The 72,089-nt window shown below is 33.7% G+C and overlaps 2 protein-coding genes and 1 long non-coding RNA gene across 3 annotated transcripts; all 3 read left to right on the forward strand.

Annotated features, from left to right (window-relative positions):
- The first annotated feature begins 8,379 nt into the window (after window positions 1-8,379).
- Window positions 8,380-9,240, forward strand: LOC148765209 (uncharacterized). The gene is made up of 3 exons (XR_016029783.1): window positions 8,380-8,487; window positions 8,573-8,675; window positions 9,212-9,240. It is a non-coding gene; the product is annotated as an uncharacterized LOC148765209 (long non-coding RNA).
- A 19,831-nt stretch (window positions 9,241-29,071) lies between these two features.
- On the forward strand, window positions 29,072-31,756 carry GH9B13 (glycosyl hydrolase 9B13). The gene is made up of 7 exons (XM_088813279.1): window positions 29,072-29,546; window positions 29,676-29,882; window positions 29,999-30,199; window positions 30,322-30,414; window positions 30,495-30,656; window positions 30,770-30,881; window positions 30,970-31,756. The coding sequence occupies exons 1-7, from the start codon at window positions 29,313-29,315 to the stop codon at window positions 31,464-31,466; spliced, it is 1,506 nt and encodes a 501-aa protein (XP_088669405.1). The 5' UTR covers window positions 29,072-29,312; the 3' UTR covers window positions 31,467-31,756.
- A 15,087-nt stretch (window positions 31,757-46,843) lies between these two features.
- Window positions 46,844-48,965, forward strand: LOC105952508 (exopolygalacturonase). The gene is made up of 5 exons (XM_012976070.2): window positions 46,844-47,233; window positions 47,544-47,846; window positions 47,925-48,214; window positions 48,287-48,506; window positions 48,595-48,965. The coding sequence occupies exons 1-5, from the start codon at window positions 47,045-47,047 to the stop codon at window positions 48,826-48,828; spliced, it is 1,236 nt and encodes a 411-aa protein (XP_012831524.1). The 5' UTR covers window positions 46,844-47,044; the 3' UTR covers window positions 48,829-48,965.
- The last annotated feature ends 23,124 nt before the right edge of the window (window positions 48,966-72,089 follow it).

Below are 72,089 nucleotides of genomic sequence, written 5' to 3' on the forward strand. Positions count from 1 at the left end.
CCAATTAATTCCAGCAGCAATTAAATACATCCATACATTAAATTAAGGTACACAATCCCAAGTTTCATCACTCATAATCATTTATTCAAGGACATGGAAACTAAAGCACAAAACATCATAAATGGCATGCATAATGTCCAAATTTCGAATTAATAGCAAACCATTTCTAACAATTCCAAAACTAAATCCTAGAGTTCTTAACTGACCCAAGTTTTAGTTTCTAAAATTATTTTAAAATTTCATAAAGTTTCGAATTTCCTTGGAATTAAAAACTAGAAAATCCCTTTTCTTCAAAAAAGTCAAAACTCTAGAATAACCTTAATTAACTTTGGAATCCTTTATAAAGAAAACTTTCTCCTCATTTAATACTTGCTAGAAATCAGATTCCCAAATTAGAAGTGACTGATTTGTTTGGAAATTATAGTTTTGACCCCAAAGTTTCAAGATTTTACATATGCAACCACACTAAAAGTTCAAAATCCAATTTTTCATGAAAAACCTCTAACGATATGAAATTTTACTACAGGAAACAAAGTTCAAAAGTTATTTGAGGCTGAAATTTTGAAAATTACATATTTTACCCCAAAATATCTAGATCTATACATGCAAGACCACTAGAGTTCAAAAATCAAATTTTCTTACACAATCTTTTTAAATCCGAATTTTTTTCTCAATAAATGCTGAAAAAAAGATTTGAAAACGTGTTTAGGACTGACTTCTAGAAATTTACGGATTTGGCCCAAAAATATTTAGATCTACACATGCAACCCCATAAAAGTTCAAAAGTTCATTTCTCTTGCAGCACCCTTCAGAAATCCGAAATTCTTTATGGTTTTGACCAATAAAACTCGTATCTACCCAATACCAACATAAATAATGCATGCAAGAACAAGACATTAACAATCAACACAACTTTTCCATTTTTCCCCAAAAAGCCCTAATATTCTCAAAATCTCTTCAAATCTCGTAAGAAATTTTGAAAACCATTTTGATACTATTGACACCCTTTAATTGCAGCAAGAAATCGAGATTTCTTACCTATTAACCGAAGCAAGAAAACAACCGAAGGAAGAGTGCTTTCAAATACCGAAGTCTAGCCACGCAACCTTGATGGTGAAAGAGAGGATGTGAGCTTCTAAGAGGGATGTGTTGTTTTCTCCCGTGAAAAGATAAGATGTTTTGATGGTGTTTTTGGGGTACTCTAAGGCAAGAGTTATATAGAGAACTTTCATATTTTATTTTAGAATTTCTTTGAAGATTGGAGTTGAGGTGGAAGAAGAAGAAGTCGATGGTCGAGGTGGTGGTTTCGGTAGAAATGGGGAATGAAGACATTTAAGGGGATTATGTGGAAGAAGAATGAGAAAGAAGAGTGTCTTTTGAGGTCTCTTGAGTGTGGGATTAGTGATAATAATTAGCATTTGCCAAGTGGAAAGGCATGCAATATTAACACTATTTTTTTTTTTTAATGAAACACAACTTGCATTCACACCACACACACATACTGTCATATGTGTATATGTGTATATATGCATGCATGAAAATGTACACATATATGCATGTAGTATACATGTACGTATATATATATAACCACACTTTAGTACTAGATCCTAAAATTATAATTCACGTAATTGATTTCATGAAATCACCAGATTTCCAACATATAAAAATAATCTACCAATTAAATCAGACATGTAATTATTCACGTAAGTCACATAATTATTTTCACGGAGTAATATCACATAATTAATTTCACGTAATAATATCACCTACAAATTCTTGAGTTAGGGAGATTAATTTCGGATTTTCGGGTTTTGGAAAGGTGGGGTGTTACAGTCATTGCCTATAGAATATTTACCGAACGAAGTCATACCGCACAGAATATTTGCCATATACTTCATGTCATTTTAGTAGAGTATACTTTAATTGATAAAGTGTTTTCAATTTCATTTGATAATGCTAGTGCGAATACCGCTAGTCTAAAATTATTGAGCAAGATAGCTAGACCGACATTTAATGGTAAGTTTGTGCATGTTAGATGTATTTCTCATGTTTTAAACTTACGTGTTCAAGATGGTTTGAAAATGCCTGAAAATTAACTTTTACCAATTCGAGATATGATAAGGTATTTATGGAGAAATCCATCCGCAAAAAAAAATGGTGTTTGTTTTGTAAAGCGAATGGGAAACGTCCGAAATTTATATTCAAATGATATCCAAACCCGTTGGAATTCGACTTTTGAATTGTTACTACAAGCTTATAATGATTACAAAGATATGTTATGCACTTTTTTTTAATGATATTGGTCATTCTTCTTTCACACTTATGCCTAGCCAATGGGATTGTTGCAAAACAATTTATAAACTTTAACAAGTTTTTAATGCATCTACCGATGAATTATCCGGTGTTTATTATCCAACTTCTCATTTAGAACTTTTGCATTTTGTTAATGTTGCTAGTGCATTTAAGGAATCATCGGATATTTTTGAATTGGATGATACGGTTAAAGCTATGCAAGCGAAGTGGGAGAAATATTATCTCAAAATTTCCAAACTTTATTTAGTTGCCCTTATTTTAGATCCTAGAGGTAGACTTGAATTTGTTGAAACGTTATTGAGTATGTATTATGGAGCATTATGTCTGAAACCTGAAGATGTTGAGAACAATGTTACATTGGTTGCGAATGCCCTTCGAAAGGGTAAGCTTTTTTTGGTTACATTATATGGTGAATACAACGCAAAATACGGAAATGCACTTCCGGATACTTTTACTTCTTCTTTTTCGAATTATTCTTTAGGGCAACATTTATTAATGGAGCACACGAAGCGCCCAAGGGTTTCCAACTCAAGTTCCATTCTGGAACTTGAGATGTATTTTAACTTATTCTTTTGTGTATGATGTAGATCCCGCTCACTTGGATTTACTACAATAGTGGTCGACCAAAAAGACCAAATTCCCGATATTGGCACTTATTGCTAAAGATGTTCTATCTTCTCCGGTTAGTACCGTTGCCGTCAAGCAAACCTTTAGTGTGGGTAGCACCATCTTGGATGAAAGGAGATCGTTAGTACATGCGGATAATTTGGAAGGACGAGTATTTTTGACCGATTGGACAAGGGCCGAGTATCGTGTACAATGAGATAAGAAGTTGGAAGACAATGACGAATTTGTAGATACCGACGCGTATGAGGCCGATAGGCGATAGGTAAGTAAGGTAAGTAAGAACTACGTGGCTTTTATTTCTTTTGTTAAAAAATGATACGTAGGCTACTTAATCTCTAGAATTTAAAGTTTAACTTTAAACAAAAAAATTAAAAAATTAAATGCAAGCCCTATCAATTTCTTTCCTTTTTTTTTTTTTTTTAAACTAAAACTAATTCCTTCATTTTTTTTAAAGTAAAAAAATATTTTTTAACTATTTTAAAAAAATAGTTTTTAAGTATTCTAAAATATATTTTTTAAGTATTGTAAAAAAAAACTTTAATCTTTTACGTCTTTGAAGTATTTAAAATAACTATTTTTATAGTATTTATGAAGTAATTTAAATATATATATATATATATATATATATATATATATATATATATATATATATATATATATATATATATATATATATATATATATATATACAAAAAAAACAGTCAGAACCAGTCGGTTCTAACCGGGAACCGTAAAGAACCGAACCGCTTAGAACTGGAAATATTCGGTTCGTTTTCAGTTCTTCCAAAATCAGAACCAGAACCGGAACCGAACCGAACTGTGGTCATGTCTAGGCTCGCCTGACTATTGGACCGGTCGGTTCGGACACCGACCGGTTCACCTCACCTTGCTTCGTCTCGTCTCCTTGTTTTCCCGTAAATTCGTAAACAAAAAAATAAAACATGCTAATCTATTTATATCTATGTAATTTACAATCTAAATCTAATCTAGAAAAATTACAAAGAATAAAAATTATCGTAGGCACATGATCTTCCATCAATATCTCGCGATGAGAATAACAACTGACTAGTAACCAAGCACTCACGAAGCAGTAGGATCCAATCACATAAAACATAATTAAACAATCATAACCATAATAGCGGATTTTCAATTCTGCAAAACAAAGTCATAAACAAAACGCTACATGCAACATATGAATTTTTATGTCTCATGCAATTTCGGACAAGATGGCGAACCTCAAACGAATTATCAAAGAAGTTCTGATACCAATTATTGGGATGTGAACCTCATGAGCCAATGAAAATTCGTATGAGGCCGGGTTTTTTTTTTTTAATTAGCATGCATAGATTTGATTTAGTTAAAGTGAAATAAATCTAATCTAAGGACTTACGTTTGGGAGAGCATATCCAAAATATCTTCGGCGTACGAACGAAGACCTCCCATCACCCCTAGCTTTTCTAAAATTGTAGAGCTTAAAACCCCTAATCTTCTATTCTATATCCCGGATTTATTTTTCTACGATTGTGGGATCGTGCCTAGAAAAATATCTAAATCTAAAACTAAGAAAATAACGAAGAAGAAGAGAGAATTTTTTTTCTTATTTTTCTTGTAAAAATCGGTCAAAACTAGTTTATGGAACAAGTGGTTTTTCTCTTCCATCAAGTACTATATATATTAGGGTCTAGAAAAAGTTGCACTAGGAAAATGACTGAAAAATCAAATTTTCTTCCAACTCTATCATAGAATAGGGGCCGAAAATTTGAGTCATAAAGGACTCCAACTTTCCTTCATCTTATCTCTAAAGATTTTAAAAGGAGTTGAAGTAGGAAAAATCCAAGGAAAAATTATTTATCCTCCCTCTCTTGCTATGGCCGAAAATTAGAGGCTAAAATTAGCCAAATAATTTTTCAATTATCCTTCACCTTATTTATTTGATTTAATTATATTTTCTCAATTTATTAGAATTATCCATTGGGCTACAATAGGGACTAAAGGAGAAAATACAATACGGACAATTTTATAAATAATTAATTCCAAATTCTAGAAATAATTCATTTAATTAAATACTAAATAATTATTTAAATTTCCACTATCAAATAATTATTGATTTTCGATTATATTCTCAAAATTATATTTCGAGCTCCTGTTTATCATACTTAATTTCTCCTCATATTAGATAATCAAATGACCACCAATTTATTTATTCACTGAAAAATAAATTAACTTGACATATTATCCTGAGTCTTTCCCGCTTAAATTATTTGTGTTTGTCGGATAAGAAATCTACTCGGCCAAGTTTCTGAAACAAAACCCATAAGTTACTCAAAGATTATTAAACAATCCCATAGTTCAGAGATGTGAATTCCTTTTCGATAATTAATTTAGTCATATTAATTCTTAGTGTCTCCACCCAACGTAATGGGGCTCTTTTGACTCAATATATGAATCTCTCACATTGCACGTTAATTATCTAGGGATTAAGAAGTTAAGTAATTTCTTGTAAACTAAAAATAATATAGTATTATATTTAATCAGTGATGAAATAATTATTTCAATTTGTCCTGTTCAACACATGTCGGGTGTGCTAGCACAATATGTCAAAACGATCACTACAAAATTATTATCTATTTCCCGTGATCAAAACCAATCACTAAAATATTGTGCTACAATCTTTTAACTAATAGTTACTCCAATTCCATCTAGATTGTGAATGTTTAATCTTTATATTTTAAACGAACTTTCGAAATGATCTTTTTGTGTGTCGTAGCACACCATTTCAAATACTATTAGAATAATAGACTTGTACGTTTAATTAATTGACAATTAATCAATATCTAATTAAAGCTACTTGAAACACACACGCATTGATTCTTGCAAATGACTTAAATGAATAAACTTTATTCAAAATAAGTATATCATATACATAAAAGCGAGGTTTTTTAGTCTATTATCCTTGGGATTATTTTACATACCCCCTAGCCACCAAATAAATTAGGGATAAACCCAAGCTCAAATCATCCTTTGACATACCCCCTGGAGAAGCGAAAGTACTATACTACCCTTATATGCAATTTTCGGCCAAACTGCATTCAGCATTTATGGTCCTGCATTTATCATTTTCGCTGATTTATTTATTATTATTTCTTTTCTTTTCTTTTTTTTATTTTTTATAAACCTGTTTGTTATATATATATATATATATATATATATATATATATATATATATATATATATATATATATATATATATATATATATATATATATATATTTATTTATTTATTTATTTTTTTAATTTTTTTAGTTTTTTAATTTTTTTTTAAATTAAATTTTTTTTTTTTTAATTTTTTTTAATTCTTCTTTTTTAATTTTCAAAACAATATGTTTACAGTACTGAAAATAACTACATGTAACTATAGTACCTATAGTAATTCATAGTTATGTTCGTTTTTTTTCCCCATATTTTTAGTCGATCAATTGTATACACACACGAATACTGGCTTATACAAAATAAATTCATAAAACCCCAACATAAATTTACAAATTTCAATATTTTTTTTATAAATCACATCAGAACCAATAAAATACAAATCGAAAATATACAAATATACGCATATGTAACTACATGTCACTATAGTAATGTATAGTAATGTACAGTAATGTATACAGTCTGTTGAAAAAATCAGATGTAACTTCAAAAAAAACTTGACACCTTCAAGGAAAGGGTCAATGGCCTTCATTAAGCTGCAATTGCAAAATCAAAACAGAAAGAAATTACTTTAGTGCAAATCAACAAAATTTGAAGAAAACATCAAAACACTCAAAAATCAACAAAACACTAAGAGATTGAGAGATAGAGAGAGAGGTTATTGTTGGGAAATGCTACAGATTTTAAATCAAACAGACAGTGACTCCTCACCCCCTTGCCTTCTACCAAAAACCCTAGACGCCGCTAATAACAACCAACGGTTCCGCGCGCCCACAAATGCAAAAAAAATATAGAAATAAATCTGAAAACATAAAAATAAATGAAATTACCATCAAAATATAGATCCCGACGAGAGGAATCTAACGGTGGGTGGCCCGTCAAATTTCGACGGGTGGAACACAAAATAAAGCTCCGGCAAGACCACCGTCCTCGAATGAAAAAAATTGCAGAAACATATCAGCGCTCGAAACTAAATGAAATCACCACCAAAAGAAAGAGCTCGACGAGAGGAATCCAACGGTAGTTAAACCATCGAATTCCGACCACCGGAGAGAGAGTTATGGCTCCGAGAAGCAATTTCGCCGGTGGGAGGTTTGTGGAGGCGGGATTTTGAATCTGGGAGAAGAAGAGAGAGACGATTGTAGTGGCTAGGGTTTAAAACTGATTTTAAATGGGTATTATAGGGACTTCAGGGTGGCCCAGAGGGGGTATATAAAAAATTTTGAAATGAGGGGGGTTTCCCCTATAATGCAATCCACTTGGTAGTTAGTTCTATATAATTTAGAAATGGGGGGTCTACAAAATAATTCTATCAATTAGGGCATATAAGGATTGATATCTTTGTAATTGTCTCTTAAATTTGATTTGATCTCATTTGGAATGTGGATAACCTTGTGCTGGATTTGGACTCAAGTTGGGCCTCAATGCTTGAATTAGTCCACTTCATACTTCTTATGTTTCAACCTACAATGTATATAACAGCCCGAAAACCTTTGAAATCTCTAATTTCTTGATGTGATAAGGATCACATCATTATCCTTAGACTACTCACTTCGTAAGTTGTATTAGTTTGCATCTTCACGACAAGGCACAAAACGCAAACACGTGCTCTTATACCACTTTGTTGGGATAATGGCAACGCATTGGAAATAAAATTATATCGCCTTGTGTGAACCTAGAAGAAAATAATAACCAATATAGCAACCAAAGATGCAACAAGCACAGTTCAAAATCAAACACTAACACAAGCAGCGACGTGAAAAAACTCCTCAATGTGAGTAAAAAAAAACCACTGGAGCGAAATCCACTAACCAATCCAATATAATGAAAGAGTAAAATGAGTTTATTAATCCACCACATATGATTAAAATCACTTAATCTTCAAGATACCCAAATATTCGCAACAAACGAAACGATAGAAAAATAAGAAAAACCTCACTAAATTGTGACTGGTTCCATAATTAATTATTGGGTTTATTAGGGATAACCCCCTTGTTTATATTTTCTAATGAGGTAGATCCAATTAATTTTTCCCTTTTTGAGATACACCCAAATTTGCCAACTTGGCAAAATATATTATGTAATTTCCCTTTAATACCCCTGTTTTATTTTTGAACGGCATTTATTTCCTTAACTACATGATATGAGATTGCTGATACGTTGCCTAAAATCACGGAATAAAATTACGTGAGTATACTGGCAGTTTCTATCAAATCTTGTACAATTGGTTTTGAAGAATTTCTCCAGCGTTTCATCGTTTTCCATCGGATTTGAAGATTTTTTCACCGGCGTGGGAATAGGTTCGGATTTGAGCGTTCATCGTTGTCCGTCGTTAAGCGGGTATGAATGTGTTTTTTTTCGTTTTTTTTTTTCGTTTTTAATTTCGCTGTATTTATTATCACAACGTGTACAACCGGTTTTGAAGAATTTCTCCATCGATTCATCGTTTCCATCGGCTTTGAAGAAGTTTTCACCGGCGTGGAGGTAGGTTCGGATCTGAGCGTTCATCGTTGTCCGTCGTTAAGCGGGTATGAACTTTTTTTTTCGTTTTTATTTTCGCTGTATTTTTGTGCGGGGGTTGTTGTGTTATGGTGGGTAGACATTTTAAGATTTGTGTTGATACGTTGATTATATTGGTAGTAAAGTAGATCGTTTCTTAAAAAAATTACGTCGTCACATATACATCTTTATTTTGGCTGATGATGTTTGTTTGGAAGAGGATTCACAGAGTTGGCAGAGGATGGTTCACGCAGTCGGACCAGAGTTGTTTTATATGAGTGTCGTAGTTGGTTTACGCAATAATCGAGTGATAGTTGGTTTATTTGTTTATAACAGTTGATTTTAGTTTGCTCGGTAGTACATTGAAATACATTTTCGCAGTTTTTTTTAAATGATTGTATGGGTTATGCATTTTCAAGTTTATTTTTGATGATGTTAATTTATTGTCATTCAAATGTATTTGCAGTCTATTTAATCATTTTTAGTATTCAGCATTTTTAAGTTCGTTTCATGATTTTAGGTTCATATGATGCTGAAGTTGTTACTTCTGATGATGATGGAACAGGGGGTGGGGGTGAACTAGTTGGAGCCGTTGATGTCACTGGAAGTGAGGCATTCAATGCATGCTTTGTGCAGTTGTTCGAAGAAGAAGTCGACTGCATTCCTGATGATAGCGACGAGGACATAAACTCAATGAATTCAAATGATTTCGATGGTTGTTATTTTCCAAACCACCCTAAGATTTGATATGTTTAATTAATGTCGTGTTTACGATGTAATGGCTCGGTAACTTCGGGTAAGTGTTAAACCGTTGTAATACAGTAGTATACTATTATGAATACCGTATGATAACCATTATCATTTTATTATACTATTATGAGATTATTAATGTACTAGAGTTTTTTAACTCGACATATTGGTTTGATTGTGTTATGATGTGTTTTAAGTATTTTATCAAAACCCTATATTGAAATTATGAGATTATTAATGTAATATTTTATTGGTTATGTTGGAATACTTTACGTTGGTTTTGTTCTCAATGTTCTTGTCATTTCAGTGGTATATTGTTTGTAACACAATTTCATATCACTACTATAACCATAATATACTATCATAGCAGATTAATGTACTATATTGAAATTATTAATATACTATGTGGTTGAATAATACGGGATCCATAGTCGATTAACGAGATCCATAGTCGAATTAGATCAATGAGATAGTCTATTACATGATATGGCATAGTCTAACAATATTAAAACACAAATCCGCCGCCATCACTTATCAGATCTAGGATTTTGTTGATTCTTCGGCCCAATAGTCAAATAGCTAAACCCATAGTCGAATTAGATATATGGGATAGTCTATTAAATGATATGAGATAATTAACGTAATTTTAAAACACAAATCCGCCGCCGTCACTTCTCAAATCTAGGGTTTTGATGATTCTTCGGCCCATAGTAGATTAACGAGATCCATAGTCAAATTATATTAGTGGGATAGTCTATTAAATGATATGGGATAGTCTATTAATACAGATGTAATTCGACTATGCATCTCGTTAATCAACTATGGGCCGAAGAATTATCAAAACCCTAGATTTGAGTAATCCTAGATTTGAGTAACCCTAGATTGGAGCAGTGACGGCGGCGGCGACGGCGGCCAACGACGATATCACTCCTAATTAATTGTTACGACCTTGGAGGCGGGAGCGGCGGAGGTCTTGGTCGTTTTTGGCGGTCTTGGAGGTGGAGGTGGTCGGATGTGGTGGTGGTGGAGGACTAGGCGGTGGTGGAGGTGTTGCTTATGGCCAATATCGTTGTTATCGTCGGTGGCCACCGGCGACAACGGTGACGGAGGTGGCGGCGGTCGGAGGTGGAAGCGGCGAACCCGGCGGGAAAATAGGGAGGGATTTCGGAGTGCATAAAATCGTCAATTGACGGTGTATAAATTTCTGGTTTTCTTTGGGACGTTTGCAGATTTTGGTAGTGGGTTTGTGGGGATAGTGTTTTAACGGGAAAATAGAGAGAGGTTTGATATAATTTCAAAAGGTAAAGTAACGGGATTTGTGGGATTTGATTGAGGGTATTGATGATTAGTAAAATATGGGTTTTTATCAAAATGGCAAATTTGAGTTTGGATCTACACCTAATATTTGTAAGACTAAGGGGGTTATATCTAATGGACCCTTAATTATTATCCAGAGTAAAGAGGCACCAAATATTATCTCGCCCGCAGATAATATAATATTACATGCCTAGAATATCCTGTCCAAAATTTTGGCCAAATCCAACGTTTCGATTTCCCGAAAATTGCGTCCAAACAAGTTGCTCGAATCTCCTAAAACAAAAAAATAGCAATGGTTGTTTTATGACCAGTTCCAAATTTAAAGAGCTCGGATTCATATATTCACAGTTCACAATGTATATTGATGCACCGTGAACACTGTGTTAAAAAATTAGGGCGATTCAACCGTTATATATTTTGGGAAACACTTCTCTCATTTTCCTTTCTCTAAGTAGCAAACATTTGCATTATTTTCTCACCTTAAACTTGTATCTAATCAAGCTTAAATACCTAGGATTTTCCATGTGGGCTCAACATTTTAGGCCTCATTTAAGTTGGGTGTTTTGGCCATCTCCACAATGAGGAAACCCAAGATGTACATTGATGGTTCATTTCATTACAGACTTATATTGATTAATTCATCTACGATACATCAAAAACGCTTAATTGATTGGAATATTCATCATTTTTTAATATTGTTTGTGTTGTCGCCCGATTTCTATTAGTGAAGATTGAAGAAGTCCGCCATACGTGGAAATTAAAGATTGGCAAAGATTTGTTTTCTATGTTTATTTTGAAATTAGTTAGAGTCATGTTTTTGTAATATTGTTATTAGGACTTAGATTTACTTCCATGTATTATATTTTAGTTATGTATCTTTTGTACTTATCTAGAATAGAAATAGAAATCGACTAGGATTCTATTACCTAGTTAAATCGATTTCTTAGGGCCCAAATTAGGTATAGGGTGGTGATTGTGTGCCTATATAAGGCCCTCAGCCTCATATGAGTCCTATGGAGCTTTAATAAGAAAAATCTCAGCACAAAGGCTTTGAAGGGTGCAACCCGTGCTGCAGCCCTGTCGGCACATCAGGTGTGGCAACATGAGGGGTTTCTTCTATCATGCCATAAATAAGATCGGCATTTCGGGAGAAGTGCTTAAAAGATCTCGGGAGAAGTCGATCCACCGTTTGAAGGGTGTTCAACATTGGAAGGAGTCCAAGAGTGCGGATGGAGGAATTGGTTTGATTATCAACAAGTTCGAGTCGTGTGCAAGAACTGCGTATAACATAAAGAGGGAGTTTTTAGTGTTTTATTAAGTCCTATTAATGTACACTCTAAATCTGAACTAGTTTGCACTCGTGGATGTAGGGTAAGTTGTATACGAACCACATTAAATTCTTGTGTTTTTTATTCTGCTTTTAGTAGGTTAATTAGTGTGACAACACAATAATTCTATTACCACACCTAATGTCGTAACAAGTAATATGTCTCAACAGAACGAGTGGATTTTGATAGACATTTAAAATCAACAGTTTTTTAATACCAACTAAAAAATTTAATAAATATTCCAATAAAAAAATATTTCAACTTAACGCGACTTTTGAATTGTAAATGACTCAAAGGATTGTATCATGCTTTAAGGAAAACTTCTACAATAGTGGATTAACTATATTTAGACATATTGTTTGCCGAAATAGATGTTAGCGGTTGTGAACAAAGACTTAAATATTTTTTTAAGTCTAAAAGTTGGGGCGTTTGCAAATCTTCTAACAATAAACTTTAATTTGCTAATCTAGAATTTTTTTGTGCACAAATGTGTTGAGATATGACTCCCTGAAGTTTTTCGGTCAAAAGTTTTCTAGCATGCATGTATATGAGATGATTGAGAAAGTAAAAATTAATCTAGAACTTACGAGGGATTCAAATTCGATCATAATCGCCGTCTTGTATTTATGCAACAACAAGAATCAACATAAGGGATCCTTCGGAAAAATTGCCCTCCACCAATTAGCTTTTTCGATATCCGATCTTCTATTGTATACCCCTGATGTAATATTTCTACTAGGTGAGCTTATATCTAGAAAAAAAATTGAAGTCTATAATCGAGAAACTGAGAAAAAAATATACAGATAAATTCTCTCAAAAATCGTGTAGGGAGGCCATAGTAGGGGAAAAAGTTTTATATCTCTCTTCAACTAAATCTTGTGTATGAAAGGTCTAGAACATATTGTAGAAAGAAATAACTTAAGAAAATAATTCATTCTCCACCAAGTAATACATAGTGGACGAAAATTGGAAGTCCATAGGCTCCAAATTCCCGTCCCTCTCTTACTTCTATTACAATTGTTTGAATTTTATTTTCTCAAGTAATTAAATAATCCATCGGACTACTATAAAGACCAAATGACAAAATATAGATCGAGCTTCCAACAATTAATTAAACACAAAATAATTATTGCACTCCGTCTAGATTCTCAAACATTACATTTGACTCTACATTGGAATCTCTCGTATTTTGAAATCCAAAAAGAGCACGTCAATTAAATGTGTATGTTAAATATCAAGGAATTATGAAAATAAATAAGTTGTTGATAACAAGAAATAATATAGTTTCATATAAAACAAAGATGAAACAGATCTCACCATATCTTGTTTAAGACATGTTGAATATACTAGCTCATAAGACTAAACAATAGCTACAAAAGTTATTCTCTGTTTACTCTAATCAAGACAAATTACTTAAATATTGTGCTACAATCTTTCTCGATCGTTAAATTTTTAGAATGATATTTTGTGTGTTATATATCTAAATCAACACATCATTTCGGATAATATTAGAATATTTCCATACAATTAATTAATTTTAAAAAAACACTTGGACATTCTTTGCAAATTCTCATAAATGATTGAAAATTAATAAACTTTATTTAAATAAGATTGTTTACTTAAATAAAAGTGAGGTTTGTTATCCTAACAAAATTTCGAATGCAATTTTAATTATTTAAAAAATTGTTTTTAAATCAAAGGATATTGATTCATATATGTGATGATAAAAAATAAAAGTTACTTTTATAAATACTCAAAAAGAAAATTAAGTCGAAAAAAAAGCTCATAATATTTTTGTTAAAGCATTGAGGCGAGTCTTCTCCTCAAAGATTAAGTAAAAAAAAAAGTTATATTATTTTTAGGTGGATTTTAATGTAGTATTTGAACAAACTTTGACAGGTAGAATAAAGCACCTTAGACATATTTAATATCACAAGAGTCCAATATTCATTATATAGTTAAACATGTGCAGCCAGTCAATTAGAGGTGTTTTGTGCTCTAAATAATTGACACTTTTGTGAAGGATGTAAATATGTAAAAGGAATGCAATTATATATAGATAATGCTTTTTAGCATGTGAGCAGATATCAGAAGAGCACATGACAGATGATGATACTTCCATTGAAAAGGGACCACTGCCAACAAACATGCTTCTAATAAGGCCTCTTCTGCTCTGTTTCTGCCCCATTTCCGTACACCAAAAGTTGGTCTTTCCACACTTCAATTTTTCACACTTCTCTAAGCACAACTGTTGCACAGACTTCTCTTTAATATATTATATTGTAGAATTTAATTAATACTATATGTTTTTGGGCAAATTAATATTTCTCTTTTTGCTTTAACCTATTACAGCTCCCCCACATGCTATCTCCTTTTCTTCCTCGTGCAGTGCCCCAACTAATAATAATAATAATAATAATAATAATAATAATAATAATAATAATAATAATAATAATAATAATAATAATAATAATAATAATAATATCCTGGCCAATTAAAATACACAAAGACAGAGAGAAGAGAAGTGACATAAAATCCTAGCCAAACAATATATATGAATATGCGGCACAAACCTATTCTTGACTTAGTTTATTCGTCCAAATGACCAAATATCATAGGCGACCAAACGGCCGTCCCCTAATTACTAGATTCACGGCCTGTAATAAATCTCAACTTTTATTTTAAATTATAAAAATAAAAAATAAAAAATAAATAATTTTTAACCGATTTTTGCCACCAAGTTTGATCCGCCTTAAAGGTTTGACCGCATCGTACCGCCTCGGACCGTCTCAAACCACCTTATAGGCAAAAAACCGATTTTTCAAACATTTACACTAAAATCGTAAAGGTTTGGGACCCCCTCCGCCTCGGAGACCAGTTAATCGACATCCTCGGCTGATTTTTAGAACATTGCATATAATCCTACGGAGGACGGCTTATTTGCACTCCTAGTTAGACAAAAATCAATCCTACAAAAAACCTCATCGCTTTGTCTCTTGCACAAATGTCCCTCACAATATAATTTACATCACCTTCATTCATAATGTCCTAATTTAGTAAACATTGAACATTGACCCTTGATTTTAACAAATATATCCGAATAATCCCAATTTTCAGAATTTAAAAAAAAAATCTTTTCGGAACTTTTTTTTTTCAGTAACCGACCGTTGTTGACTTTTTATTTTTATTTTTTTCCCACCACCGCATTTGACGCAGGTCTCCGGCGTTGAACTTTTTTTATTCTTTCAAATATTTGTTTTTAATTATTATATTTCCACGGCGGTAATATTAATCTTCAACAATAATATTAAATATTTTTTACCCATTTTCTTAAAAAAAAAAAATATTTAAAACAAGCGACACTGTGATATTACCGTGTTAAGAAAAATATTATTGTTTGAGACAATAATCTTAATATTAACACAATAATATTATTGTCCCATTACTGTCTGACAGTTTATTGCAGTTGCAGACCAAGACAGTAATATTACAATCCAACCCAATAATATTATAGTTAACACAATAATATTGTTATGTTAATAGTAATATTATTTTAGGCCAATTTAAAAGCGAGAGAAAAAAAAAAAGTCAACACCTAGACCGTCGGTCAACAGCTATAACAGGGGAAAAATTCAGAAAAAAAAAAAAAAATCAACAACGGTTGCTCGGCAGTTACTGGCGATGACGGTTAAAATTAAGGTAGGGGTCAAAATTGGTTGATTGGTGAAATTGACTCAATGGATTTGGGTGAATTAGGATTTCATGGAATTAGGGGTAATTTTGATATATACAAGAGAATTTTCCTTAGTTGCAAATAAGTATTGATGTGTGGATATATTTGCAAGATAAAAAAGTAAGACGTCTCTTTTCTATTTAACTGTATTTGTCATTATGTTCTTGCATTTCACCCTTATAAATAACCATATATGAATTTTTTGTTGTCTCATCTTATTCTCAAAATTCTATTATTGAGCTCGAATATAATTATGATACGTTCTCCGTATCTTCCAGCATGAAGATGTTTGATAAACATCAATTAAGTTATTTATTGATTAAGAAAATGACATTTATTCCTTAACCAATATTGCGGAACTTACCTCGTCAGATCTTAGACATAATCACAATTTGTAAGCTTTTTGAGAGGTTATTTGGAAAATTTATCTTCTATTCGATATTTGCATTTTATTTTTATTAATTTTTTTTTTGAGGAAAATGATGAAATATCATTAGGCAAAAGCCACAGCCTTTTCTTCTTTATCACATTCGAAAATATCCGGCTTTCCAACATCAACTGGCTTTAGGGATGAAAACGTTTTCCTCAGTAAACCTATAAGTTTCCAAAACATTTGGACCCAATCCATGCATTCTAAAGCTTCTTTTCAAATTGTCTCCAAAACGGCTCCCATCTTTCGTTTTAAATGGCATCCACCTCCTATAGACTGATATAAATTAAACATTGATTGTGCATCAAGTTCTGACCCAGGGAATACAGATATTGGTGGGATCATTGGGGATCCCAATGGAAACTTCGTGTCCGCATTTTCTAAAAATATTGGCATTTATTCTAACAATAAGGCTGAAATGTGGGAATTTTTCGAAGGAATTAAAATGGCAAGGGATCGTGATATAAAGATAATTAATTATCGAATCTTACTGTTTATTTTTGATCATCTGTGTTCCTAGGCAGGAGGTTCCCAAGGACCTCAATGTTCTCCTCGAGGGATCGTTAAAGATGTTGAATAGTTTTGAAGAAGTTACACTGCAGTTTGGATATCGTGAGATTAACGGAGCTGCGAATGGACTTGCTAAGATGGGCATTATATTGAAAAGTAGTGAAACCAGATATTTTGAATCATTTCCTCTGTTTTGAACAACATTCTAACTGGCAACATAACCGAATCTTATCCTCGCAGATGTTTTTATCCTTATATTAGAACTGTTATCTTGAAGTAATAATATTTTGTTGTTTTCCAGTCCAAAAAAAAAAACCACAACCTCCAAAGGAAGTTCAGTACCAATAATACAATCTTTAGCCAAAGTTTTTGCTAAAACATGAGCTAAACAATTACCAAAGCACTTAATAAAATGAAAGGAGCATAAACGGAAGTTTTTGGCCAATATAGAGATTAGAGACAAAGTTCCACTAAAGCACGAAACGATAAATAATCGGAGCGCTCGAATAACTTGGAGACAATCCCCTTCAAGAATAATTGACTCCCAACCTTTATTCCTTGCCATTTTAATAGCCGTTAGCATCGCCATTGCCTCGCATTCTAGAGGCATAAGTGATACGAACCCCGTAGAACCTGTTACGAGACCCAATACCTTACGCGGAAGCAAGATCGAATCCAAAAATAAAGATTCAATTTGGCGGAAGCAAGGAATAATGACCCAATATCTATAAAGAGCTAGAAACCATTATTATCAAGGTGGAATATTGACCCCGTGGTTAGAAAGAACCAGAAACCAATATTATGTCGCTAAGAAAGTTACAAGAACCCACTTGTAAAATCCCGAAGTTGCTGTAGAACAGTGAAGGAGAAATAACTCTCAATATACTCAAATATTGATTAAAATTCGTCCATCAAAATAGGCCAAATTGGCAACCTATTTATATGATCTAAAAAGACTCTTTTTTTCACAAGGATAAGGACTCCTACCTAATATAAAATAAGGAAACTTATAAATAAGCAAATCCCAACCATAAAAGACTCTAAAATAATAAAAAACATAATAAATCCTAAATTAAAAACGTGCATAAATAAATTATATAACTTGATCTTCAAGTCGACTTCTCCATCAACCTTCGTAACTCGCGCAGACATTGGGTTGTGCACGTGCATGCAATTAAAGCTCAATGTCAACACTGTTCCACTTCGAATATCTCTTCGCTCAAAACATGAAAGTTGTAGAGCTTTCAGTTAGTTTTCTGAATCATTTTGAATCAGTTTAAATGGACTTTAGATGCGAGAGTTATAACTCGAATTGTAAACAGTGCCAGAATAGGTGAGAATCTCGGATTCATGGAATTCGACTTGTCCAACGAATTCTTCTCTTTCTTTTCTTCCAATTCCAAACCATAGACATCTCAAACATTTGATTCCAACCTTTCTTCTCCAAGGAAAACTCGAATATCCTCTTAAAACTAATACGTTTGCGCTTCTTCCAATTAGCTTGCTAGGATCGTATCATACTCCCCCTCTTTAAAAGGATGCGTCCTCGAATCCGGACAAATATAACAAGGAGTATAAACAAAATCAATCTCATGATCGATCACTCTATTCGGTAGAAAACTTACACATCTCCGCACCATCTTGCAGCCATTGAAGTGTATATGAACATGGATATTTTGTAGCTCGAAGTCCCAATGTGTTCAACCTCTGTATAGAGAATGATTGAAGGATCTCTCTAGGCACCGACATCTCATCAACATTCACACTGAGAGTTTGCACTTTGCTTAACTCGGCATTAACTTCGATGAATGGTTGGATCATATCATTCTCCACCTCTTCAAAAGGATTCGTCCTCGAATCCGATCCTTCAATTTCTTCTTCAAGTGGTGGGACGGTTTTGCACTTTTCATCCTCCTTGGGCTGCAACTCAACAATATCGTCTTGCATCCCTTCAATTTTTACACCAATGCTTTCCATGATGTGTAGAACATTTTCCTCCATGGGAATTTCAATGTTATCATTCCTCTGAGGTGGTGACACGTAAATAATTTTTTTTCTCCTTTGCAGAATCATCAGCAATGTTGGACCACAAGTTCACGAATTGTTTGCTCGGACACTCTCCTCTCTTAGTCTTGAATTGCTCTCGGTTTTTGATTTCTCTCTTTTAGGCTTTTGCAACGATTCTCACCATGCTCGTTGGAGAACTTCTTTGCGAATCCCAGCTCGGCGAACTCCGTTATTCTGACTTAGTAACTTGCCTCAAGCTTTGCATCTTCAATTCCCTATAATAATGGGCAGGAACGAACCTCTTTCTCATAACTGCCTTCATGGACTCCCAATCATCAATTGATGGTTCACCACAGCGGCGCCTAGTTAAGACAAACTGGTCCCACCAGGTAATTGCATAGTCAATGAACGCTTCGACGGCGAGCTTCAACCTTCTTCTTTTCGGAATAATAATGACAATCAAATACAAGCTCAAGCTTTCTTTCCCATTGAATGTACGCATCAGGATCACTCTTACCTTGGAAAGATGGTATTGTCAACTTGATTGAGCTGAAGTTTTGATATACGCCATTTCTTTCTCGACCAAAATTTCCTCGGCTTGATATGTTTCCAATTTGGACCCTCGTCCCATACTCTCCCTCCTTGATTTTTTAGTGTTCACACAAAAATTTCCATCACGATCTACCTTTTTATCAGGATAAGGTATAACTGGTTGATGAACATCACGTCGTACGTATGGCCCTCGAACATGTTGATCTTTGCGTAGTTCCTTTAGTTGGGTAACAATTCCTTCCATTCGATCTTGGAGTTCCTGGAAGCATTTTTCCATCGGCGACATCCTACGCTGCTCAATTCTTTCTCCTTTATAATCTGTCTTCTCGGACATGATCAAAGCAATTTTTTTTCTTTTTATTTTTAATGACACAAACAAAACCTTACTAAGACTCTAATCAACTCAAAATAAAATAACAAAAATTGGAATTTGATTTTTTTTTTTTTTGTTTTTTTTAATGGACTGTAGACAAAACCTAACTTAGACTCAAAGAAACTTCAAACAAAGAAATAAATTTTGAATTTTTTGAATTATTTTTTTTTGTTTGGTTTATGGACTCTAAATAAACAAAACAAAAGAGTAGAAGACTCAACAACAATAGACACGAAACGGAAAAAAAAAAAACGAAGACACGAAAAAAGGACTGACTCAACAATCAAGATAAAGGATAGACGAAACATGTTTTGGATGTTGACTCTCATACCAACTGATACGAACCCCATAGAACTCGTTACGAGACCCAATACCTTACGCGGAAGTAAGATCGAAGACATCCAAAACAAAGATTCAAGTTTGGCGGAAGTAAGGAATAATGACCCCATAGCTATAAAGAGCTAGAAACCATTATTATCAAGGTGGAATATTGACCCCATGGTTATAAAGAACAAGAAACCAATATTATGTCTCTAAGAAAGTTACAAGAATCCACTTGTAAAATCCCGAAGTTGTTGTAGAACAACGAAGGAGAAATAACTTTCAATATACTCATACATTCAATAAAATTCGTCCATCAAAATAGGCCAAATTGGCAACCTATATATAAGATCTAAAAAGACTTTTTTTTTCACAGGATAAGGACTCCTACCTAATATAAAATAAGAAAATTTATAAATAAGCAAATCCTAACCATAAAAGACTCTAAAATAATAAAAAAAACATAATAAATCCTAAATTAAAAACATGCACAAATAAATTATATAACTTAATAAACCTTCGTAACTCGTGCAGACATTGGGTTGTGCACGTGCATGCAATTAAAGTTCAATGTCGACACTGTTCCAATTCGAATATCTCTTCGCTCAAAACATGAAAGTTGTAGAGCTTTCAGTTAGCTTTCTGAATAATTTTGAATCAGCTTAAATGGACTTTAGATGCGAGAGTTATAACTCGAATTGTAAACAGTGCCAGAATAGGCGAGAATCTCGAATGCATGGAATTCGACTTGTCCAAAGAATTTTTCTCTTTCTTTTTTTCCAATTCCAAACCATAGACATCTCAAACATTTGATACCAACCTTTCTTCTCCAAGGAAAACTCGAATATCCTTTTAAAACTCGTACGCTTGCGCTTCTTCCAACTCTTCATCTTTGAGCTTGCTAGGATCGTATCGATAAGTGATCCATCAACCTTATCCATGCCACTCTAAGTTGTTCCCGTCGCTATCACGGGCTACAATTTCAACAGAAAAGTATTTTTTCCCCGGCAGTAAGGCAACATCAAAATTTAGTTCACCACTCCACTTGGTGGTGGCTGCCATGCCACACACCAGCATATGATAACTTTTTCTTTGTGCTAGACGTCAATTTCGCTATTTTAAAAGCATCAAGATATGCTCTACTCCAATGCACAATATCAATCATCGGTATTTCTCTCTCTCCATGAAGCTCCTTATTCCTAATATCCCATACTTTTCATGCTATGATTATAGCCACATTGAAATCGTCCGCATTCAATAAATGGTGAAGACTTTCTACAAAATTCCATGCAGAAGTGAAAACTATGTATATAAATTTATCAAAGGGTGCGACCTCTAAACTTTGTTCAACTTCCCTGTCATTTAACAAAAATATGGAGGGAGTCTTCCACTGCCATCTGTTAGTAATCGCAAATAGGGGAAGTGGAAATTTTTCGACGGTTCAACTCCGCTTTGGTGGGTAATATGTTTGTTACAATACAAATATATTATGGTTAAAACTAATACTATTTTAAATAAAGTACATAAACATTACTTATTTTTTCCATTTATACATTAAAAGAAAATAAAAATCATGACCGATGCCCCTGAATAAGCGAATTTTTTTAACATACCCACCGTTGTATTGTTTCAAATAAAATCACCCCCTTTAGAGATTTTCAAGGTCCATCCCTCCGTCCCTGCTAGAGCCCCGTTTTGACTGTATTTATAAAGTTTGCCTTGGGCCCGAAATTCCTACAAATGGCCCTATATGCCACCAACAACTTGATTACTAAGCTCACAACACCGGATCAGGTCTTGAGCACATAATTACATTAGAGTTTTCTCGCATCTAGATTGAGCTGGACACGCTCCTCATTGTCCAGCTTCTTACATCTCAGGACACCGACCACTCGACCTTGCAGCCTCGTAAAGTGGTAGTTATAGTTAAATTAGGGGTGCTAATTTTTTTTCGAAACAAAAAATCGAAGTATATAAAAAATATTTTTTCCTAAAAAAGAAGTTGAAAAAATATTTTTTTGTGAAAACAAAAATCGAAAAAAAAAAAAAAAAAAATTAGGAAAGAAATTTGAAATATAGTTTTTTTTCCAAAAAAATAAAAACAATATTTTTTGTTCAATGTTTTTCGAAAAATAAAATAAATATATCGGAAAAACTGAAGGAAAAGAAATTCGGAAAAACAAAATTCTGAAAAAAAATCGAAAAATAATAAAAAAATTATTTTTTTGAAAAAACAAAATTGGAATAAAAATCGAAAATGATTTTTTTTCCGAATTGTTATCGATTTTTTTTCGAAAAAAAAAATTGTCGGAAAAACAGAAGAAGACAAAAAATTCGAAAATTTAAAAATAAAATATTTTTTTACGAAAAAATAAAAAAAATAACAAAGTATAAATATTAAAAAGAAGAAAAAAATTATGTACAATAAAGAGCGTAATTTCGGTCATTTTCATGTAATTAGGTTGATGTTAAGGAAATCAAATATCAAATACTATTAAACAATGAAGAGAAAAAAAAATCCAAAATTATCTTGACTAATGTTATCTTGCATTATAAATGAATAAGCTGGCTATGTGTAATATTGGCTGAGCTAGTGATGACAGTTTGACCAAAACTATTGATTTGTACAGTGAATGGAATAATATATATAGACCACACAACTCACAAGCTAAGTGAAAGAATCGGAGGTGATGTATATTGTATCGAGAAATAATTGACTGAAGAAGATGGGTTTTTTGTTGGACAAATTAGCGTGGAGTCTCTTCGATCTAATCCACAACTTCTTGATTAAAGTGCTGAGATGCACATGCATGGGCAGATGTGCTTCTTTTTGACTAAACTCAATGAACTCAAACATGCAAATACCCCCATACTTATTCTCACTCCTTTATCTGACACCATCCTTGTTATTTTTCTTTCAATTTTCTCTCTCCCTCCTCACCAGAACAACAACAACAACAAAAAAAAAAAAAAAAAGAAAAAAAAAAAAAAAAAACTGAAGCTGCATCCCCCTCTTTCCTGAAAAAGGGGAGTGGAATTTAACCAAAAGAAGAAGACCAGCGAACAAAAAAAGTTGATTAAATAAAAACAAACAGAAAATGTAAAACATATACAATATTAGAACACCAGTTGATTGCTTATTATTTACTCAAATTCTTGTACCAAGAGCAAAACATTCGTCTCCAAAATTTACTATATTTTATATGAAGATTTATTATTTATCAAGTAAGGAAGTATTATTGGTCCTCTTAAACAATTTTATTTTATGTGTATACCGTGTAGAATTAAACTTCTATAATTAATACAGAAAATTACACCTGCACTCTTAAGTTATTCTAAAATAATTTTAAGGTTCTTGTAGTATCGGTATTACAATCACCCCCGAAACATTGTCAGAAACCCTAACGGAATAATGCGTTGGGTAACTTATTCCATTAAGGTTCAAACGGGCAGTGGTGGAGACAATATAGAGCTCGGGGGTGACGTGGTTGACGGAGGCCCGCAACATTTCTTAAATCTTTATTATTTCATATAATATATCTAAATTTTCGTTTATGGTAGTATTAACGGCCATGCGTAAAACAAATATAATGCATATCGATCTCCAGGACATGAAATCTCAGCTACGATAATTGTTTCAGGGGTGTGACTGTAATTACCAATACCACAGAATCATCACGGTTATTTTACTATACCTTATGGGTGTGGGTGTAATTTAACACAGTTAATATAGTTATTTCCAACTAACAAAATTCTATTAAATTAGTTAGCCCACTAATTGATATATGGGGAAATTAGCTAGACACCCCTTATTCTGGACTTATATAGGTAGAGATCCTAGTTACTAGATGAATATAGGCATAGGTCCTTTATCACAAAAAAATAATATAAATAAAATAAAACAATTAGTATATGGACATAAACACCCTCAATTAATAAGAAAACAAATCTCATACACTCCTCTCTCTCCAATCTTACGTATCTTTCTTCCTATATAATCTCTCATATCTTTCTTCCTCTCCATCTCGTGTCTCTGGCTTTTTTCTTCTGATTTTTTTTTCTTTTCGATCAACACTTTTCGATTTTTTTTCCGATCAACTTCTTTCTTTCTTTATACCCTTTCTCGATTACATCTGTTCGACTTTTTTTTCCCTTTGGAATTCGAATTCTTTTGGATTATGTTGTAGGGAAGGGAAAAAAAAAAATGAAGCTTTACATTATTAGATGATTTTTCGGTGAAAGAGTTAAAAGCGGACAACAAACATAAATCGCTCCTTGCTTGCACAAGGTGAGTTTTTTTCTTCTCGTTTTGTATTTGTCAGTAGTGAGCTAATAATGTTTGTTTGTATTTCTAATTGATTTTGGTTCAATAAATAGCAAAAAACCAAATAATGAAACAACAAAATCAAATTGTTGTTGCAAACTGCAAATTGCAATCGATAACAATAGATTTTGTTGCAAACTGCAAATTGCAATCGATAACAGTAGATTTTGTTGAAACTCCAAATTGCAATTTTTGCATTGATAGAATATTTTTTTATAATTTTATTGTTGTTTTTTGCATTTTTATGATATATATGATATTTTTGTTCTGTATTTTTATTTTTATTATTTGCATTTAGATATTGCATATCATATTTTTATTTTATTGTTTGTAATTAGATGATGCTGATTTTTTTATTTGTTCGATTTATTGTTTGTATTTGGTGAATTCATAGGTAGTTTGTTGTTTTAAATTCAATAATGCAAGTTTTAATTATTAGTTTGCTATTTGCATTTTACAGAGACATAAGCGGTTGGTTGCGGCAGTGGTGCGGCGTTCGTAGCGGTGGTGCATTTTTTATAACCTGAGTTGTTACCGAACAACAAACAATTTCTAAACTGCAAACGACACGAAGGCAAATTGGAAAACAACAAATCGAACGAAGGAAAAGGGTATGAAGGCAAACTGCAAACGACCTTGTAAATTGCAAACGCTCAGACATCCAAACCTATGGAAGGCTTCAAAATTTGTGGAGATTTTGGTTTTGAAAAAACAGGGAAGAATCGATATCAAGAGATTTGCAATCCTAATTTTCGGATTTGCTGTATAATATAGGGAGAAAAATATGGGATTTGATTTTGAGAATTTATTTTACCATATACTGGTAGGGGTATTTCTGATAAATTACAAATAATAAAATCTGCTGGAAATTAGAGTTTATTAGATGGATTTTAACACATATAGGGCTCGTTCGGTTACCGCTATAAGGTTCTATTAACTAAATAGTAGGGGCTAATAGCATGTCCGGTTGGTAAGATTCACACTTTTTCAAACCCGCTACTAAAATCAAAGCCCGCTATTAAATGGTACTATTTCTTTAAATTAGTAGCACCCCTCCCCCTGAGATTAATTTAATAGGGGGTGACTAAAAAGGAAAAAGACAATTTTATCCTTAAATTCATATTTTATTATTGTAAACTAAGTGGTTTTATAGACAATTCATATATAATAACCGATTTTAACAAATTTCATAGAAAATCTAATCTAAGAAACCGAACATGCTACTAACTAAATAATTAATTAGTCAGTAGGAAGTTAATCCAATCTCATGTAATCCAATCTAATCCAATATAGGTAACCGAACGAGCCCATAATCTCTTATAGGAGGACCTATAGCAAATTGCCCCTTGATATATTAATAGTAATTAAATTGATGCATTAATTAATAGGGCGAATGACAAAGAGACCCATGAGAAGAGACTTAAATGCACATAGGTTCAGACAAAAAACAGTCTTGCAAATAAACCCATATTCATGTCTTTTGTCTAAAATACCCTCTATAATATATTTTTTATCAATTCCATCAATTATACTCTAACTTCCTCAATTTTACACATTGATCCCGGATTTGAACAAATATATCACATTAACCCCCATTTTCATAATTTTCTCAAAAAAATATTTTTTTTATGAATTTTTTTTTTCCGATCAGATTCCGGCGTTGATTTTTTTTCTCTCTCTAAATTACTGTTTTTAACAACAAAATTATTGTCTAAAATAGTAATATTAAATACCAAAATAGTAATATTACTGTTCCAAACTATAATATTACTAATATTACTGTCCCGAACAGTAATATTATGAATATTACTTTCACAAACAGTAATATTACTAATATTATTGTCTCAATAGTAATATTATTGCATGAGACAGTAATATTTACGGTCGAAGAACAATGCAGGCCAAGACGATAAAATTAATTAATACAGTAAATTTACTGTCTCAGACATTTAAATTACTGTTGGAAACTGTAATTTAGCAGGCAAGACAATAATATTAATGTTGATGTGGTTGACAGTAATATTACTGTAACAACAGTAATATTATTGTGTTTACAGTAATATTACAACAGTAGACAGTAGTATTATTACGCTACTCCGTCAACAACTCAAATAAAACAAAAAACCCAAAAGATAATAATATTGATGACAGTAATATTATTGTGTTTACAGGTATTTTACTATCAACGATAATATAATTACGTTGACTTGTCAACAAATCAAACAAAATAAGAAAAAATAAAAAGCCAAAAAAATAATAATATTGTCGCTGACTCTAATTGTACTGTCAATGACAGTACAATTACATAAATGTACTGTGAACGACAGTGTCGTACAATTACGTTAATGTACTATCAATGACAGTATAATTATTGTTAATGATAGTACAATTACGGTCAACATTTAGCGGCGGGGGTAAAAAACGGATAAAAAATCACTAAAAAAAATCAACGCCGGAAACCGGCGGCAGAAAATGTAGACAATTATTTTTTCGAAAAAGTCAACGCCGGAAACCGGCGGCAAAATAATAATTTCATAAAAAATTTCTAAAAAAATAGTCAAAATTAAAATTTTGTGGTCAAAATTGATTAAATTGGGGTTACAATTAAGAATTGGGTGTAAAGGTTTGGGAGTAATTTTGTCATATACATTAATTTTTCCTTTATTTATTATACATATTAAAGGGATGTGCTTATTGAAAGATATAACCCATGAACCTAGAATAATAAAGATGGTTGGTCAGATACTTATGCACAAAAACCTCTTATATATCTCACAAAAGAGAAATATCTCCTTTTTTTTAAGCTGTTTTATTCACAAAATCCTTTTTGGCCACCCCAGCCATAAGCATGGGTACGCCCCTACTCCTGGGCCAACAAGATTGCCGTTAAAGCGGCCATTGCTTCACCTTCCACCAGTTGAAGATTACCATGCATCTTGACCACCCTACAACCAAGGCTTCTTCCGTCATTATCACGAGCAATCGTTGCCACAGTTAATCCACGATATCCTCGTCGTATAGCCGCATCGAAGTTTACTTCAACGACATCAGCCGATGGTGGTTTCCACTCTGTAGGATGAGTGTTTTGTAAGGTAGAGTTTGGGCGCAACTAAGGACATTTGTAATTAGTCAAATAAGACTCGCACCAACTAACCAGATCCTCTACCCGCACCATCCTCATGTTTCACTACTTTGTTTCTTTGTTCCCAAGCTTTCCAGGCCATGACCGTTGCCAGAAGAAACAAATCCTCGCCCATCATCTTTTTGATCTTTGGTGGTAAGGGCAGATTCCAAATGACCCTCCAATCGCGGTTTGGCTCCCCATCTACTCGACCTACCTCTCTCCCGCCTGCGGAGATCCATTGGAGATGGATTATTCAAAACCATGTGGTTACATGATTTAACGGTAGATTGGCCGGTTGTCAAAAGGCCCCACGTCCAAATATCCTCCGTGAGGAGACCGCCAGCCGAGACTGCTAGAATCCGTTCCACATCTACTGGCCAAAAAAATTTGCTCACCATCTCCTTATTCCATGAAGTTGCTTCGGGTTCCAATAAGTCCGATACACGATCTGGAAATGCCGAATATAATGGCTTTTTGATGAGAATCTTGAAAAACCCACCATCCAAGAGCCAAAGGTCTGCCCAAATGGAAGTGTTTGTACCGTTACCAATTCGACGTTGTAAACCCATGTGTATGTACGGAATAACCTTCCAAATGCATCTCCAGGTTGTCGACGGACGGCTCCCAAGTCAAGCGGATAAAAAATTTCCATTACGGAAATATTTTGCTGCCAGAATACGTGACATGAGGAGTTCTGAATGGGCAAGAATGCGCCATTAGGGAAAATAATATTCATAATGTTACTGTTCAGGACAACAAAATTACTGTTCGGGAGTAATATTACTGTTTGAGACAATAATATTAGTAATATTATTGTTTTGACATTCAATATTACTATCTCATACAATAATTTTGTTGTTAACGTAGTAATTTAGAGAGAAAGAAAAAAAATTGACGCCGGAGACGGACTGGAAAAAAATTTCAGATTTTTTCTGATTTTTTTTTTAAATAATGAAAATGGGGGTTGATGTGATATATTTGTTCAAATCCGCGGTCAATGTAAAATATTGATGAAATTAGAGTATAATGGATGAAATTGATGAAAATTATATTATGGATTGTATTTTAGACAAAAGACATGTGAATACATTTATTTGCAACTGTGTTTTGGTCTGGACCTACGTGCATTTAAGTCCATTGTCACGGGTCTATTTGTCATTTCGCTAAAAAAAAAAACCCACCCCTAAATATAACCGCACGAACTATGAAAATACAAAACTAAACCCTTCAACATCTGGTGGCTCCACTTAGGAGAATATTTAGTTAGATGAATTAAATGAAGCGCGGACAAATTGGTGTGGGTAAAGCCTAAAGAATGTAATTATGATTAGTAAAACAAAGCCATTATGAGCATGAAATATTTGTCTGGGATATGATTTGGGCATACAGAGGACTGGTCCCTCGGCATTGCATTTGCATCCATAAAACAAAAGGACTGGGTCTATACCAAGAAATTACTAATATAATATTAAAGTTTGACTGGATTTTTATAAAATGTAGCACAAATTAAATTTGACTGGTTAAACTTAAAAAAAAAAGTGATAGTAGCATTATTTATTTCCCCCAGAATTTGCAAGGACTGAGAAAAAATATGTATAATAAAAAGTAAAAAGACAAAGGAATGATTTATTACAAAGTGGTACTATCCTCCAATCAGAAAACGAGCCAGTTCACGTGACAGGTCACTCTCATTCTTACCGTTGATAAAAGTAATAACAAGTGGAAATAAATAATAATAAATGTTTCACAAGGGCGGATTAGTAACAAAATTAATTAAAAACATTACAATAACAATTAACAATAAATAAGCAGTAGAGTTAAGAGAATAGGGCAGCCTTTTTGTTTTTGGATTATAAATACTGGTTTCTGAGTTTGCCGGTTGGTTGATATAGCAAAAATGGGTTCCCTTTTGACTTGTGTATTATTGTTTGTTGTTGTTATTCTGGTTGAGTGTAACAATGCATACTACCCAGGCGGCGGCAAACACCGTCGATTTGCGTCACACAACTACAAAGATGCACTCACAAAATCAATACTGTTCTTCGAGGGACAGAGATCTGGTAAACTCCCTCCTAACCAAAGAGTCACTTGGAGAAAAGACTCTGCTCTTTCAGACGGCTCCGCAATGCATGTATGTATTATTCTCTCTTAATATATATGCTTTTTTAATTAATGGTTAAAGAAAAATAGATCTTTGATGTGGGTTTTTCGTGGGTTTAACAAAATAAAAAAAATAAAAAAATAAAAAAAAATAATGCAGGTTGATTTGGTGGGAGGGTACTATGATGCAGGGGACAACGTGAAGTTTGGTTTCCCAATGGCATTCACAACGACAATGCTTTCATGGAGTGTGATTGAGTTTGGTGGTCTTATGAAAGGAGAGTTACAGCATTCCAAAGAAGCCATTCGCTGGGCTACTGACTATCTCCTCAAAGCTACTTCTCATCCAGGCACCATTTATGTTCAGGCATTATATTCTTTCTACCTAGATAGATTAGATCTTCCCTTTTTTTTTTATTAAAAAATATTTATTTATTTGTCTGAAATTAATAATAATAATAATAATAAATATTGGTAGTACAGGTGGGAGATGCAAGTCAGGATCACGCTTGCTGGGAGAGGCCTGAGGATATGGACACTCCTAGAAGTGTTTTCAAGATTGACCAAAATACCCCTGGCACTGAGGTTGCTGCTGAAACTGCTGCTGCTCTTGCTGCTGCTTCCTTAGTCTTCAGAAAGTCTGATCCTAATTATTCCAAGATCTTAGCCACAAGGGCCATCAGGGTATTTTTATTTATTTATTATCTCAATTTTTACATTATAAAAATATTAATTAAAAAAAAAACATATGAATCTGATTTGTGTTACGTTGTTTTGGTGGTTGGGTTCGTTCGGTTGATTCTCAGGTGTTTGAGTTTGCTGATAAGCACAGAGGTGCCTACAGTAATGGTCTGAGACGATATGTGTGCCCCTATTATTGTGATTTTTCGGGCTACCAGGTACTAGCTCTACATAAATTAGCTTGTTGAAAACCATGTATTAATTAGTTAATTAATTAATTATATAAATTGGTTAAAAGGATGAGCTGTTGTGGGGTGCTGCTTGGTTACATAAAGCAACGAGAAATCCAACATATCTGAGCTACATTCAAGCAAATGGACAGACCCTTGGTGCCGATGAATCCGATAACACTTTCGGTTGGGACAACAAGCATGTCGGAGCTCGAATTCTTCTTTCCAAGGTCTTCCTAATTTGGATTTTGATTTAACTTCTTTCCTTTCAATGTGGGATTTATTATTATTGCGACTAATTAATTAACATGTTTATTGTGACAATTAATGAATTATTATTCAGGCATTTCTAGTCCAAAATGTTCAGCCTCTCCACGATTACAAAAACCATGCAGATAACTACATTTGCTCTCTAATCCCAGGGAACCCTTCTTCCAGTGCCCAATACACCCCAGGTTAATTCATATTTTTGTATCAGTAATTAAATAAAATATGAATTTGAAAGTATTTGTAAATTGTAATTGGTGGTGTGTGACATGTCAGGTGGGCTTCTATTCAAGATGAATGACAGTAACATGCAGTATGTGACATCCACCTCTTTCCTGCTAGTAACATATGCCAAATACTTGACCACTTCTCGCAAACTAGTTAACTGTGGTGGATCCATTATTACACCAAGGAAGCTCAGATCTCTTGCCAAAAAACAGGTGGATTATTTGCTTGGTGATAATCCAATGAAAATGTCTTTCATGGTTGGTTACGGTTCACGGTATCCCCTCAGGGTCCACCACAGGGGATCATCTCTCCCTTCAATATCTTCACATCCCTCTAAGATACAATGCTCATCAGGCTTCACTATCATGAATTCTCAATCACCAAATCCAAACATATTGATTGGTGCTGTAGTTGGTGGGCCCGATCAGAACGACCGCTTCCCAGATCAAAGATCCGACTATGAGCAATCTGAGCCAGCCACTTACATCAATGCACCCCTTGTTGGTGCCTTGGCTTATCTTGCCCACTCTTTTGGCCAACTCTAACTCTAAAAAAAAACCCAAAAACAAAACATTACTATTACTTCACTACTACTACTACTACAACTAGTCATGTGTTTTCTGCTTTTGTTATTTTTGAGGGCCAAACAAATGTTAACTAGTTGGGGGGTTGGGTTTTCTTTGGTTCCACTAATTAATTTTAATTTAGTAGTACTAGTAGTAGTAATTAATCAAAGAGCGCAGTAGCCGAGACAAAATATCTAGTGCTCGAGCCATGTAATGAACTGTGTTGGTCAGTTTGCCCTGTTTAATGAATGCCATTGAATTAAAGTTAATACTTTAATTTTTCTTAATTATTAATATTATTAATAATTAAATAGAAGAAAAAGGAAAAACAAAGCGATAAGTTTATGGTGTAAATTACATATGACACAGTGTGTGTGGAATGATTGAATGCGAGTTTTATGCATTGATGGCGGTATGGCAATGGCCAATTGTGTTGCGCCTTTTTGGTGTTTCATTTTTTTGTGCTATAATATTTTCTATACTTTGGGACTTGTAATGCGTCCTCTTCTGCTTTTAACTTATTAACTTATTATGCTACCAAGCAATCCCACCATTAAATTATTATGCTACATTTCTTCCAATTGGCTGTTTTTAGGTATGAATTAATTATATATTTAATTTTTTTAATTGTAATTATAAAAATAAATAATGTCAATAGTGTATTTTATTCGACATTGTCATTTGCTTTTTCTTTTTTTGGTTTTTTTTTCAAATGTCTCTTTAATTCTTAATTTATTTTTTATGTTTATTTTTTTTTTGCATTTACGTTGGTGATACATTAGGGTTTTCTTTTTCACATCTATCTGTTCTTTATTTTTTTTATAATCAATTGGTAAATAATTTGGTCCCCAAATTGCAATATAATTTGTTACTCCCTTTCCATTATAATAGTTGTTTTTTGATTTTGCACACGGATTAAAAATTTCATGAAGTATGTCTTGATTTTATGAAAAATGTATGCTTTTAGACTAAAATCACTTATCTAATAATTTATGAGTGAAAAATGAATTAAGAAAAGTATTAAAAAAAATTAATAAGAGTATAAACTGGAAATTAAGTAATTGACGCACTGTTGAAAATTTAAAATAAGAGATAATATGGAATAAAAAAAAAATTCTCGAAAAGTGACAGATATTGTGGAATATAGGTAGTAGTAACAATGTTCTCTCAATTTGGGTTTTAGTATCCCTATTTTTGACACATTGGGAACTCAAATATAAAACTTTTAAATATAATTAAACTTTAAATTCAAGATATTGAGAATTTGTGAAATGAAAATGTATTATAGGGGTGCACTTTTTTAGTTTTTGATGATGGGTGTAATATATTAACCGTTGGTTTGGGGCCCAATATTTGACCGTTGGTCTCCTCAAGGAGGAAAAAAATTGGCGGGGAAATGGGCGTGTATCACGTGATGTGTTGAGAGTTAATACTGAGGCACCACTGTAAATGCGTCAGAGGTTTCCTCGTGTTCTGGAAAACGACATTAGGCGGATTTGGGTCTCAAAATCACTTTCTATCGAAGGATAAGGAGTTAAATGCAAATACTCGCCCTGTGTTAATTCTAAAGACCAAAACCCCCCAAGATAAAAAAGTGACAAAAAACCCCGTGATAAGTGTTCAAACAAGCATACTCGACCCATTTTATTTTTATCCGTTGACCACTCGTGAAAAGACGAATAAACCCTCTTCCCCAAATGAAAAAAAACACACAGACACACAAAAACACACACTTTGTTTTTCAATTCTCTGCTCACCTCACTCACCCCACCCAACCACTGCCGTCGTCGGCTCCGTTCATGGACTGAAACCTCTCTCCGTCAACCAAGCTTCTCAACCCCTAACAACAACGAATTCCCTCCCAACTCAAAATTTCTTACAAAATTATTCCAAGAAAAAGAAAAATTCAAAGTCATGATCCACAATTTCAACACCATTAAACGTCATCCCGCAACAAAAAACCTTCTTCACTTCTAAACAAAACACTCACTTAATTCCAAATTTCTCCACCCATTTTCTCGGGGCCACCCATTTCTTCGGTTTCCCCAAAACTGAAGTTTACCTCCAGTTATGCATTCCGTGTTAAGTATTGAGCCCAATAGAAATGATCTGTTTGTGATCTGGGCCAATAACTTAATTAGTTCCAAGCCCAACTCGCGAAATCGGGCCCAATATCACATAAGCCCACTGATCCAGTCAAACTTTGATCTGAACCGTCTATTGTGGGGTTTTAATCTGAGCCCTCCATTTCCCCATTCTACTTCTCACCTCTCAACCTTAGCAGCACTCTTCTGCTGCGCCGTTTCTCTCTCTTCTTCTTGTCCCCTTCTCTCTCTACAGTATATCGTCACTCATTGTCGTTTTCCGGCGACACCGTCGCAGGTCTAGCCGGACAATGAGTGTCCTCGCCGTTGAAGCACATTTAATGCTGAAGACCGTTGAAACTTCGTGTATAAATACTGTGGTGAGAAAGAGAGACAAGTGTGATTCACCTTTTATTCAAACCTTAACTTTTCTGGCCTTAATCCTCTTCTGTGAGGGTTTAGGTATTGTGAGTGCATAAATCTGGGTTTGTGCTGAGTGGAGAGGGTGAGTTATCTACTGAGTTGACTGTGCATGTGTTGGTGAGTCAACTCAGAGTGAGTTTGGGGGTCAGATCTAGGGTTTCGATTAGTGGCTGTATCTTGGTGCTTGTTTTCAGTTGGTGTTACCACCAGATCTTGGATCGACAGTATGAACACTGGAAAAGGGAACTGAGCCGTTCTTATTCAATACTACTTTATTTTTCATTTCTATTTTGGTTTCAAACTGTTCTACTGATCTATGGCTGTTTTTCAAAGAACCTGTACCTAACAGTGGTACCAGAGCATCAGTTGGGCACTTGTTCTTTGCAGACTCGTGCTACGGATTTCACTACTGTGACTCACTCACTCTGTTTCTGGGTAAAATCCTGGAAAACCTGTGGTTGATCTTGTGTGGTCAGAACTTATTTCCGCTGTTCTCTGAAATCTGGGCCAACTCAGGCTATCTGCCACTCCAAACTTCCCTTGTCCGGACCGCTTAGTGTCGCAGGAATCTGGGGAAGGGGGGTAGTCTGAGACAGCCCAGCCTTCGACCGGTTACTTTGTTGCCTTCTGCAACACTTGGCTCACTGTTGGGCCTCCTGGGATCATCTTGTGTGTTTTTTTATTCTTTCTGTTGCTGTCTGTGTGCAGCTCTGTGTGGCTTTTATTTTTTCTGTTGCTGTCTGTGTGCAGCTCTGTGTGGCTTTTATTTTTCCTGTTGCTGTCTGTGTGCAGCTTGTGTGCTTTTATTTTCTGTTGTTGTCTGTGTGCAGGTTGGGTGCTTGTGTGCCTCTTACTTGTCTCTGTGCCCTTTTCCTTCTGTGTGAAAATGAATTCTTATCCTGTGGCTTCATTTGATGGTAAGGGTGATTTTGCTATATGGAAACATAAAATGAAAGGTGTGTTAGTCCAACAGAAATGTTTTAAAGCCATAACTCAAACTTATGATGATAAAACTACTAAGGAAATGAAAGATGATCTTGATGAACTTGCTTATTCCCTGATTATTCTGAACTTATCTGACTCTGTGATTAGAAAGATAGGTAAACTTGATACTGCTAAGGAATTATGGGATAAGTTAGAGGAGCTTTATACTGAAACCTCTTTACCCTCAAAAATGTTTTTACTGGAAAAGTTTTTTAGATTTAAACTTGACTTGCACAAAGACATAGATGAAAATCTTGATGTTTTTACAAAACTTGTGCAAGATATAAAGTTAACTGGGGATAAAAATATTGATGAATATACCCCCATTGTTCTTCTAAATGCTATTCCAGATTCTTACAGTGATGTCAAATCTGCAATTAAGTATGGCAGAGACAAAGTGACTCTGGACACTGTGATAAATGGTTTGAAAAGCAAGGAACTTGATTTGAAAACTACCAAAAGCAACAAATCTTTGGGTGATGTAAACTTTGTGAAAAACAAGCCTAAAAACAAGTTTTCAAACAAGGCTCCCTCCTCCAGTAACCAAAATTTTCAAAAACCAGATAAGGGTAAAGTAGGGAGTAAGAATAAGCTCAAACATAGGAAGTGTTATAACTGTGGTAAATCTGGTCATTATGCTAATAGGTGTGTTGAACCTATGAAAGAGAATAACGCTAATAATGAACAGGCTAACCAAGTTGCTGAAGACATGGGTGATGTGTTTATGATTACAGATGAGTATCTTGATTTTGTGAATTCTGTGTCTGCATCTTTGACTGATAATGACTGGTTAATGGATTTTGCTTGCTCAAATCATATGACACCTCACAGAAGCATGTTCTCTTCTTATGTTGAATTGAAAAATGGTTTAGTGTCCATGGCTGATAGTAGTAAAAGACATGTGCTAGGTATAGGAACTGTATGTCTGAAATTTCAATCTGGTTTTGTGCTTAATTTGAAAAATGTGAGACATGTTCCTAAACTTAGTAGCAATTTGACGTCTTGTGCTATCTTGGAGGATTCTGGGTATAAGGGTACTTGGGGTGATGGGGTTATGAATATTATGCATGATGGTTTGCTTCTTTTAAGGCTGTTAGAATGCACAATATGTATGTTGCATCTGCATTATCTGTTTCTCATGTTAACTCTGTCCAGCATGACATGACTGATCTTTGGCATAGAAGATTAGGTCACATCAGTAGTAAGGGACTAGGGATTTTGCATAAAAACAACTATCTGAGTGGTGACATTGTTGTTGATATGCCTTTGTGTGATTCATGTGTTATGGGTAAACAGTCTAAAGTGAAATTCCCTAAATCCCCTTTCCCTAATACTTCTAAGTGCACAGAAATCCTTGAATATGTTCATGCAGATGTTTGGGGTCCTGCACCTGTCTCCATACCTGGTGGAAACAGATATTTCTTGTCTGTTGTTGATGATTTTTCAAGAAAAGTGTTTGTTTTCTTACTTGTGCAAAAGTCTGATGTTTTTGATAAGTTCAAATCTTGGAAAACCTTTATTGAAAATCAAACAAACAAGAAACTTAGAACCCTTAGAACTGATAATGGCACTGAATTATGCAATCATGAATTTGATTCTTTATGTACTGAGTTTGGCATTAGAAGACATAGGATTGTTGCATATACTCCTCAACATAATGGCATAGCTGAAAGAATGAATAGGACATTAATGGATAGGGTTAGATCCAGTTGCATGCATATAGTTTGCCAAAAGTTTTTTGGGGTGAAGCTGTCTTAACAGCTGCTTATGTGATTAACAGATCTCCATCTGTGCCTTTGTCTGGAAATTTGCCTGAAACTATGTGGATTGGGAAACCAGCTGATTTGTCTAATTTAAGAGTTTTTGGCTGTTCTGCTTTTGTTCACCATAAAACTGATAAATTAGAACCTAGGTCCATAAAATGTGTTTTTATTGGATATCCTGAAGGGGTAAAATGATATAGATGTTGGCTAAAAAATGAGCATGGTTTTAAGACTATCATTAGTAGGAATGTTGTGTTCAATGAGAATGAATATCCTTGCTTACCTGTGCCTTCATTTATTGTTCCTCCCTCTGCTCCAATTGAGGTGGAGAAATCACCACTTGAGAATGAGGAAATTGAGAATGATGATGATGATTCATCCTATGTGCATGAAAATGTGTTTGATCAAAATGTCGAGTCTGATTTGCCTGATATTGATGATTTGCATGATTATCAACTTGCTAGGGATAGGCCTAGAAGAGAAATTAGGAAACCTCATCATCTTGATAATTTTCAGCTTGCATCTTATGTGTTCAATGTGTTTGATGCTTTAGATGGTAATGAACCAAAGTGCTACAAAGATGCTTTAAACTCTTCTGAATCTGCTATGTGGTTATCTGCTATGAAAGAGGAAATCAACTCTTTGCATGTCAACATACTTGGACTCTTGTCCCTAAACCTGCTAAGTGCTCTGTGATTGAATGTAAATGGCTCTTTAAAATTAAGCATGAATCTGATTCTGTTAGATATAAAGCTAGGCTTGTAGCTAAAGGTTTTACACAAAGAGAGGGTATTGACTATACTGAAATTTTTGCTCCTGTTGTGAAATTCACTACTGCCAGAATATTGCTTGCCTTAGTTGCTCATTTTGATTGGGAACTTAAGCAAATGGATGTTAAAACTGCCTTTCTGCATGGTGACGTAGATAAGCAAATTTTCATGACAACCTGAAGGCTTTGTTGATTTTGTTAATCCTGATTATGTCTGTCTGTCAAAGAAATCTCTTTATGGCCTTAAGCAGTCTCCTAGACAGTGGAACAAAAAATTTGACTCTTGCATGCTTTCTTTGAAATTTAAAAGAAGTGAATTTGATCCATGCTTGTATTTCAAAGATAATTGTCAATTTCCTGTGTTCCTGTTAATCTATGTTGATGACATGCTTATTGCTAGCCCTTGTTTAAAGGCTATTGATCATGTGAAGAAGTGCTTAAGTGAAAACTTTGACATGAAATTTCTTGGTGATTCAAAGAGAATTCGGGGTATGGACATAGTTAGGAACATAAAAGATTGTTCTTTGTTTCTGAACCAATCTGCCTATGTGGAAAAAATCTTAGATAAATTTGCCATGAAAAATGCCAAATCTGTGTCTGTGCCTTTAGCTGCTCTTTTCTTGTTAAGTAAGGAACAGTCTCCTAAGACTGAACCTGAAATGTGTGACATGAAATCTGTTCCTTATGCTAATGCAATTGGTTCTATCATGTATTTAATGGTAAGTACAAGACCTGATATTGCATATGCTGTAAGTTGTTTGAGTAGATACATGGCTAATCCTGGTATTCCTCATTGGGAGGCTGTAAAATGGTTAATGAGATATCTAAGAGGATCTGTTAGAACAGGGATTGAATTTTCTAAATGTGAAAAAAGAATTGTCTTGTGTGGTTATATGGATTCCAATTATGCTAACAATAGAGATAATAGGAAATCTACCACCTCTTATGTGTTTACTTTGTGTGGTTCTTGTATTAGCTGGAAATCACAACTTCAAAATATTGTAACACTTTCCACCACAAAGGCTGAATACATTGCAGCTACTGAGGCTGTAAAAGAATCTCTATGGCTGAAAGGGCTGCTCTCAGAGATTGGTTTTTTGAAAGAAAAAGTTGTGGTGTTCTCTGACAGGCAATCTGGTATACAATTGTGCAAGAATCCTGTCTTTCGTGACAGAACAAAACACATTGAGATAAAGTACCACTTTATCAGGAAAGTGGTGGAAAAAGGTGTGATAGACCTGGTGAAAATTCCCTCAACCCTGCTGATATGGGCACTAAGTGCCTACCTGTGGAAAAATTGAGATCATGTTTGAGAATCTTGAACATTGTCTTAAAACATGATTGAAACAGACATGTGTGTGTCTGCTTGCTGTGTGCAAGTCTTTTATTGCTTTCTCTGTGATAGCTTGTGTAATTTTAACTTCTCTGTGATTTTAAAGTTTTCTGTATCTTGGTGATTTCCTCCTTCGTGGAAAAATACTTTTGAATCTTCTACTACAATCTGTGTGATTAGTGTTTAAGATTCAAAGTTACGGCAATGATGATCCCAGTCCATTAAGTGTGTTCTTAATAATCCTTTTATTGGTCTCAGGTGGAGAATTTGTTAAGTATTGAGCCCAATTAAAATGATCTGTTTGTGATCTGGGCCAATAACTTAATTAGTTCCAAGCCCAACTCGCGAAATCGGGCCCAATATCACATAAGGCCACTGATCCAGTCAAACTTTGATCTGAACCATCTATTGTGGGGTTTTAATCTGAGCCCTCCATTTCCCCATTCTACTTCTCACCTCTCAACCCTAGCAGCACTCTTCTGCTGCGCCGTTTCTCTCTCTTCTTCTTGTCCCCTTCTCTCTCTACAGTATATCGTCACTCATTGTCGTTTTCTGGCGACACCGTCGCAGGTCTAGCCGGACAATGAGTGTCCTCGCCGTTGCAGCACATTTAATGCTGAAGACCGTTGAAACTTCGTGTATAAATACTGTGGTGAGAGAGAGAGACAAGTGTGATTCACCTTTTATTCAAACCTTAACTTTTCTGGCCTTAATCCTCTTCTGTGAGGGTTTAGGTATTGTGAGTGCAGAAATCTGGGTTTGTGCTGAGTGGAGAGGGTGAGTTATCTACTGAGTTGACTGTGCATGTGTTGGTGAGTCAACTCAGAGTGAGTTTGGGGGTCAGATCTAGGGTTTCGATCAGTGGCTGTAGCTTGGTGCTTGTTTTCAGTTGGTGTTACCACCAGACCTTGGATCGACAGTATGAACACTGGAAAAGGGAACTGAGCCGTTCTTATTCAATACTGCTTTATTTTTCATTTCCATTTTGGTTTCAAACTGTTCTACTGATCTATGGCTGTTTTTCAAAGAACCTGTACCTAACATTCCGGGTTTGCAATTGTCGTGGTTATTGTTTGAGATTTCCGGCGAACCGGCCTTGTCAGGACGGGAGATGGGTGGGGGTGGGGTAGAGTGGGTTGGGAAGAAGATGATGGGTGGCTTTGTACGCCATTTTTTTTTTCTTTCTGAATATGTTTAAATATAATTTATATGTTTTCATTTTATTTGTTTAAATTTAAATATTATTAAAATTTCATATTTGTAGCCATTTTCATTTTTTTTTTCTTTTTGAATATGTTAAATATAATTTATATTTTTTCATTATATTTGTTTAAATTTAAATATTATTAAAAATTCATGAGTAGTTTAATTGTTTTAGAGGGGCAATTTTGTCCTTTAACGCACAAAATGAACAAAAATCGCACAAGTAGTCGCACACACGGCGAGTGAATAACACGCACAAAGATTAGGGGGGTGTATGGCTTTGACTATTGATTATAGGGGGATTTTTGTCACTTTTTTTTATCCCAGGGGGGTTTTTGGTCTTTCGGATTAACACAGGGGGAGTTTTTGCATTTAACTCGAAGGATAAGTGCTTCCGAATAGAGTTTTTGGCTACCTTATGGATTTTCCAGATTCCGGAACTCTCGGAGCGAAAATGAAGGTTTTGTAAATTTGCAAGACATCTTTATTATGGATTTATATAGATGGAGATCGTAGTTGTTAGATGCACATAGTCATACGTGCTTTGACCCAAAAACATAATATAAATAAAATAAAATAATTAGTATATAAAGTTATAAACACCCTCATTTACTAAAAAAACAAATTTCATATATCAATCTTCATCTCTTTCCAATCTCACGTATCTTTCTCCCTCTATTTAATTTCTCATCTCTCTCCCTCTGCATATTGTGTCTCTTACTCCCATGTCTCTTTTTCTTTTCAATTTTTTTTCTTTTCTTTTGAATTCCATTTTTTTTGTGTTGAAGAAATATTATAGAGATGAAAAATTATGGAAGCTGTTTATTTTATGAGATGATTTCTTGATGAAAGAGTTAACAGCGGAGAACAAACATCACCCTCCCAAACCTTCCCAAAGAAAAAAAAACGAATTTTAGAAATTCAAAATCCTAGCCAAAATTTGCATTGCTTGTTTCGTATGTAAAACCTTCCCATCGTTTGTTGTTAACAATTTTTCTTTGTGGGTTGGGTTAACTTCGTTTGTTGTTTGAAGAATTGTGTTTGGTGTTGAGATTTGATCCCTCTGGTTTACAATTTACAATGCATGTTTTAAGTTACATTTTGCAAACATTTTTTTAAGGGCGAATGGCAAAAAGGTCCATCACATGGGACTTAAATGCATTTTGGTCCACAAAAAAAAAACAGTTTTTCAATTAAACCCATCCCCATGTCTTTAGTCTAAAATACCCTCAATAATATAATTCTTATCAATTCCACCCATTATGCTCTAACTTCCTTAATATTACACATTGACCCCGGATTTAAACAAATATATCACATTAGCCCCTAACACTTTTTTTTTTTTCAGAAAATAATTTTTTTTCTGAAATGTTTTTTTTTTCCGGCCAGATTCCGGCGTTGACTTTTTTTTTTTTTTTGAAAACTTTTTTTTTTCCTGAAATTTTTTTCCGGCCGGTCAACCACCGTGGACCGCAGTCTCCGACGTTGACTTTTTTTTTTTTTTGAATTTTTTTTTTCTTAGACAAAAAATATTTTAATTAATATTACTGTCTTGGCTACTAAATTACTGTCCCAGACAGTAATATTACTGTTTGGGACAGTAATATTATGAATATTATTTTCCCGAACAGTAATATTATTAATATTATTGTCTAAAACAGTTAAATTACTGTTGGAGACAGTAATTTAGCATCCAAGGCAGTAATATTAATTAAAATATTTTTTTTAAGGAAAAAAATTATAAAAAAGAAGAAGTCAATTAACTGTTAAATTACTGTCTCCGACAGTTAAATAACTGCTGGAGACAGTAATTTAGCGACGAATACAGTAATATTAATTAAAAATATTTTTTATAAGAATAAAAAAGTCAATTAACAGTTAAATTACTGTCTCCGACAGTTAAATAACTGCTGGAGACAGTAATTTAGCAACGAATACAGTAATATTAATTAAAAATATTTTTTTAAGAATAAAAAAGTCAATTAACAGTTAAATTACTGTCTCCAACAGTTCAATAACCGCTGGAGACAGTAATTTACCAACGAATACAGTAATATTAATTAAAATATTTTTGAAGAAAAAAAAAAGAAGAAGTCAATTAACAGTTAAATTACTGTCTCCGACAGTTAAATAACTGCCGAAGACAGTAATTTAGCAGCGAAGATAGTAATATTAATTAAAATATTTTTTTTAAGAAAAAACAAAATTATATAAAAAAAAAAAGTCAACGCCGGAGACCCGGCGGTCAACGGCAGTTGACCGGCCGGAAAAAAATTTCAGGAAAAAAAAAGTTAAAAAAAAAAAAAAAAGTCAACGCCGGAGACCGGCGGTCTCCGGTGGTCAACGGCGGCGACCGGCGGTCTCCGGTGGTGGCGGGTCAAAATTGAAATTATGGTTAAAATTGGTTAATTGATGAAATTGGGCTAAATTGGGGTGTAAATCATGAAATTGGAGTTGAATTGGGTTTCAATGAATTGGGGGTAATTTTGGTATATATAAAAGGATTTTCCTTATTTGAAAATAAGTTTGAATGGGCTGAATTTATTTGAAAGACAAAAAAATTGGATGTCCCTCTTTTAATTAAGTGCCCTTGTCATGGGCCTATTTGCCATCACCCCTTTTTTTAAATGTTTTTGTTGTTTGCAAAGTGTTTCATAAGCAATTTTTTGTTGATGCTTTTAATGATGCTGATTTTTTTCTTCAATTTGTTGTTTTGTTAGTTTATTGTTTGTAATTCAATAATGCAAATTTCGTTGATTTTTTTTTTAGTTTGTTATTTGCATTTTGGTGAAATCTAGGTGGTTTGTAGTTTGCAACTCAATAATGCAAATTTTGAATTTTTTTTATTTAGTTTACTGTTTGCATTCACCGAAATCACATGTAGTTTGTTGTTTGCAATTCAATAATACAAATTCTAAATTTTAGTTTGCTATTTGCAGTTCACGGAGTTAGCGGCGGTGGCGCGACAGCGGTGACACGGCGGCGGTGGTTTTTTTAGAGTATGAGTTTGTATAATAAAGTATATTTTTTTATTACAAATTAATTTTATTTTTTAGTTAAATTTGGAAGAGATATGTTTCGGGGAATTTGTTCTGATAAAGAGGTTTTTTGGGGATTTAATTTTTATTTGATTAAGGGTATTTTTGCCACAATGAATATAATTAATTTATTAAAGAGTAAAAAACAGTTTCTCCCCCTAAACTAAGACTCATTTTGCACTTCGCCCCACAAACAATTTCTTTTACATATTTTTACCTAAACTTGTGTTTTTGTTGCACGTTGCCTCAAAAGTAGTATTTTCCGGCAAAATTGACCGGAATGTTAAGCACGGCTATTCACGTGAGTTTGGCAGGGGTGAATCTGTCTTTTCATTGGCAATAAAATACGTGGCATCCACCTGTCTTCTTTTCTCCCACCCTTCCTTGAGTTCTCTTCAGAACCCAGACCAATGCTATTTTTCTCAAATTCTTACCTACAAGGAAATTATTAACTCCAAATCAAGAATAAATGATATTATTTTCTAAGTAAGATCACTCCCCCAAAAACGTAAATGAAAATAAAGAAATTTCGATCACTGCCCTCTACGAAATCTCGCTGCAAAGGCTTCAACAATGGCCGGAGATGGTGACTCACGGACCGCAAAATCATTCACGGTGCTATTCGTTTGTTTCGGCAATATTTATAGAAGCCCAGCCACCAAGAGTGTCTTCAAACATCTCGTCATCGAGAATCCAGTTTTAGCCCTTCCTTCTTCAATTTCGCCGCCGCCGTTTTGACGGGCTTCTTCCCCGGCCACAAGTTCCACGGCTTCGCCTCCCCATTGGCCTCGTCTGCCAGCGCCGAAATGGAGTCGTTTCGCGACGGGATGGTGGGAGTTTGGGCGATGGGTCTCGTTGTCCAAGTTGGGTCCTGGGTTGCCGTGGTAGAGTTGATTAAGGGAATTGCGACGGCGGAAGGGGTGGGAATCGGAGGCGGCGCAGAGGAGGAATTCGGGCTACGCAAGGATTGGAATGAAGAACAAGAAAAATCAGGGGAAATGCAGAACTTGGTTCTCTGTAGTTGAGAATTAGAGAGAGGAATATTTGGGGATAAAAAAATGAAAAATGAAAAATGAAAACATAAAGATGAAAAAAAGGGAAAATTAAACCTTAGTCAAGATGTGAATAGACAATTTTACCCCTAGCAAGTGTGGTGCGCGTGCATAGATTTCTAGTGAATTTTGCCGGAATATATCGTTTTTTGGGCACCACGCAACAAAAAGCCGAGTTTATGTAAAAACATGCAAAAAAACAAAAATTCTTTGGGTCACAAAGCGCAAAATTGATCTTAGTTTATGAGGGAAACTGCTTTTTACTCTTTAATAAAATATACATATTTTGACCTAAAGTTATAGACATAAGTTATAACATAGAGTAACCTATAGCAAATTACCCCTTTAATATTTTGGGCCAATTAACAAACTCCAACTATTCATAATTACCAGACTAACCCTTTTGACCATATTTCTTAATATTAAAGTAATTTTCATACCTATAATGATGCGTTTAATGTAAATAAAATTATAAATTACCAAAATTCTCGTTGTATGGTCAATAAAAAAAAAAACTCCCAAAGTATTCATATTTAGTGAAATTCAATAAAATTTATTCCGTCTAAACACATTCTCCAGTATTGTTAATTGGAAATAATAGTAAATTGTTACCGAAGGTTTGAAGAATCCGACAACCTCCGTGCAGATTCTGGCCGTGGAGGCCGGTGGTCGACGAGGGTATTCGTTGAATTTATGGTGAACTCCGACGTCATACATTATCGCTAAGACGAAACCATTAGTGGCATTCTTACGACTTTGTTCAATGACATTTCAAGTTTCAACGACTTTCATATGACTTTTCGGTCATGAGAAATTGGGGTCTCTAAGCAAATTTAAAAAAAAAAATAGAAATATGAGCCCCTATTGCATAATTTACACATTAATTTGCTCTTATAAACATAACTGGTCACAAATATTTTTTTATTAGAAGTTGAGATTTTTGGAGATACATGACTAATACCTTGACGAAGTTATTAAAATAAATCCATAAGTCTACAATGGTTCATGGCCATTGATACATAATTGTAGCACAATCTGCAGCCTTCAAAGCCTTGAAGCTGAGATGTGTTTTTCTATAAAATCTCTAATATATATATATATGCACGAATTGTGTTCCATAACCTAGCTTGAACCTAAAGAAATCAGTCTTAGAATAGAATCACTCTTCTACAACCTAATTTAAATAAGAATAAATCTTTTACAATCATTTCCTAATCTAAAACAAATAATAAGAAAATAAATAAGTAATAAATAATATAAACAATACATGATAAGGAAATTAGGTAGAAACTCTGTATTTTAGACTTATATAAGAGGAGATCCAAGTGATTTGATGAATATAGATATAGGTCCCTTAATCACTAAAACAATAAAATTAACATAAATTATTAGTGTATAGACATAACTACCCTCAATTAATATTTATGTGAAAATATTATTTTAGAAAATAAGAGAACAAATCCCACATATTACTCTCATTTCTCTCTCTCTCCCAGTTTCCCTCTCCACTTTTACGCATCTCTCTCGCTCTCTCTTAATTCTTTTTTTTTTTTTTTAATTTGTAATGTACTTTATTATTTATTTTAGAAAGTGATTTGCTTCAACAAAAAACAAACATCAAACATCAACAAAAGAAATTTGAAAACGCATATTTAACTTTATAAAATTGTTGTAATATAGTATTTACTTGTTATACATTTTTCGGTATGATTTCATTACACATATTTATTTGCATATTTTTTTGATAATATTTTTAATATCCAATTAATTTATTCCACTAATTTTTATTTTTTTCCAAGTTGTAACAGCAAAATGCAAATTGCATGCAACAACAAAATGCAAAATACAATTTGCAACAACAAAAACCGCAACAGTAAAGTGAAAAATATAAAATAAATGATAAACAAACTCCAATTTTTAGTAATAAAAAAATATTGAAAAAAAATATTATATAAAGAAAGAGAAAACGTGAGAGGGAGAGGGAGGGAGAGTGAGAGAAGAGAGAGAAAGAGGTGTGAGAGAAGAAAGAAGATGAAAAGAGAGAAAAAGAGGGCGTGAGATGAGAGATGTGTGAGAGGAGAGAGATAGAGAGATATGTGAGATTTGTTTCCTTCATATTCTAAAATAACTTTTATTGTATATATCTATTAGGGGTACTTTTGATATAATGTTAAAGATAGTTTAATAAAAAATGAGATTTTTGACTTGAATTTATACACATAAAATCTACTATAGAAGGACCTATAACAAATTGCCCCTTTATTAAAATATATGGCATAAATCGATTATTATTCTAATCACTTGGGAACGAATTCTTCAAATCTTCAACACTCATCACCGTTGCCAACAAAATTATATGATGCATTTTATTTGTTTAGCAAACTATATGATGTATCTAAAAATTTAACATATACAAGACCAATATATAAATTTGTACATCATGAATCGAAGAACGTGGAGATCCACGATTAACGCATATATAATACTGCTCATTAAAGTTTGATTAATTTTAATAGTATATTCATCTTGAATATATTCCTTAAAATAGTAAATTTGGAATGTTCCCATCATTATGCATTATACTAATATTAGGGTGATTTGAAAATATGTGGTTCGTTGGTCAACATAAATTAATATGATGACTAAATATTCCTCCCTCATTCAAAATCGACCAGATATATCGTGTTCCATTTTGATTATAATCACTAATTAACAAGTGAACTAGATGAAATAGTAATTGTGAATCGTAGAAATTGAAGGAGATGGTATTTATGATAGACAACGGTATATATAAAAAGGAAGAGAATAGTGATGGGCAGAAGAGCGACATTGCATATGCTGCTACGATTAGCATTTGATAATAAAATACCCCAAACACCATAACAAAAATTGTCATAATTAATTAGCTATGGCAAATTCAGAAGGAAGTCGAGAGATCTTACAGGCATGCCTTGTTTTGGGCTTGCTTGCTTTGATCAACGTTGTCCGATGTGACAATTATCCTGATTTCCAATCCCGCCGTAGCTTAATTGGTGAGACAATTTTTGATGTTACTAAGTTTGGGGCTAAAGGCGATGGCATTACCGACGATGCCATGGTACACACCAGATTTTATTTATTTTAATTAAATGAGCTTATAAACAAATATATATACTATATAGAGACTTGTACTTTTGTTTAAAATGATCAGAAGATATAAAAAAAATGATTATGTACGTAGTGGCGAGAATTTTTTTCCACCATGTTATACATATATTTCTATTTAGTGCACCTAATTTTTATTATTTAGTCTAGCCAAAAATCAAATTAATGAAAAAACTTCCTAAAAAAACTTATTTTCTTTTGTTTTCCTTATTTTTGATTAAGTCCACCTTGTAAAAAAAACTTCCTGAACTCGTCACGTGCAGGCAATAATTAAGGCATGGAGAGCAGCATGCACCACTGTGGGAGCAGCAAAGGTATTGATCCCACGTGGAGACTTTGTGGCAGGGGAGGTTGTAATGGCTGGACCTTGCACTGCTCAAAAACCAATAACTATAGAAATACAGGGAAATCTATTGGCGTATGATGACATGAGTGTCTACACACGTGGTGCTTGGATCATGATTGAAAAAGTTGACGGCCTTGTTGTTACTGGCGGTGGAACAATCAATGGTCGCGGAAAGGAGGTCTGGCAGTATTTTACTAAGGGTAGCCCTCCACTTCCAGTGGTAAGTAGTATTATTTTTTAATTAGTTAATTAATTAATTTCGCTTGATTATTAACGGTGGCATGTGTCGTGGATACAGTCTCTAATCCTGCAGTCAGTGCAAAATGTAAAAATGTACAACCTGAATTTGGTGGACAGCATGGGTTTTCATTCAAAGGTGACGGACAGTACAAACGTGGCTATTTCCAACATGAAAATAACTGCACCTGGAAAGAGCCCAAACACTGACGGCTGCCACATGAGCAGCTCTAGAAACATTAACATAACTGATACCGTCATTGGAACTGGAGATGACTGCATTTCAATTGGCCATGGAAACTATAACATTTTGGTCGCGAGAGTTACATGTGGCCCTGGGCATGGCCTCAGGTATATTCCTTTTTCCACACACTCGTAGTTATATTGTTAATCTAAAAATAATTCATAACGGCATGCATGTAGCATTGGGAGTCTGGGAAAACGACCCAACGAAACAAGCATGAAAGGAGTAACTATAACAAACTGCACGTTGGTGGGGACAACAAACGGCGCTAGAATAAAAACCTACCACGCATCTCCACAGATCGAAGCTTCATCCATCTATTTTCAAGATATTGTTATGGATCGTGTCAAAAATCCCATCATTATTGATCAGCATTATGACTCCAAGAGAAAGCGTGAGGTATGTATATTATTAATTATTAATTATATATTTTGTGGAATAATTAGATATAATATTTATTAATTATATATCGCGTATGTGCGTGCAGCCATCGAAGGTGAAGATCAGTGATGTTCACTTCAGAAATATAAGGGGAACCTCAATTTCAGCAGTGTCAATATCTCTGAATTGTAGTTCAACATTTCCGTGTCAGGGCATTGAATTGTCAAACATTGATTTGCAGCCCATTGCCCCTATTGGACCTCTAAGATCTTCTTGTTCTAATGCCAGATTCTTCGTCACTGGAAAAATCAACCCCACTGCCCCCGCTTCTTGTGTATAGACATATTTTCTTTTCTTTTCTATTTAACTGCTATTTTATTCATTCACGAATAGCAAATTCACTATTTCTCTTTAACCAAAATATGTATTTTGGGAAGAAATATATTACCTAGTACATATACAACTGAAATTCATTAATATCTTGCTCTTCACAATTTTTGGCTTAACAAATAAATAATATAATATAACAAGGCTTGGCAATTATTGGTTGGGTAATGTACATAATGAATATTAAAAAAAATAAAAAATAAGAATTGGCAGCTTGAATATTTAACTATTCTATTTTAACCAAAAATATGAGATATCTCAAGACCTAATACCATTAAGAATTGCTTGTTTCATTGGTTAATTTTTTTGCTCTTTTTAAAGGTAGATGTGCCAAAAACGCAAGCGTCGTGCTACTAGAACTTCCATTTTTATGATTCATTAACTTAGAAATAATTTTAGTATAACACATTTATTCCGACTCAATTTTAGTAGGGCATCCATGGATTTTATTTGAACTAGTACTTTGACACGCTCGATGCACGGAATAAAATTAATGCAAAATAAAAATAACTTTAAAGCATAAAATTGAGGTTTAAAAAAAAATTAAATTAAATCACATCAAAACTAAAAGATAATAACGACAAACACAGTCTTGAGATGTTTGGTCTTCATATAAAAAATAAATAAGCGCTTTGTTCATGCTATTTTTTCTTAAAAGAAACACGTGGGCACATCAGTGTAGTTAACACATGGGGATTGCAATTTCACCGGCAGAAAGGGCCTCCTGCCCTTTTGTCACTCTTATATGTTATCCTTTCAACACAACACTTTCTTAGAGTTCACTATATTGTAAAGAACCCTGAAAAAAATTACGAAATAAGAGCAATAATCAAATGTTTCGCAAAACATCACTAGTGAAGAAATAAAAATCCTTACTCATCTCTAATAGATACATTGGCAGCTTTAGCATGAACATCAATAATATAAGAGGGTACTACTTTCGCCGATCAAATGTTCTCAAAATTTTCTTCCCCCGTTACGAAAAAAATTACACACTCGGTGAATTTGTGTCTTTTTAAGACAACAAAATGGAATTTGATCAAAACAATACACTCTGGGCCCTTTTAGTTTGGTAGTTTGGATAGATAAGTGTGTATGGGATATGTAATATTGGGACTAAATTGAGTATTAGGAATACCATACACGACTTTTGGTTTGAGGTATTGTCACGAATATGCTAATCTCTTGATCAATTAAACGATGTTTTGTTATTGATATTTCGGTCTAAATTAATAATACTTGGCCAATGTCTGAAATGCCCTTAAATTATATTATACAAATATCCATTTTCATTTTCTTCATAATACAGAGTTGCAGATCCCCAATATTCTACCCCTCTCTACAGTAGCCCTAAATTGAATCTTTATAAAACGCAAATACATCATAATTTGGTTCCATTCTTTGGTAGTTTTTGTAGAATGAGTACTGGTGGTAGTAGTTCGAGAAGGGAATCGAGCAGCAATGAACACGGTGGATTCGACACAAATCAACCGGATATTTGTGAGTGTGGTTTCAAGCTTCGTTTACAAACTTCTTGGACCCCAACCAACCTAGGGCGACGCTTTTTATCTTGCCAACAAAGGGTAACTTTATCTTCGTTTATCAATATCAATCTATTACAATCCATTTTATAATGCCCTGTACTTTCTCAAGTAATGTGTGGTTAAAAAAATGTTGTGAATCTTAAATGAGGTTCACATGGTTTTAGTCAAACTTTATTGAATTTGATGAATGTTGCCAACAGAGCTATTCCATATTCAATTCGCCATTTAAAATAATTATTAATTTATATATTAATTAATAATTTATCAATTAAAATTCAAAACAAACCCCCACCCACTTCAGTGGCGATTCCTTGGTTTATTCAAGGGTGAAACTGAACGTACTAAAAAAATATATGAATAAAATTTATAAAAATGATGGATTAAAAATTATAGGGGTGTAGGGGCAGTGTCCCCGAAATATTATTTGAGAAGTATGAACATGAAATGACACAACATATGTAAATTTTTTAAAATTAACAGGATGATTTGATGTTTCACTTCCTCCATCCTCCATGGTGTTTAATTTTTATAGAAAATAGACTTCATAAACATTCATAAAGAAAACTTAAATTATTTTTTAATAATTACTAATTTATAATTTTTAAGAAAATGTTTTTAAAAAAATCTAACTTCTAAAATAGAAAGAACAGTTTATACTTTTTTCTAGTAAAAAGCAGATTTTATAGAAATAAAGCAGTAGATTTTCTAATAAATTTTTATTTTGGTTCAATAATTTTGATTTTCAAAAATGCCTTGGTATATGAATAAATAAATAAATTGAAAATGTCAAGGATTTGCAATTGCACACGGCAAACCCTTGCACCACACCACCTCCACCACTGCCCTATCTCTTCTTCTTGAACAAAACTCGTTTTTAAAGTAAATAAAATAATGAATAGTGATTATTATTTGAGGAATAAAAACCAGTGACTAAAACATTGGAAATTTAACAATTAAGTGCTCCAATATTAAGGAAATTGTAAAAACAACGAACTATATTTATCCAAAATAAAGTTTACGTTAGACTACCCATAATTAAATCAATGACATGTTAATCTTGTCACGCAAGGGAAGGTCTAGCGGTTGGATCAAGTGGTTCTGTGTCAATTGACCTAAGTTCAAGTCCCCTTGCCAACAGACGCTGGGTCGAGCTTGTCGCACATGAGTAGCCTGGTGTGATTTACGTGTCTCATTTGGTTTACAAGGTATTATACGAGAGTGTAGGTTTACGCAGTGCACCTATATGGTTTCGCTACATGTTCTTTCATTACAAAAAAAAAAAATTAATAATAGGAGAATGTTTATCTATCTATATATAATAGGGGTAATATGCTAGGGGCCCCTCAGCACAAACTTAACTTTAAGTGGATGAAAATCTCAAATAAAATATTTTAACTAAATCCTTAGTTCAAAATAAAATTTGACCCACATCTTTTTTTTGTTTATCTCGGAAATACCCTAATAGTAATAAAATATTAGGTTTTTCTCTCATTCCTCTCATTCTCTCTTCCCATGCTCTTTCTTTTTCCAGTCGCCCCACTCCAACCTTTTCTTTCTCCTGTTCAACTGTTCCATCTCTCTCCTTTTTCCAATCGCCCCGCCCCAACCTTTTCTTTATTTTTTCCAGTCGCCCCATCCTAACATTTTTTTCTTCTGTTCAACCTTTACTGCCGTCCAACCCATTCCATTCTCTATTTTTGAGGATGCCTGCACCATCGAGATCTGAAGATTTTGTGGACCCATTCCAGATCCGCTGCGGAGCGGTTGAGGAGGCTGAAGGGGGCTATGCAGAGATATGATTTCGAGGTTCTTGGAGACCTCGGCGGCGATGCGGTGGAGGGGGAAGGCATAGAAGGGAGCAACAAATGTGGCAATGTCTATGGTGATGGAGGTGGTGGTCGTGGTTATAGAGGTGATGGTTATGGTGGAGATGGCCATTGGAGATGGTGGTGTGAGGTTAGATCGATGGTGGAAGGCGATTGCATCAACCTAGGGTTTTTTTCACGGCGCTAGGGTTTTGGTTGACGGCTAGGGTTTGGTGGATAGGATTTGGCGGGTGCTGCGAATTGTTTGCTGATAGGGTTTGGCGACGGCTCAAAATTTGGTTTGATGCTAGGGTTTGAAATACTACGCCGTAGTAAACCATAGTACACCGTAGCACACCGTAGTATACCATAGTCTACTACAGTGTTATTAAAAATATATAAAATAAAAAAAAAATGTAAATTGAATTAAAAAAAAATATGTTTTTATTTTATTTTATTTTAATTTTCCATATTATATCGACAAAAATGATTTTTCTTGTTTTTATATAATAGTGTAAAAAATGCTAAAATTAAGAAAGAGAAAAAAAAGAAAGAAAAACGTGTTTTCTGTAAAAAAAAATTAAAAAACAATATTAGATTGAAAAATGAAAATATTGCAGAATAAAAAGATGAAAAAATTTGAATTTTAATTAATGATATTTAGAATTTGTGAGTAGGAGACATTTTTGGAATGAATTTTATGAAAAATGTGTAACAAAGGTTTAAACTTGTTATTTAGTTTTAATAAGTTTTGTCACTAGGGACCTATATCTTTAGGCCCCTATATGATATATAAAAAAAATCTATAGCGTCGATGAATAACATGTGTTAAATGCTTATGTCATTTCCTAAGTCTCTTAGTTGGCACTAAGTTGTTTATATTTATTAGTCAATTACTTAGTTGTCATATTTTATTTTAATATACATTTAAATTATTTTCTATTTAACATTTACACACTTATTTAAACATGACCACATATACATATCTTCTTTCATTTGTTTTATATTTTATAAATTCAAAAAATTATTATCTTATCGTTAATTTTCATTTTTTGAGAAAAGTAATTTTTTAGATTTCTTTATTTGTATGATTTTATTTAAATTTATAATTAAAATAGTTATGTTAATAAATTTGTAGCTTAAATATACATTAACATATTTTTATGATTTTTTTTGTGTATTTAAATAATTTAAAAAAATAGAGTTATTTTTTTTTAATTTTGTACATTTTGAAGTATCCAATAAATTATATTTGAATAAATCTATATATTATAAAAAATAGGGCATATAACCTCAATGAATGAGATTTTTCAAATGTTTATGTCATTTTCCAAAATCATTTAGTTGGCACTTACTTGCTTATATATGTATTAGTCAATTGCTTAGTTGTTATCTTTTATTTTGGTATGTATTTAAAATTTTTACTATTTAATAATTACACACTCATTTAAACATGACCACATATATATATTGTTTCATGAGTTTTATATTTTATAAAATCAGAAATTATTATCTTATTTGTCATTTTCATTTTTCGTGAAAAGTAATTTTTCGATTGTCTTTATTTGTATTATTTAATTTAAATTTGTAATTTAAATAGTTATGTTTATAAATTTGTAGTTTAAATACACTTTTAAATATCTTATGAAATTTAAAGTGTATTTGAATAATCTGAAAAAAATACAGTCAATTTTTTTATTATGAACATTTTGAAATATCCAAATAAATTATATTTCATAATTTATAAAATTTGTATTATTTATTATTACATTACAATTAAAAAACAAAGTTCTTTTATAAGCAATTTTTAATAGCCGGATAATGTTTATACAAATCATTAATAATTCAAATGAATCTATCAATAAATTAATTTATCAATATATATGGAAATAGTAATGATTAAAAATGTTTAAATTGTATCAATGATTAATATAGATTATAGAAATTATATTTTATCAATTATTTAAAAGTCAGTAATTTTATTTATTTTGTTATCGTACTCATTTTTATATACTTAAATTATTGAAAATATAATATATACATTGTTCTGAAAACTGGACCGGATATTATATCGGACAATCAACTGTGTCACGGTTGGACCGCTTTAATCGGGGTCCGATCGGGTTTTTCTCTTTCAAAATTTTTCATTTTTCATTTTTTATTATTTATATATAATTTTTATATACACAAAATCACCTATTCATCAATCCATTTAAAATATTCATAAATACGTACCAAACAACAAATTAATTAATGTTTTTTCATTTACCATGTATACTACTATACAATGCTGTCAGAAGCAGACCAGATAAAAAATTGGATAGGCATTCGAGTCACGGTTAGATTAGTTCAATCGGGTTCGACCTAAGGTTTTTTTTTTTTTTTTTTTTATTTTTTATTTATTTATTTTTTTTAAATTATTTTATCAATCTTTCACACTCGCTTCCCCTTTATTATTTTTTTTTACATATATAAACTATTACCTTATTATTTCCCATATCTATTTTTTCTATATATTATTTTATACTTATTTTTGTCTTCTCTCTCCTCTGTCCACTCTTCATCTTCTCTTCTCTCTTCTTCATCTTCTGCTACGCGCAGATCTCTAGTCTCGCTCCTTTTTTTTTTTTTTTTTTTTTCCTGCTTCCTTTAACTCCATATCCAACAACATTCTAACCTTTTCATGTTACCCATTACCAGAATTCGTCGAATTTCGGCTACCCAAGGCCAGATCTGTCGAATTCCGGTCACCTACGGTCTACTCCACCCAGATCACCCAAGGCCAGATATGTCGAATTCCGATTACCAGCACCCACCGGTGAAGTGTTTTAGATGAAAGACCGGTTTCCTGGTTCGCTGGGTTTCGTCGGTCGAACCGGATTTTTGACATTTGGATCGGGTTCTTAATTATTCTGGTTTTGGGCTCATATCTGACCGCTTTAGCCGCAGCTCACGGTCGAGCCGGTCCGACCGGCTAGTCCGATCCGGTTCTAACAACATTGCTACTATAGATAATAAATTTTGTTTTCATAAAGGTCAATTAAGTAAATTACTCAAGAAATTACAGTAAAACTTTTATCTAAATTCCTAAATATACCGTCAAACCCTAATATATGCTTTGTGATGACTACTACATATTCTTTTATTATCTTCCACCGCACACCTATTCTTCATTCCACTTGATCTTCTTCAGCTTGTGCTTGTGCGAGTTATGTCTAAAATATTTTTATTTTATTTTCTTTCTTATTTTCTCTCCTTTCATTCTCAATGCCCCCTATTAGATCCATATTACAGTGTATTAATCTCGGGTAAATACCACTTAACCCACGTGTAGTTACAAGCTTTTGCATATGATCCTCTTATGATTTTAATATCACTACATAGCCCCATAGTGGTTGATGGGGTTAGTTTCCGTTATTTTTTTTCGTCAAACTTAACCTCCAGTGTCAAACGCCAAAGAATCTTTTTTGCAGATGACCCCCTGTTCTTTCATTTTTCCTTTCATTTTTGCAAATGACCCCCTTGAAGTTTGACGCGAATTGTTAAATTTGACGAAAAAACCAACGAAAACTACCCCACATATAAACCACAAGGAGGTTATGTGCGGATATTACGAGACTTTCTTCATCTTTTTTTCCCTTTTCATTTTCGTTTCATCAAACACGGTTTTTTGGGATGATTTCACCAGTTTTATCCAGTTCAACCTAAATTTCAATGGTTCAAAGACAACTGACCCGTTTTTTTGGTGTTTCTGGGTTTTGACGTCCGAGAAGACCAGATCAGACACCGGTTCGCGGTTGAACCAGTCGAACCTGTTGGTACGGTCCGATTTTCAAAACATTGGTGTATATATATATATATATATATATATATATATATATTAATTCATTATATTAAGGGGTAAATGTGTGATACCCCTAGTTTTGAAAATACATATGAGAAGGTGTTGTGAGTTTTTTTTGTCCTACTAAAAAATGTAAATTCTAATCTTAATTTGTTAGACCCCCTGATTCCACTTTATTTTATTCAATTGCGATGTTCTTAATTTTTTTACAGAGCTTTTAAGGTTTTTTTTTTTTTTTTTTTTTTTTTTTTTTTTTTTTTATGGTGTTTTTAAGGTTCGTTTTTGTTTTATTTTTAGTTTTTTCATATGATCAGATGGGCTTGTGATTTGTACAATTAACTGTGTTTTCAGTTTACCCGCATATCAATTACATGGTGTTCTTGTAAAATTGAGTTGTGTTTTGTCATTTTGATGGTTGCTCGCTAAAAAAACCAGATTGTGTGATGCGTTTGTTTGTTTATGAACAGTGTGTGTTTTGCCATTGTGATATTTATTGAGGGATACCAGAGTAGTAATATATAGTAGCATAATTGGATGGATACCAGAGTAATCATATATAGTAGCATACTAGTGGTGAAGAGAGAGCCCCAATTGGTAGGAAAAAAACCCACAACCCCTTGGGTATATATTTATTATTTTTTGTTACACAACTACAGCGTGCGTGTCTACCAATATTGTACTAATAATGAGGTTTGAAGATATATTTGGTGTGATCAATTGTGCCACTTCATTTGGATTTGAAGTGTAACACTCCACATTTTTGGTAAAATAATAGTATTTTATTTCACCACCTCTATGTGCGAAATTTACGAAATTAGAATTTAGAATAATTCTTGCATAACTAATTGTTTATGTGAATTATGTGATTAGAAAATATTAGGAAACATTTTGTCGAAATAAATTATTTCCGTAAACTAAAATTTGATTCTTGCATGATGAATTGAAATGAGAATTTTATCATATTTATGCATGCACTAAATTTTAGAAAATAAAATTAACTCATGCATTTTAGGATTATTAATTGGTGATGAAAATTAGAAAACCCTTACCTTATTTTCTTGAATTTTAGGACTATTACACACACACACAAGAAATTAAAATAATGCATATTAATTACGAGAAGAACAAGCATTAGTACGCTTGTACATTATGCACTAAAAGAAATACTTAAGTGTAGCTTATCCTAATCATTAGCTCTATCACACTTAAACGACTACTACATTCCAACTTTAGCAAGTCCAAGAGTCACTCTTTTTCTTCCTCTCTCCCCTTTATTTTTGGCAGCCCCAACTCCTCACCATAGCCACCATTTTCTCAAGCTTAAGCTACCCAAGAACCAACACCACACCTCGTCAATTTTTTTTTCAAAATCACCCTCCATAAAACATGTATGTCCCTTTGTTCTTCATAGGCTTTGAATTCTCCAAAAAATCTATAAATACCTCCAATATCCAAGACGAAAATGCACTCTCAAACTCCACTCTCACCATCTATAAGTTCAAAGTCTTCTTCTATTTCAACAAGAGGAGAATTTTCGGTCTTAATTAAGCTTCTTCCTCTCATTCTTCTTCATTTCTTTGAAGAGATAAGCTCTCTCTCCTTCAAGTTCTGCTTCTCATCTCAAAATTATAATCTAACACTCTATCTCTTCTTGTATTAGAGAAAAATAGCTAACGATTCCTCTTCGTAATGAGTAGAGATGATAATTCTCCAATTCTTGCTCAAATATGAACACCAATATTATTTTGGTTTGTCCTTGAATTCTTGACTAATACTTGCATATTATGTGGTTATTCTACTCTTATTTCATTAGTTTCTCCTTTCCTTTATTAAAGAGGCAAATTTTTTAAAGTTTCATAGTTAAGACAAAAATTTAATTTCTTTTCACAAATCAACAATCAATCACTAGATTAACACATGCAAAAAACTAATGAATCCAAATAAGCAATTTAGGTAATTTTCCCCAAAAATTCGAAACATCATAGAACTTCAAGAACAAACTTTTCTCTTTAAATTACTAACATGCAATCATATCTAAGCAATATAATAGTATGGATGTATGTTGATGCATTTGGGATTTGTGTAGAAAATAAATTATTATTGTGTGTGATGTTTCGAATTTTTGGGATAAAAATGCATAAGTTGCTTATTTAGTGCCTTGCATGTGTTAATCTAGTGATTGATTGTTGATTTATGTTCTTGCATGTTAAGATCTAGTGTTTTCTAATGAAGATGGAGAAAAAGATTTAAAAGATCTGTTAAAAGACTCTTGCATGTTAAGATCCAGTGTTTTCTAAGGAAGATGGAGAAATGGATTTAAAATTTGTGTTATAAGACTCTTGCATGTTAAGATCTAATGTTTTCTAAAGATGGAGAAAATAATTTAAAAGTTGTGTTGAAAGACTCTTGCATGTTAAAATTTAGTGTATTCTATGAAGAATGATAAACAAATTAAGAAGTTGTACTAAACTTGATTAAAAGGCTCTTGCATGTGAAGATTTAGTGGTAATACTTGAATAAAATGCAATAATGAAAGGCTAAGTATCAATATATAAAATATATGTTAAAAAATAAATAGTACAAATTTAGCAAAGGGGACAGCAATTTCAAATACCAATTGCTTTTCATTTCAGTACTGCCTAAATAATACATAGGTAATGTCATTTATACCTTTAATGAAAATCAATATCACAAAAACAAAAAATATCATTTGTTTCTTTAATAGCACACAGACAAACCCCTCACACCCTTCTGTTTCTTCTTCACAAGCCCCCCCTCCCACTCATGTTTCTTCTTCTTCTTCTTCTTCTTCTTCTTCTTCTTCTTCTTCTTCTTCTTCTTCTTCTTCTTCTTCTTCTTCTTCTTCTTCTTCTTCTTCTTCTTCTTCTTCTTCTTCTTCTTCTTCTTCTTCTTCTTCTTCTTCTTCTTCTTCTTCTTCTTCTTCTTCTTCTTCTTCTTCTTCTTCTTCTTCTTCTTCTTCTTCTTCTTCTTCTTCTTCTTCTTCTTCTTCTTCTTCTTCTTCTTCTTCTTGTGGACGGCTATGGCGTCGGTGGGGTTGGTCATAGAGGCGACGGTAACATGGGGGTTGTTATGGAGGCAGTCACGGTGAATGGCGGCGGCTATGGAGGCGGTGCATATGGTGGGGGTTGTTATGGACTCGGCTATGGTGAGTGGCGGCGACTATGGACGTCGTGGGTATGGAGATACTTATGGAGGCGGTTAGGGGCAATGGTGGTCGCAAGGGGGTGGTTATGGAGATAGGGAAGGGCCAGGAGGAGATGAATATGGAGGTGGTGGTGGCTATGGTGACGGTTTGGCAGATCTAAGTTTTTATTTTGGCGGCTATGGACACGGTGGTTGTAGATCATATATTTTATTTTTGGATGACTATGGATTTTCGTGGGTGTCTATGGTTGTCTACGGCTGGCTGGCGCCTAGGGTTCAAAGAGGGAGTTAGGATTTTCGAATAGTGCAATGGTGACTACAGAAAGTAGAAATGAATATGGGTTACTACGATTAAAACACTACGTTTACGTTTACGTAGACTTTTTTCGGATTAATTTATATTTCTGTTTTACTGTGTGGATTTGGTATCTTATAGTTACAAATAGAAAATTAGGTGTCCAGGAAGCAAAAATGATCAAAGAGTAAGAAAAGAGTTGCAATTAGGAAAATCAAATCAAATTAGAAGAGAGAATCCCTCAACATCTTTGGTAGTGTCCACGAAGTCAAGAATAACTTTCTAATCCGGACGCCAAATCAACTGGTGCCGGCGGCATTAGAAAGCTATTTCAGCTGGCTACAGTTGGTGTCTAACGGCAAATTTCCAAATTCAGACTCGAACATGGTCAAAATTGGATTCCAAAAGCGATCATGAAAATACGTACTACAGTTCATGGACATGAATGCGCATCAAGATACGTGCACAAAAACACTCGCTTGAAAAGATACGCACATAAGTAAAAGTACAAAAGCATGCACAAAAGTACTCACGCAAAAGTGCATTCGCAAAAAGGATCATGAAAACACAAACTATAATCCTAGGACATTAATACAAATCAACAAACATGCACAAACACACTCGCTCAACTGGACATGCTCAAACGTACATGTAAAAAAACATCGCAAAAGTGCATTCGCAACAACGTTCTTAAAAACACGAACTACAATACTAGGACTTTAATACGGATCAACAAACAACAGATAAAATACTAGATAACAAAGATACAATGGAGTGTAGAAATAACACTCTACGTTTACGTTCACGTGGATTTTTTTTTCGGATTAATTTATATTACTGTTTTCATTGGTGGATTTGGTATCTTATAGGTACAAATCGAAATTGGGTGTCCAGGAAGCAAAAATGATCAAAGAGTAAGAAACGAGTTGCAATTAGGAAAATAATATCAAATTAGAACAGAGAATCCCCCAACATCTTTGGTAGTGTCCACGAAGTCAAGCATAACTTTCTAATCCGGACGCCAAATCAACTGGTGCCGGCGACATTAGAAAGCTATTTCAGCTGGCTAAAATTCCTGTCTAACGGCAAATTTCCAAGTTCAGACTCGAACATGGTCAAAATTGGATTCCAAAAGCGATCATGAATATTCGTACTACAGTTCGAGGACATGAATGCGCATCAAGAAACGTTTACAAACACACTCGCTAGAAAAGCTACGCACATAAGTAAAAGTACAAAAGCATGCACAAAAGTACTCACGCAAAAGTGAATTCGCAAAGAGGATCATGAAAACACAAACTACAATCCTAGGACATTAATACAAATCAACAAACATACAGAAACACACTCGCTCAAATCGACATGCAAAATCGTACATGTAAATAAACCTGCGCAAAAGTGCATTCGCAACAACTTTCTTAAAAACACGAACTACAATACTAGGACTTTAATACGCATCAACAAACAACATCAGAAACACTACATAAAAAAGATACAGTGGAGTGTAGAAATAACACTCTACGTTTACGTTCACGTGGATATTTTTTTTTTTGGATTAATTTATATTTCTGTTTTCATTGCTGGATTTGGTATCTTATAGGTACAAATCGAAATTAGGTGTCCAAGAAGCAAAAATGATCAAAGAGTAAGAAAAGAGTTGCAATTAGGAAAATAAATTCAAATTAGAAGAGAGAATCCCTCAACATCTTTGGTAGTGTCCACGAAGTCGAGCATAACTTTCTCATCAAAACTCAAAATCAACTGGTTCTGGCCGCATTAGAAGGCTATTTCAGCTGGCTATGCTTCATGTCTAACGGCAAATTTCCAAATTCAGACTCGATCATGGTCAAAATTGGATTCCAAAAGCGATCATTAAAATACCTACTATAGTTCGTGGACATGAATGCGCATCAAGAAACGTGCACAAAAACATTCGCTAGAAAAGCTACGCACATAAGTAAAACTACAAAAGCATGCACAAAAGTACTCACGCTAAAGTGCATTTGCAAAAAGGATCATGAAAACACAAACTACAATCCTAGCACATTAATACAAATCAACAAACATGCACAAACACACTAGCTCAACTGGACATGCAAGAACGTACATGTAAAAAAACATTCGCAAAAGTGCATTCACAACAACGTTCTTAAAAAAACGAACTACAATACTAGGACTTTAATACGCATAAAAAAACAACAGCAAAAACAGTAGATAAAAAAGATATAGTGGAGAGTAGAAATAACACTCTACGTTTACGTTCACTTGGATTTTTTTTGGATGAATTTATATTTCTGTTTTAATTAGTGGATTTGGTATCTTATAGGTACAAATCGAAATTAGGTGTCCTGGAAGCAAAAATGATCAAAGAGTAAGAAAAGAGTTGCAATTAGGAAAATAAATTCAAATTAGAAGAGAGAATCCGTCAACATCTTTGGTAGTGTCCACGAAGTCGAGCATAACATTCTCATCCGTACTCCAAATCAGTTGGTTCCGGCGGCATTAGAAATCTATTTCAGCAGGCTACAATTCCTCTCTGTCAGCATATTTTAATTTCGGACTCGATCATGGTCAAAATTGGATACCAAAAGCGATCATGAAAATACGTACTATAGTTTGTGGACATGAATGCGCATCAAGAAACGTGCACAAAAACACTCGCTAGAAAAGCTACGTACATAAGTAAAAGTACAAAAGCATGCACAAAAGTACTCACGCAAAAGTGCATTTGCAAAAAGGATCATGAAAACACAAACTACAATCCTAGGACATTAATACAAATCAACAAACATGCACAAATACTCTCGCTCAACTGGACATGCAAGAACGTACATGTAAAAAAACATTCGCAAAAGTGCATTCGCAACAACGTTCTTAAAAACACGAACTACAATACTAGGACTTTAATACGCATCAAAAAACAACAGCAAAAACACTAGATAAAAAAGATATAGTGGAGTGTAGAAATAACACTCTACGTTAACGTTCACGTGGATTATTTTTTTTTGGATTAATTTATATTTCTGTTTTAATTGGTGGATTTGGTATCTTATAGGTACAAATCGAAATTAGGTGTCCAGGAAGCAAAAATGATCAAAGAGTAAGAAAAGAGTTGCAATTAGGAAAATAAATTCAAATTAGAAGAGAGAATCCGTCAACATCTTAGGTAGTGTCCACGAAGTCGAGCATAACATTCTCATCCGGACTCCTAATCAGTTGGTTCCGGCGGCATTAGAAATCTATTTCAGCTGGCTACAATTCCTGTCTGTCAGCAAATTCTAATTTCGGACTATAACATGGTCAAAATTGGATTCCAAAAGCGATCATGAAAATACGCACTACAGTTCGAGGAAATGAATGCGCATCAAGAAACGTGCACAAAAACAATCGCTAGAAAAGGTACGCACATATGTAAAAGTACAAAAGCATGCACAAAAGTACTCACGCAGAAGTGCATTCGCAAAATGGATCATGAAAAGACATACTACAATCCTAGGACATTAATACAAATCAACAAACATGCACAAACACACTCGCTACAATGGACATGCACAAATGTACATGTAAAAAAACATGCGCAAATGTGCATTCGCAACAACGTTCTTAAAAACACAAACTACAATACCAGGACTTTAATACAGATCAACAAACAACAACAAAAACACTAGTTAAAAAAGATACAGTGGATTGTAGAAATAACGCTCTACGTTTACGTTCACGTGAATTTTTTTTTTGGATTAATTTATATTTCTATTTTAATTGGTGGATTTGGTATCTTATAGGTACAAATCGAAAATTAGGTTTCGAGGAAGAAAAAATGATCAAAGAGTAAGAAAATAGTTGCAATTAGGAAAATAAAATCAAATTGGAAGAGAGAATCCCTGAACATCTTTGGTAGTGTCCACAAAGTCGAGCATAACTTTCTCATTCAGACTCCAAATCAATTGGTTCCGTCGGCATAAGAAAGCTATTTCAGCTGGCTACAATTCTTGTCTAAAGGCAAATTTCCAAATTCGGACTCGAACATGGTCAAAATTGGATTCCAAAAGCGATCATTAAAATACGTACTACAGTTCGTGGACATGAATGCGCATCAAGAAACGTGCACAAAAACACTCGCTAGAAAAGATAGGCACATAAGTAAAAGTACAAAAGCATGCACAAAAGTACTCACGCAAAAGTGCATTCGCAAAAACGATCATGAAAACACAAACTACAATCCTAGGACATTAATACAAATGAACAAACATGCACAAACACACTCGCTCAAATGGACATGCCAAACGTACATGTAAAAAAACATGCGCAAAAGTGCATTCGCAACAACTTTCTTAAAAACACGAACTACAATACTAGGACTTTAATACGCATCAACAAACAACAACAAAAACATTAGATAAAAAAGATACAGTGGAGTGGAGTGTAGAAATAAAACTCTACGTTTACGTTTACATGGATTTTTTTCGGATTAATTTATATTTCTGTTTTAATATGTGGATTTGGTATCTTATAGTTGTAGCACCCCCCTTCTAGTCGGGCGATAAATCGAACCGGTTTATCGGAATATTCATTAAACTAGCGGAAGCAAAGGATCTCTTTGTAATTTTTAAAACTTTGAGAATGGGACCAAAATGCAATTATTAAAAGTTTGCATTTTTCGAAAACTTTCTTAGGTTACTTTAGTGGAATAAAGGTTTTGTTTGGAAATAAGTTTCAAGGGGAGGTTTTTCGTTCGAGTGCTACAGTATTATTATCGGTTTTTGGTTCGAGAACAAATCAGAGTTTTTTGAAAGGTTATTTTGGTGAATAATTCGGAAATCACTAATGGAGGCATAAGAATAGCAAATTTACGAAACTTACTATATTTAAGTACGATTCGTACCGGTAACGAGTTCAAAAGGTACGAAAATAAAATGTTACGGTTTAATATTACATCACCAAAAGAAAATCCAAATTATATGGCATCGTTCATAGGTCCTCGTACAACTTCCAACCAACCCGGGCAAGACCTGGATCCGCTACTCGATCCATCCCGGTTGAGGGTTACTAGCACTACTACCAGCAATTAAAAGACATCTATATGAGCTATAAAGCTCTGTAAGAAATCCGAGTAATTATATCGAACTTTGGAAATACGTGATACATAATATATAATATTATATACCCATTCTTACCCACGTTCCGTACAACAACACAAGGCAATCGATAACATTACATACTCACGAAAACACATCATTAGCACAAAATCACGTACTTATGCAAAATGACTAAAATGCCCTTTTAATGAAAATCATGAAAAACACATTTTTCGTTTTATCGGATCCGTGAAAGATTAATTTATGTACCTGGATAATAAACCTGTTACGAGCCCGTTTTCACTAAGTGGAATCAAACCACAACACATCATCCTAGTTGGATACCGGCCCACTATATCCGAGTTGTTTATTACCCGATATTCCATTAATCTTTCAATTTAAAAATCATTTAATGCAACTTTTCGAAATCATGCTTATGACCCACACATAACATCACAAATATCAATCAAGTGCCACAAAATCACACAATTATCACATTTTACCACATATTTGTAACTTGGGGCAAAATCCCCAAATTCACACATATAAACACACAACCACACACGGCACACACACCACATGCACAATCAACGCACACACTCACACGTATTCGGCACACACACATGCAGCCAACACATTCAACCTCACCATTTAATATTAAACCATACTTGAAAAGCAAGCACTCTTTTTACACTTTTCATTTAATGAACTTATTACCACTTCTAGGTAATAATCCATTTCAATCAATTCTAACAGCAATTAATCCACATTCAGGTAGCAATTAAAAGTGCAAAACCCCAAATCTCATCACTCATAACCATTAAATCAAAGACATAAACATTAAAGCACAAAACATATTAAATGACATGCAAATTGTCCTAATTTCGAAATAATAGTAACCTACTTCCAAAACTTCTCAAATTAAATCCTAGAACTCCTAACTGACTCAAATTTCAGATTCTGAAATTATTTTAAATTTTCACTAAGTTTCGAATTTTCTTGAAATTAAAAACTAGGAAAATCCCTTTTTAATTTAAAAATCCAAAACTCTAATATAACTTTAATTATTTTGAAAACTTTGTAAATAAAACTTTTTCCTATTTAGTACTTGCTGGAAAACAGATTCACATTTAAGAAATGAGAGATTTTTCGGAAATTGCAGTTTTGACCAAAAAGTTTCAAGATTTACACATGCAACCACACTAAAAGTTCAAAATCCACTTTTTCATGAAAAACCCCTAACAATCTGAAATTTTACTCTATTAGATGCAGAAATCGAAGTTGAAAAGTTACTTTATGCATAAATTTCGAAAATTACATATTTTACCCCAAAATCTCTAGATCTATACATGCAAGACCACTAGAAGTTCAAAAATTACTCTTTTCCTACAAAACTTCTTTAAATCCGAATTTTTGTTCAATAAATGCTGGAAAACAGTTTTGAAAACACATTTAGGACTGACTTCACAAAAATTACAGATTTGACCCAAAACTTTTGAAGATCTACACATGCATCCACATAAAAGTTCAAAAATTCATTTTTCTTGAAACCCCTTTTTGAAATCCGAAAATTTTAATGCTTTTGGCCAATAAAAGTTGTATATACCCACTACCAACATAGATGATGCATGCAAGAACAAGAAATCAACAATAAAACACTTATTTTCCATTTTTCCCCAAAAAGCCCTAAATTTTCGAAATCACTCCCAATCTTTTAAAATTTTGAAAATCATTTCAATACTATTGATGCCATTTAATTGCAGCAAGAAATCGGAATTTATTACCTTAAAACCGAAGAGAAGAAAGAAACCGAAGGGAGAGAAGAGTCAAGCACCAAAATCTAACCAAGCTACTTTGATTGTGAATGAGATGGTGTGAACTTCAAGGAGGGACGAGTTGTGATCTCCCGAAAGGAGGCAAGTGCTTTTGATGGTGTTTTTGGAGTAGTCTATGGCAAGGGTTAAATAGGGAACCTTCATTTTATTTTGGGGATTTTCTTTGAAAATGGGAGGTGAGGTGGATGAAGAAGAAGGCCGATGGTGGTGGTGATGGCTTCGGTGGGGAGAGGAAGAGAGGACAAGTATTGGGTTGAGGTGTTGGAAGAAGAAAGATGAAGGGTGTCTCTTCATCTTACTAAGTAGGGTGGAGTGTAGGATTAGTGAAAATGATTAGCATTTTGCCAAGTGTAAAGGCATGCACAATTAATCACTAATTTATTTATTTAAAATAAATGTGCATCACAACACACACACACATTTCGGACATACACACACACATATATAAATATACCATATATATGTAAATATACTCTAATATACAATGCAAGTATTAGCATATATGTATGTATTCGTACGTATATACGTATGCATGTAAGTATGCATGTATGTATGTGTATGTATGTACGCATATATAATCACAATATAATTCACATAAGCCACGTAATTCACGAAATTCCTAGAATTTCAATTTACGGGAATTTAAATCATATAAATCACACATATAATAATGCACGTAATTATTCACGTAAGTCACATAATTAAATTCACGTAATGCACATAATTAATATTACGTAATAATATTACCTAAGGGTTCTCGAGTTAGAAATATTAGTCTCGGGTTTTAGGGTTTTCGAGTATTGGAAAGGTGGGGTGTTACAATAGTTACAAATATAAAATTAGGTGTCCAGGACGCAAAAATGATCAAGGAGTAAGAAAAAGAGTTGCAATTAGGAAAATAAAATAAAATTAGAAGGGAGAATCTCTCAACATTTTTGGTAGTGTCCACGAAGTCGAGCATAACTTTCTCATCCGGACTCAAAATTAACTGGTTCTGGCGGCATTAGAAAGCTATTTCAGCTGCCTACAGTTTCTGTCTAACGGCAAATTTCCAAATTTGAACTCGAACATGGTCAAAATTGGATTCCAAAAGCGATCATGAAAATACGTACTACAGTTCGTGGACATGAATGCGCATCAAGAAACGTGCACAAAAACACTCTCTAGAAAAGCTACGCACATAAGTAAAAGTACAAGAGCATGCACAAAAGTACTCATGCAAAAGTGCATTTGCAAAAAGGATCATGAAAACACAAATTACAATCCTAGGACATTAATACAAATCAACAAACATGCACAAACACACTCGCTTAAATGGACATGCAGAAACATACATCTAAAAAAACATGCGCAACAACTTTCTTAAAAACACGAACTACAATACTAGGACTTTAATACGGACAACAAACAACAGCAAAAATACTAGTTAAAAAAGATAAAGCGGAGTGTAGAAATAACGCTATACGTATACATTCACATGGATTTTTTTTCCGATTAATTTATATTTCTGTTTTCATTAGTGGATTTGGTATCTTATAGGTACAAATCCAAAATTAGGGTTCGAGGAAGAAAAATGATCAAAGAGAAAGAAAATAGTTGCAATTAGGAAAATAAAATCAAATTAGAAGAGAGAATCCCTCAACATCTTTGGTAATGTCCACGAAGTCGAGCATAACTTTCTCACCTGAACTCCAAATCAACTGGTTCCGGCGGCATTAGAAAGCTATTACCGCTGGCTACAATTCTTGTCTAACGGCAAATATCGAAATTCGGACTCGAACATGGTCAAAATTGGATTCCAAAAGCAATCATGAAAATACGTACTACAGTTCGAGGACATGAATGCGCATCAAGAAACGTGCACAAAAACACTCGCTACGAAAGATACGCACATAAGTAAAAGTACAAAAGCATGCAAAAACGTACTCACGCAAAAGTGCATTGGCAAAAAGGATCATGAAAACACAAACTACAATCGTAGGACATTAATACAAATCAACAAACATGCACAACAAACTCGCTCAAATGAACATGCAAAAACGTACATGTAAAAGAATATGCGCAGAAGTGCATTCGCAACAACTTTCTTAAAATCACGAACGACAATACTAGGACTTTAATATTCATCAACAAACAAGAGCAAAAACACTAGATAAAAAATGTACAGTGGAGTGTAGAAATAAAACTCTATGTTTACGTTTACGTGGATTTTTTTCAGATTAATTTATATTTCTGTATTAATTGGTGGATTTGGTATCTTATAGTTGCAAATCGAAAATTAGGTGTCCAGGAAGCAAAAATGATCAAAGAGTAAGAAAAGGGTTGCAATTAGGAAAATAAAATCATATTAGAAGAGAGAATCCCTCACCATCTTTGGTAGTGTCCACAAAGTCGAGCATAACTTTCTCATCCGGACTCCAAATCAGTTGGTTCCGGCGGCATTAGAAAGCTATTTCAGCTGGCTACAATTCCTGTCTAACGGCAAATTTCCAAATTCAGACTCGAAAATGGTCGAAATTGGATTTCAAAAGCGATCATGAAATATGTACTACAGTTCGAGGACATGAATGCGCATCAAGAAACGTGCACAAAAACACTCGCTAGAAGAGATACGTACATAAGTAAAAGTACAAAAGCATGCACAAAAGTACTCACACAAAAGTTTATTGGCAAAATGGATCATGAAAACACAAACTACAATCCTAGGACATTAGTACAAATCAACAAACATGCCAAAACATACTCGCTCAAATGGACATGCTTAAACATACATGTAAAAAAACATCCGCAAAAGTGCATCCGCAACAACGTAATTAAAAACACGAACTACAATTCTAGGACTTTAATACGCATCAAAAAACAACAGCAAAAAAACTAGATAAAAAAGATACAGTGGAGTGTAGAAATAACACTCTACGTTTAAGTTCACGTGAATTTTTTTTTGGATTAATTTATATTTCTGTTTTAATTGGTGGATTTGGTATCTTATAGGTACAAATCGAAAATTAGGTGTGGAGGAATAAAAAATGATCAAAGAGTAAGAAAATAGTTGAAATTAGGAAAATAAAATCAAATTAGCAGAGAGAATCCCTGAACATCTTTGGTAGTGTCCACGAAGTCGAGCATAACTTTCTCATCCGGACTCCAAATCAACTTTTTCATCCGGACTCCAATACCTGTCTAACGTCAAATTTCCAAATTCGGACTCGAACATGGTCAAAATTGGATTCCAAAAGCGATCGTGAAAATACGTGCTACAGTTCGAGGACATGAATGCGCATCAAGAAACGTGCACAAAAACACTCGCTAGAAAAGATACGCACACAAGTAAAAGTACAAAAGCATGCACAAAGTACTCACGCAAAAGTGCATTCGCAAAAAGGATCATGAAAACACAAATTACAATCCTAGGACAATAATACAAATCAACAAACATGCACAAACACACTCGCTCAGATGGACATGCACAAACGTACATGTAAAAAAGTATGTGCTAAAGTGCGTTCGCAACAACGTTCTTATAAACACGAACTACAGCACTAGGACTTTAATACGCATCAACAAACAACCACAAAAACACTAGATAAAAAAGATACAGTGGAGTGTAGAAATAACACGCTACAATTACGTGGATTTTTTTTTTGGATTAATTTATATTTTTTTTTAATTGGTGGATTTGGTATCTTATAGGTACAAATCGAAAATTAGGTGTCCAGGAAGCAAAAATGATCAAAGAGTAAGAAAAGGGATGCAATTAGGAAAACAAAATCAAATTAGAAGGGAGAATCCCTCAACATCTTTGGCAGTGTCCACGAAGTCGAGCATAACTTTCTCATCCGCAGTCCAAATAAACTTGTTCCGGCGGCATTAGAAAGCTATATAAGTTGGCTACAATTCCTGTCTAACGGCAAATTTCCGAATTCGGACTCGAACATGGTCAAAATTGGATTCCAAAAGCGATCATGAAAATACGTACTACAGTTCGAGGACTTGAACGCGTATCAAGAAACGTGCACAAAAACACTCGCTAGAAAAGCTACCCACATAAGTAAAAGTACAAAAGCATGCACAAAAGTACTCATGCAAAAGTGCATTCGCAAAAACGATCATGGAAACACAAACTACAATCTTAGGACATTAATACAAATGAACAAAGATGCACAAACACACTCGCTCAAATGGACATGCACAAACGTACATGTAAAAAAACATGCGCAAAAGTGCATTAGCAACAAGTTTCTTAAAAACACGAACTACAATACTAGGACTTTAATACGCATCAACAAACAACAGCAAAAACACTAGATAAAAAAGATACAGTGGAGTGGAGTGTAGAAATAAAACTCCACGTTTACGTTTACATGGATTTTTTTCGGATTAATTTATATTTATGTTTTAATGTGTGGATTTGGTATCTTATAGTTACAAATATAAAATTAGGTGTCCAAGAAGCAAAAATGATCAAGGAGTAAGAAAATAGTTGCAATTAGGAAAATAAAATCAAATTAGAAGAGAGAATCTCTCAACATCCTTTGTAGTGTCCACGAAGTTGAGCATAACTTTCTCATCCGGACTCAAAATTAACTGGTTCTGGCGGCATTAGAATGCTATTTCAGCTGGCTAAAGTTTCTGTCTAACGGCAAATTTCCGAATTCGGACTCGAACATGGTCAAAATTGGATTGCAAAAGCGATCATGAAAATACGTACTACAGTTCGTGGACATGAATGCGCATCAAAAAACGTGCACAAAAACACTCGCTAGAAAAGCTACACACATAAGTAAAAGTACAAGAGCATGCACAAAAGTACACATGCAAAAGTGCATTCGCAAAAAGGATCATGAAAACACAAACTACAATCCTAGGACAATAATACAAATCAACAAACATGCACAAACACACTCGCTCAAATGGACATGCAGAAACGTACATCTAAAAAATCATGCGCAAAAGTGCATTCGCAACAACTTTCTTAAAAACACGAACTACAATACTAGGACTTTAATATGGATCAACAAACAACAGCAAAAATACTAGTTAAAAAAGATACAGTGGAGTGTAGAAATTACTCTATACGTATACATTCACATGGATTTTTTTTTCCGATTAATTTATATTTCTGTTTTCATTGGTGGATTTAGTATCTTATAGGTACAAATCCAAAATTAGGGTTCGAGGAAGAAAAAATGTTCAAAGAGTAAGAAAATAGTTGCAATTTGGAAAATAAATTCAAATTAGAAGAGAGAATCCTTGAACAACTTTGGTAGTGTCCACGAAGTCGAGCATAACTTTCTCATCCGGACTCCAAATCAGTTGGTTCCGGCTAGGGGTGTGCACGGGTCGGTTCGGCTCGGTTTTAGCCAAAAACCGAACCGAACCGAATATATCGGTTTTTGTAAAATTAAAAACCGTGTATGTCGTTTTTTTATCGGTTCGGTTTCTTTCGGTTTCGGTTCGGTTTCGGTTTTTTTCGGTTCGGTTTCGGTTATTTTTCGGTTCAAGTGTCAATATATATTCAAGGTGTACAAACAAAAAAATACAATTACAATTACTTTCACAACTTACTAATGCAATGGAAATATAAAATCTTTAATTTCATAGGACTTAACGTAATTTAGATGATGTATTATGCTTCATTTTTTTAACTACTT

The sequence above is a fragment of the Erythranthe guttata genome, chromosome 14 (assembly GCF_056151865.1).
Source record: "Erythranthe guttata isolate IM_541 chromosome 14, IM_541, whole genome shotgun sequence".
Lineage (NCBI taxonomy): Eukaryota > Viridiplantae > Streptophyta > Magnoliopsida > Lamiales > Phrymaceae > Erythranthe > Erythranthe guttata.

Coding starts and splice junctions, on each gene's coding strand:
- GH9B13 (XM_088813279.1), top strand. CDS start 29,313: ATGGGTTCCCTTTTGACTTGTGTATTATTGTTTGTTGTTGTTATTCTG. Junction 29,547..29,675: donor CAGACGGCTCCGCAATGCAT/GTATGTATTATT, acceptor AAAATAATGCAG/GTTGATTTGGTGGGAGGGTA. Junction 30,657..30,769: donor CTCGAATTCTTCTTTCCAAG/GTCTTCCTAATT, acceptor ATTATTATTCAG/GCATTTCTAGTCCAAAATGT.
- LOC105952508 (XM_012976070.2), top strand. CDS start 47,045: ATGGCAAATTCAGAAGGAAGTCGAGAGATCTTACAGGCATGCCTTGTT. Junction 47,847..47,924: donor GTAGCCCTCCACTTCCAGTG/GTAAGTAGTATT, acceptor TCGTGGATACAG/TCTCTAATCCTGCAGTCAGT. Junction 48,507..48,594: donor ACTCCAAGAGAAAGCGTGAG/GTATGTATATTA, acceptor ATGTGCGTGCAG/CCATCGAAGGTGAAGATCAG.